Genomic DNA, 72089 nt, shown 5'->3' on the forward strand with positions numbered 1-72089 from the left:
TCACATTGGCCAATAATTCTCCACATTCATACCTGCATACTTTTCTCATGTAAATTTCTATCATTTGTATCAATCTTGGTGATGAAGTGAGGGAAATGGAGTTGTATTTAGGTTTCTTCTTGGCCAATAGTATAGTCATAGAGTGATTTTCCCTGCCAATCTAATTGTTCAAAAATCTGTGATGGTGTTAGTGGTTGGAATTTTGTTTGTACTGGTTCGCCATGAAGTAACCACTACAAATATGCTGATTTTCCAGGCCGTAAAAGTAATATTATTTTGATATAAAAATAAGAGAAAGTATCTATATTTGTTTTTATTATTTGCCATTTATTGTTAAATAGGTGTATGTTATGATGGAAAGTCATTTTTCCTTTCATTGAGACTTTATTGCTACCATCTGCAGGTTTGGAGCCTGTGGTGTGTATCATAACACAACACAACCAGGCTGCACATCACACATGACTTCTCACTACATGACAACATATTGCTGTTGTCCTGTGAAAACCATGTAACTCTAATTTTGGTGATTTTCATGTTTTCACTTCAGCTGAAGGATTACATGCTCCTCAGAGGGTTGAGACAATTCTCTGACCTGTTGGTCTTATGGAGCCAAAAGAAAATCCACAGGATAAAGTCAAACATGCGTTGTGATCAAGCTGCAACAAGGCTGTTTTTCTTAATTCCTGAAAATTGACATTTTGGAGATACGGGGTTTTCACCCGACAGCGACGATATCATGAAGTTTTGTTAACCATGAAAATGATTTTTGCTTTGTCTACTGCATCTGTTCCATGCTGTTTTACTGCAGAAATTTGCAGTTGTATTACTGCTAAGATGAGCCTCACAGTACTCCATCTCTCTAGCTACACAACCTAATTGTTATATTTGTCTCTGCTCCATAATAGTCTCATCAGGGGCTCTTTATAACAGTCCAAGCAGTGATCATTTTTTCTGAGTGCACAATGATGAAAAACAACTTCTGCAGCGCAATTTGTTGCTGAACTCACAGCGGTAATGATGACTGGCTGGAATTAAGAGCCTATTGCTTTTCCATCGTAATGTTACCAAGATATGCAATACATTCCCACCAATATATTTCCTCTCCCCTCATCCGCCACCACAACCACACACTCACTTTAACATAATTTAACCCCTGAGAGGCACATAGCAGTTATCTCGCCATTGAAATTGAATATCTGAATATTTTAGCATCTCAAACAGCAGATGTGCTCCAAATCATGAAAAACAGTCAGCAGCTGAAGTGGCAATATCAACGGCGATAAAACGTCAATATTTTATTTTAAACTGTTACTAGAAATCATTTCCCCCCCCCCGCCAATAATTCAGAGGTCTTGGGCAGCCCTAAGGATAGATGATGGCACTAAAACAGCCAGGATTAGCGGTTCACTTCCCACTGGGGCCATACATGCCAGCTTGAGAAGTGAAATATAAACGTGGCCATTGTTTCACAGCTGGTTTAGCGGTGTGTCTCGCTCTATGACAGATTTATAGAGCTGCTTTATAAACCTCTTGGAAATCATTCAGGAGCTTTTGAAACCTGATGGCAGAGAGAGAGAGAGAGGGGGAGACAGAGAGATAGAGAGAGAGAGAGAGAGAGAGAGATAAAGTGGTTTATATATCGTCTCAGGATCCTCTGGCTGACCTCATTATTTCTCAACTGCAACTTAAAGACTGGTAGCTGGAGCCAGAAGAAGTCTGTACCCAACCCCACTGGAATGACTGTTCTGTATGTAACATCTACTCTTACAATAAATAATAATACATAAAAACAAATTAGGATACTTTTGAAAGGGTTGTTGTGAATTTCATTTGCACTTTCACAGATGGACTAATCTATTTCAGAGATATTACAGGATAAACTTCAGGTTAAAAAGGTAATGATTGCTTTTCAAACCCGACTAATAGAATTCTGTTGGGATGAAACAGTCAGATTTACTTCTGCTGGTGTCACTCTACTGTATGTGATTATTTTCAAGAGAAAAATTCAGGCTGTTTCTAAATTAGGGCTGAAACATATTGACAAAAAATCAAATTGCGATTATTTGGCAGAATATTGCAATTGCGATTTAAACTGCGATTCATATATCAAGTTTTTCTTGTCATACATTTTTTAGAACTTTAAAATTGTTTGAAAGGTTTTGATTCATGGACCAAAGATTACCTGAAACTCTAAAACACCTTGTAGAAGTTCATATTGCGATTTCGATTTTTTTTCCCCTCTCGGTTAATTGTTCAGCTCTATTCTAAACGGACATGTGTGGGATCAACATGTATGACACATACCGTCGACGAGGTGAGAGGACGGCCGTAACCAAAGTGTGAATTAGCATCCTTTCAGTCTTGACACACACTGAAAATTACAACGTAATCACGTAAAGTGATTCCTGCCCTGCCTTTACTACTCAGCAAACAATTACATGAATTAGCAAAAACGCTTTGCATAACGCACATCTGTGTGGTTTAATTAACCTAATATCTGTCGAAACACATCGCCTGATTGCTAGTGTGATTTACTGACAGTCTTCGTGAGCATGGACAGCAGCCTGTGAGCAGAGGAGATCACAAGTCCTTTGTTTTAAAAACCTCTGTTCAGGTTGAGTTGCCCCGTTTAATCTCCCTAGATAATTAGCCTTTGATTAGAGGCCTTCTTCACTGCAGGCTCTGGCAGCAAGCCAAGTGCTGGATCTGCTGTTTTTTGTCACCTCTTTTGCACTGAAAGAAGTTGCCTCTATCTGAAAGAAGTTACCTCTATCTGAAAGAAGTTGCCTCTATCTGAAAGAAGTTGCCTCTATCTGAAAGAAGTTGCCTCTATCTGAAAGAAGTTGCCTCTATCTGAAAGAAGTTGCCTCTATCTTGACTTGATTTTCATAAACTGACAACATCCTTTCCATTGGCAACCAAAGTGGAAAGAGCTGTTTATTAGCACTTGCTTGTGTCATCTTCTGGGACCAAACACACATGTTAACACACACATGCTATTAAAGTTAAATCAGCTAAAAATGTATGGTTTTGATGATGATAGTGACGTCACAAGAAATGACATTTGCCTACTATGTTGTTTATACTTTCTTTCTCCAGCAGCAGCAATACTCAGCTGACTGACAGGCATTTCAGCTTGACTCACAGTGATATCATCAACTCAGAAATGTTGAATTGGGCAAATGTTGAATACAAATGTACAAATGTTGAATTATACCAACACAGTCTCAAAATTTCATGAAATGAAACACAGATTACGTGTTGCAGACACAAATTATGTGAACATTACATTCCTCCACCATGAATCGGATTATGTGACAATAGCACAAATTTGACATGACATTTGACAAAAGTTTTGTCAAATAGAACCAAAGAAAAAAAAAGTAGTATAATGGTCACATTTGATCTCAAGTACATGAAAATCTTTTTTATTTATTTATTTTTTTTTAAATAAGCCCTCTACAAGTTTTATATTGATTGAGCTGCTTTAATGTGTAATAGTAACAATGGTAATAATGTAATAATAATGTTACAAGCATGATTTGGGGATGTGATATTATGTGTGTCTGTGTCTATTAAAAGTCCATCACTGACCTCACTAAAAGGTCAAATAGTGTTTATTTTCTCACTGATTCCCATGTATTTTTGAAATTATACAAAGAGTTTTTAAGACTCCAAGGGTCATGAAAGGATGCTTGTCTGCCTTTTGGTCGACGGCTCGTCCCGCCCCTCATTGTTCAGCCAATCACAAGTCACCAGCCTCTTCCTCTGCAAAGGCAATTCTGCACATTATTTTTAGCATATCTGGGAATGTCTTATGTAATGGTTACCAGTAATTCCTTGCCTTGTTTACCCCAATAAACTCATAAACCCCATGCACTGTAGGCCATTATAAACCTTCAATTCAAGTATAAACCTGATAATCAGGCTACAAAAGTTGTACATGCCAGTAGAGATACACAGGCACACAATGATTTGTTTGTTCATAACCTTTGTTTCTATTGTGTCTGTACAAAAATCTAATCCAGTATCTTTTATTAGTCCCATGACTTCTAGCTCGTGTTTTTAATAAAACATGTCAACCAGAATAAATTAAGCGTATGATCTGGGGGGAATTTCCTCTATCGGCAGTGTGGCCTGGTCTTCAGAGTTAAAGAGACTGTTGTTATGTGTGTTGTTATGTAATGAGATGAATGAAGATGAATGAAATGAGGTCAAGAGACTTTACTGTCTTCTCCGTTTCTGTATCACTGAATGGATCCGCAGCAAAGGAAAATTCCACCCTCGGATCCTCTTACACTGTCAGATATCATCAAGCTGAGATCAAGCCCACTTTCCCTCAAACTGCCTCATCTACTTCTACAGTTAGTGATTTCTTACATTTCCCAGAATGCCTTTCAGCAACCCCCAGAGAACATGCCTGAACGTGTTGCATTCAGTGCATCTAGGTGGAGAGAGTGATAGCAATAGCATAGTAACAGCAAGAGAGTGAGTTTTTCCTGTCAAGAAAAAGAGAGAGTCACGCCCCTCACTCAAAACATCTCAAACATGTCTTGTGGCTGCATTGCATTCTGGTCTATCTCCTGCTCCTGTGGGTGGAGAAATTGGTCTCTCTCCTCTTCTACGATGGATTTCTCCCTGTGTGATTGTTGGACGTCTCTTGGTGCAAAACGGCGGTTCAAGAAAGAAGCCCTCGCTCTTTGATTCTGAGGGACTGACACCAAAACCTGACGTTTACCGCTGCCGATGATTTAGATAGATGAAACTTTTTCTGCTGTCAAACTCTATTGTAGCTGCGCTGGAAATATCTTGACGTGATGTGACATTGTCTACGTTTGGCCAGTTATAAGATAAGATAAGATGAGATAAGATAAGATTGCACTTTATTGGCGGAACAGCGGCAAGGAAGTCAAGTACAGGAAAGGTAATCAAAACAAAGAGGTACTAAAATGATATAAAATAATACGGGAAAGGTACTGTACATAAAACTATAAAAACTATAAGTGACAAGTGCAAATAAACTATAAGTGACAAGTGCAAATAAATTAAAATAATAAATGCAGATTGGATAAGTCCCAGGATAGGATATAGTTCAGAGGTGCGTAATATCCATGTGACAAGAAAAATACACCACCAAACGACAAAATGGACTCAGGAATGCTTCGCTAATAACAGTGTTTAAGTGTTTTAGGGTGGATCTTTACTTTAAGTGAGCTGCACCATGAACTCAGCAGAGTGAGAACTTGCCTGGAGCCTCCAGGTTATTGCCGTTGATTTCACCGAACTGTCACAAACACCTGTTGCTGTGGTGGAGAGGTTATTGGGTGATGAGAAAAATGGTCAACCAATCAAAGTAATCACTCAAAGGCTGATTGATGGCTGCCATTGCTCGTGTGGATTTTCTTCACTGCAGACACAGGTGACTGATGATGACAGGTCTTCAGTCAGCTGTTGCAGAGGAACTGGGACAGTCGGCGTAATGGCTACAGTTGCACTTGAACGTGATTTTTGAGATCTGATTCTAAAGAGTTGATGACACCAAATCGCTGTGTTTCCGGTGCCTGTATTAATTTGTCTACTCTTTACCACTCTTTAATCTGTCTATGGAAAGTTTTTTTTTTTATCACAGAACCATCACAGGTAATGCAAGACACAGTACCAAACACAAACAGGGCATACCGAAATCTAAACAGCACATACATCTGCACAACCAGCCATGTCTGTACTAAGCAGAGAGGTCAGGCAAAAATCCATTATGATCATTCCTCAGTTTCATTGCACAGGTTAACACATGAGCACACACCTGTTACTGAAACAGCTTCTGTGTTGAATCAGTACATTGTGAAGTGGGTGATCTCTGTTGTCTGTTAGATGTGGCTCTCCTATTGTAAAGTACATTTAGTGTTTCAAGATGAAATACAATAGTTGATAGTTGAGCTGTTGTCCTCCTCTTTTGATTGGTTTCCTTTCCAGCAAATGAAGGCATAACTGAGAACACTAATAAGAACATTATGATAAAAAATCAAAAGCGTCTTGTCACAAACATGAAAAAACCTCAGTTTCTTTACGATTATTATTCTTTTTTGGGGCATTTTTGTCTTTATTAGACAGAACAAAGTAGAGAGAGAGACAGGAAAGACATGCAACAAAAGTCCCAGGTCAGACTCAAACAGGACATTGCATTTATTTACATGGTACATGCCTTAGACCACTGACCCACCCGGACACACAAAAGACTTTATGGCTGGATTGCATTTAAAACACCGATTCCAATGCAAGCCTGGCCATGCCTGTCACTGGTTTTGAAGATCCAATAGCAATGTGAGGAAAATCTATCAAAAAATTGTGCAGCAAGACCTGTCACTTAATACATCCTGAAGTGATCGGTCAGATAAAAGTCTCATCGAAGTGTAACTGTAGCCAGTATTGTGGCAAGTGTTAAATGGCATCTAAATCAATGGCCTACAGTGCTTTAATATACAAAAAGTGGTTTTATTTGACAGGCAATGGTTTAGCAAACCTAGAAAGACATCATTTTAACACTCACTACACATGAACATACCCTTTATCCCTAAATTTGCTCACTTTTAATGCACATTACTGTAAAATAATGCAGGTCAGGAGTGAAGTCATTTAATGCTTGAATGACTCCCAGTTCCCATTAAAAGAAATGTGCAGTCATGCGTACCTCAAGCTGGTACTGAAGCATTAAGAAACACCTGCATTAATGAACAGTTTACCCATAGACAATGTGGGTCAGGTTTGTTGCTCACAGGTGACGGCTCCCTTTGATTGGATGTAACATTGAGGTTATTGTCGGTACTAGCAGGTCACGTTCGAGCGAAGCTTGACCATCTGGACTGGTTTCTGGCCGGTGCCTTTGTTATGTCCTGATTGCTACTCATTGCTGAGACATTTGCTGGGCTGAACACAGGCACAAAAGAAAAATGATCACAATTTGTCAAGATTAGAGAATAACTGTAGTGTTACAAAGAGTGTCTGTCAGTGTTCTCATGGTCAGACCTTGGACCTTTGTTCAGAAAACACAAACAGGCAGTTTGTCTCACAGCTGAAGACCTGTGAACTGTGCTCCGCTTCAGATTGCAGGCTTGTAGTATATGAAACTAGCACCTATTGACTGCAAATGTGTCTATAATGCATTAACCAGACACTGTCCGTAACCATGCAAACAACGGCATCATCCTTTTTATGGCTAATGAGTTTTTATATTTGTCTGAAAGCAGATGTGATGTCAATCAGTGATTCAAAGGTACCAAGAAGCCCTTTGGGTGTGATCAAACATTTGGCACCTAGCAAAATTTGACTCACCGCATATCGATCAGCCATGAGGAAGAGCGGACTAAAGCAATGCTCTCTTGGCTGGCATCAATAATACATGACACATTCAACTGCCCAGAGGCACATGAGAGGTCGCTGAATCTGTCCGGACATGTACACCAGTTGTCTGATCTGTTTGGGCCGAGTCTCAGCTAATATCCTACGCAAGTTCATGTTGTACAGGACATTGTGTGCCATGTGTACAGGTCACAGTCAGTGCACGATTCACACATTCACACAGTTCTAACATATTTTATGCTTCTCAGACTTTCCCATTCGGAGAGGATGGAGTCAAATACAGTGAAAGCCAAAACTAATTTGTCACCATAACACTGAGTTAATCCCACCACTTAGTATCAATTTACTCGTACAAGAACTGCGTGCGCTTTCTCAGGTTGCTAATAAGGTGGAAGTAATAAGCTCCTGGATACCGTTTTAGCGTGCCAGTCGTGCGTTATGAAGACACACTGCATCAAGCTTTCATATCCCTGAGTGGCACAAACAGAGTCATAGCTGTCGAGAATCCCACTCGCAGAGGCAATTTTAAAAGTTGTACTGCACAGTCGACTAATTAGAACGGCAAGGACACGCTGTGTTCTCCAAGCGTGAGCAAAACTATAGGGGAAAGATATTTCTCAGTGCCTTTCAGTGGAGTTGAAGATGCTCAGCCATAGTGGGAGGCTGATCATTGTAGTATGTAGCATTGTATATATATAATTATGTTGCTTTTAGATGAATAGCTATGTCAAAGAGTCCAGAATTTAAAGGATAACACTGGTGTTTTTTTATACATTTCTTATCGTCAACAAATCCTATGAAAATAACAAAATCAACAATGCGTTTGCTCTACTCCCGTTACTTTCTGACTTCCCACGTACAGTTTTTAGCCTTCAACCTGGAAGTCAATGGCTCCAATTGTAAGCTAAAAACCTTTAAATACAGCTCACAAAGACATAATTTCAATTTTAAAAATCGCTAACTGTCAGGCTATTGTAGTTTTTACCAAATCAAATTCAAATGGGAACAAATTCTTCATTACGCCGGGGACTATTTTCGGTGCTACGGAACTACTTTCCTGAGATGGAAAATGTGTTTACAGGCGGCTTATTAAGTTGTTTGAGGAAAAAGTCGGCCGGCCCGGTGCATCATGATGATGAAATATGCTGCCAGAGCAACGGCATGGCTCTTTGACGTGTTTTTAATTGTTTTTTTTAATACAATGGAGTTCTATGGCTGCTGGGACATGAGGCTGCATTGGGCACCGGCTACATGGACGAGACTTGTTAGCAAAACAAAATCATTGCTGATTTTGTTATTTTCATAGGATTTGTTGACGGTAAGAAATGCATTAAAAAACTCCAGCCTTATCCTTTAAAGCTAAAGCCTGTTCTGAATCAAAATTTCTTTATTTGCCAAGTACATTGAATGTATAGGAATTTGCCTTTTGTGTAGAGATATAGCAACAACTTTTACAGTCTGACTATTTTGCTGTCATGGTCTTAGACTTTGCTGGGGATGTTGTGAGGCAAGTCTAGCAAACTGTTACAAACACAGTCATAAAAGTAAGTGTTTATCTAATCCCTTGCTCAGCACAGCCAAGGGAAATTGGGTACAAAGTCGTGCTCTCCATCTTTTCTGACTAAAGGCTCTCATGCAAATCTCAGGGTATTGGCCGAACCTCGCTGCAGAAAGCTACAAATCCATTAATTCCTGTTGTACACAGTGTGTGAGAAACTGGGATCTTAGTGCAGAGTTAGCTTCAAGTGTGTAAGATGAGGCCTCTTTCTTTTTATGTGCTATAGAGTTTCTCACCTCTTACTGCCATTCAATAGGATTAGAGGGAGAACCGGTCGGGGGGTTACTTGTATGGCCGTTCCCCCGCGGAGTCAATTCTCACTCTCTCAAGACATACGGCCACTCCAAAGCCTCAGGCTGAAATGTAATCTCGGGCTCTGCACAGCAAATCACATGGGCTCTCCTGGAAACAATAGAGCCAGGTACTGTATAGTGGGGAGAGGGAGGAGGGGTGAATGCTGATTAGATAAAGTGGATGGTATGGACTGTAATGGATACATCCACGGTTTTGACAATTTGAGGGTTGAAACAATATATCAATTATACTGTGTTGCATTGTATTGAAAGTGGAGGAAGGAAACCAGCATTATGCTCATGGATCAAGTGTTTGTTTATTAGCGAACAGGCTAATAGCATTCTGCAAACGGCTCGAACCACAAAGTATCCATTTCATCCAGGCCTGCAGCAATTTTTCTGATGTTCATAAGAGTTGACTTTTTAGCAATAATTATTTTAAGTTGATAAATGCTGATTGCAGAGTTGTTTGTCCAATCATAGAGCTGATATGACTCTAAGGCGGCTGCTCAAAACTATCAGAAGTGGTAAATTAACTCTGATGGGTGTGGACTTTTATAAACATTAGCATAGTGTTGATTTTGCACTCATACACTGATGTACTTTTGATTAGGAAAGGGAATTTAACTTTGTGGGGAACATAGTTAATACATAACCAAAATGAATTACGTGTGCTATAGTTTGGAATGTATCTTTTTTGAATATATATTTTTTAAGATATTTGTTTCTTTGCTAATGGCAACACATTTATCATTAGCTGTCAAAATGCTTAGAGATGGCCAACAGGTACGACATGCCAGCACTCTCTCAGATGAACAGAGTGTGTTTCCACGGCCCACTATCTTCCACCCAGACATCACAGGGAAACAACATGTAGGGGTTAGCTACAGAAGAGTGAGATAAGTAGGAACAAAGCCGGCCTTCCCACGGTGTCAAAACAAGACCTCCCATTTCACCCCTATAGACTCCACGGCCTTGAACCAGATACCAGACACTCTTCAGCCTGGCCGAGATTAGGAACAGAGACTTCTTCAGACATAACTATCGCACAAACCGCTCCGGCACCAGGCAGAGGCTTCAGGCACGTTGGGCTTTGTTTCTTGAGGTTTTGCTAATATTTGTGTAAGCGCTGCTGCATTCCAGAGATGTCGGAAAGTCAGAAATTCAGACTTCCTACTAGGAAAAGTGCAATCGAACGGCCCTTCAAGTTGGAATTCCAAATAGGAAACTCGGATTTCTCAACACTGAGTTTTCCAAGGTGCAGCTATCTGACGTCAACATGGCGGCAAACACTGTAAACACTACACAGCATTACTTTTAAATGTTTATAATCTTCAAAATATGCAAAAATTGGATTTTCAGCATTGCAGGTGACAGTTTGCAACACTGAATGATTGTTTGCTTTAGGTTACAGCTCCTTTTTCTGTGATGTGTTGGCATAAGTAACATAAGTAACATGATTCCTGTTAACTCTCTGATCAACTGTATAGAGGACATAAACCACTGGATGTCACAAATTTTCTTCAGCTGAACAGAGATAAGACAGAGATACTTGTTTTAGAAGCAAAAGCACAGAGACAGGAAATCTCTGCTGGTCTCAGTGAGCAGTTCAGGAAATTTTGGATGCTGATCTGAACTTCGAGAGTCATATTAACGGCATCACTAGAACAGAATCACGTGTGTGCATGTATGTTTATTGGGGGCATTGGAATTGGAGACATGGGGGTTTACATGCAATATGGATTTATGTATTTTTATGGGATGCTCTGATTTTGCTGTGACATTGAGTTTCCCTGTGTAGGAAATGTGCTCTATAAATAAAGTTTGACTTGACTTACAGTAAATCCATCAAAACACCTCTGTGTTAAATGGTTAAACATTAAATGCAATGTTGCACTAGGTAACTAGCTAGCTAACACTGCCAAATATCATTGACATAACATTAGCTGTTGCATGGGGAACAGTACTTTGGAATCTCTCACTACCAAATTTGAATGGACACCATATCACTGTTGTCCTGTGAAAACCTCCAAAATGTCAACTTTTAGAAACTAAGAAAAACAGCGTTGCTTTTAGCTTGACCACCATGCATTTTTGAGTTCATCCAAAAGGTGCGAAAGGTTTTAAAAAGCCCAAAAGTCATAGAATTTGTTCAACCCATAGACGGCCATGTAATCCTTCAACTGTAGTTACAACATGAAAATCACCAAAATTGGAGGTTTCGAGGTTTTTACATGTCAGTAACGATATGTAATATAATTTTGCTTCTTTTGATTTCATACCTTGTTTTCCAAACCTTATTTACGGTTTTAGGTGTTATGTACCTTGCTGAAGGGCACCTCAACAGTTTCTTAGGGAGAGGATAGCGTTTCTCATTCACTTTCCCCGGCTATATTTCCCCTTATGGTCCAGGATTTGAACCAGCAACATCTGAATCACGCTCCGCTCCTCTAACACGTAAGCCGCTGCCGCCTCTAGTCGAGTTACAGAATGTACAGATTTTATGCAAGCAGAATTTCCATGATGGCATACTCAACCACTTAGCATATATGTAGAGGCATTCAGCGGTGCGACATGAATGTGATTTTGTGTAGTGTGGGAATCAGTGAGCATCACTGCCTCGCGTGGGCGATTCATCTCTCGTAATCTACATGTGATGAATCAAGCTGTCGATTGGCCCGGCCTCTGGAGGATGTGTTCAGGATGCAGATTACTGTGGAGTTTCAGCGTAAACAGATAAGCATGGAATGCAAATGGAAACGTATACTTTGATCATGAGACTACATTCATATTCAAGGGGCTTACATGTTGTGCCAAGTATTGTGAAGTTGTGAAGTTGTGAAGTGTTTGCGTCAAGGAGCCATCTAATGCGAATACATCGTTTTTTTTATAAATAGAAAGCTTGGAATGATAACTTTCATACTGAGTGTTAAAGTTTTCGTATCCCAAAACAGTCAGTGCGAAACTAATATGAAATGCATTTTAGCGCACTAAAAAACATTTTCACATGTTGTTTTCACCCGGTTGTTGAGCTACATTACATGATAACTTTCATACTGAGTGTTAAAGTTTTCGTATCCCAAAACAGTCAGTGCGAAACTAATATGAAATTCATTTTAGCGCTCTAAAAAACGTGTTTTCACCCGGTTGTTGAGCTACATTACATGAATAACTACATTTTTAACCAAAATGTCATGTGGAACCTTATAATTCCAAGATGAATGAAGACAAAAGGTGGCAGGACAGACCTTGTCGTTAGCGACAACTAACTTAAAGGTCACAAGTTTGATTCCCGTTTGCATCAATGGCCATTTTTCATATTTAACTGTCCTTCAGCAAGACACCGAACCCCCTACCATGCCGAGTCACTGTAAGATAAGACTGTCAGCCAAATGCCTAAAATGGAAATGGAATGTAAAATGGGAAAACAAAGGCTATATTAAACCACAGAAGCCTGTCCGCCGCAATGATGGATAGTGTGTAAATGAAGTTTTTATGCGAGGCCAGACTGTGAAATGGTGGCGGGCGTGGGTAAGCTACCGTGGAAGAACAATGGAGGGTGTTTCCTGTTGGAATCAAAGCACCTCTGGACCCAGCTTCCTCTGATTACTGAGGGAGTGTGTCTGCTGTGTGTGTGTGTGTGTGAGAGAGAGAGAGAGAGAGAGAGAGAGAGAGAGAGAGAGAGACAGAGAGAGAGCAATTGCCACACTCCAACACTGCAGAGAGCTTCTCCACTGTGCTACAGCGGTTACATATATGCGTAAGAGCCAGCAGCGCCGGCCCAAGCACTGAGATGCTTCCACATAAGGGTAGGTAAGGGTCGTGAACCTATCAGCTCGCTCGCTGCCTTTGTGCGTAAATGGACAGGTGCTCCCTACGTCCGTCCTGACATCATATCCCAGAGCGGAGCGGCATCAGGCAGCACTCCAGCCAAAGCAAGCAAAGGAAAGACAATGTGAGAGCGAGAGGTGAACGCACACGTGTGTGGCGGACAGTTTCACGACCGCTTTGATTCCACAGCAGAGATCCAATGTCGAGTTTTAGGGGATAGTGACGCTTTTCATTGAGGCTTGGTTATCAGTCTGGTGACATCAACACAGTCTCAAGAAATGTAATGATATGAGCACGAAATATGAAACACAGATTACGTGTTTTTATGTGAAGATTATGTGAAGGTTACGTTCCTCCACAGTGAAAGTAGTATGTGACAATAGTGTCAATTGGACATTTTCAAGTATTTGTCTCATGGAAATTAGCTAATGGATAAATATAGGGAAGTAAAACAACTTCGGTTAAGGTTAGGCAACTTAAACGTTGGATGAGGTTTGGGAAAGGTTTTTGTTTATGGTTAAATAAGGAAAAACCTTCGCTGAAAAATTAAAACTTCGCTCACGGGATAAAAATGTTTGGCATGAGTTTGGAATTTAACCCGAGTCGTTGGAGTCGAAGGTAAATGTATTCACCCGTCCGCCCCCACCCGACCTCCACCCTGACTTTCCACCGCGCTATTTTAATGTCAAACTACTCCCTGTTTCTAGTCGTGTCTCCTCCATGTAATCCTTTCGTTGTGGGGGAAAGATACTGAGCACGTCATTTGCATTTGAAGACATCGTGCGTGCTCATTTCATGAACTTTGAGAGACAGTCATCTTCAAAAGTAAAGGCACAAGAACACAGCATCACACGCTTAAAGGAATACACCGCCTCTCTGGAAAATAAGCTCTTTGATCAACCTACAGTAGTGTGACAAGAAGACAAGCAGCAGTTTCACCGTTGCCTTTCTGATGTTTACCTGCAGGATAACACTTCAACACACTGTTTATTGGTATGAGCACGCTTTGCCTTATTTGAAAATCAATACAATGCGCTAAAAACTGAACACACAGAGGAAAAACTTCTACCAAGCTTCTCATTGTAAAATGGTGAATTGATCAGAGAGCTGACTTGCCAAAAAGTTAAAATTAAAATTTGAAATTAATTTGTTTACTCCTCATGCTATTAGAGAATTGCGATTGCTTTGCCGTTTTAATTTTTCCCCCTCTCTCTCTCACATTGTGATAAACAGGTTTGGGGAGGTATCAGGAGAATTTCTGGCAGTGAGAAAGGTTTATGTTTTAGGCCTATTGTTCCCCAGCAGGCAGCTGGCTGATATTGTTCTGCTGTCAAGGGGTTTTGGCATTGTCAGTCCGATGTTTTAATTCCTCTTTTGTGTCCCGTACGGGTCGGCAGAGGAAGTGTTTGTGTTTCCTGGACGGTCAGCTTTGTCTGCTGTCGTCGTTTTTTCTCACTCTTCCGGATCTGTTTATCCAACTTTTCTAACCCTATCCAACACTTTGTGGCATATAGACTTTCTAAAATGGTCATTCTTTGCGCAAATAGCCAAATTCATAATTAATTATAAACTGTTGGAAAAAGTATAATAATTACAAGCACATTAATACAAATTAAACTTTAGTTGAGTGGTCTTGAATTATATGAAAGACATGGAAAGCAATGGATGGAGTAATTGCTGTTTACTGTAGGCTACAATGATTTTGTGGCGCAATCAAGTTTTTGTGATGATGCTCCATGAAAACAGCCCATTTAGTTTGTTTACTGTCTGCAGGGGGTGTTCTTTACCACTGTGAAATGGCTTGGGCAAAGTAATAATTAAGACAGAGGTTTTGAGTGAAGTCACAGGGAGGGGATGGACAGGCAGAAAGGCAGTGATGTCATCGCTCCTGCAGGGGGTGATGTTTACGGCGTACCACATCTCCCTGGAGAGAGAGCTAATGTGACAGACGGACCTGATGGAAACACAGCGCTGTTGCTGGGACAAAAAACCACAAATCTGCCAAAAAGTTTTCCAGGAAGGGAGAGAAGAATGCTTTCATGCTCAGTGACGCCCTGACGTATTTCTGAAGTTGTACAATAGAGTATGAGCAGGTGTCATGAAACTCTCTCAACACACCCACGCAAACCATGTTAACTTTCAATGCAACATGGTAAGCCGCATGATTCATGTTTTGTTTTTTTCATTTTGGCAACATCTTCGGTGCTCAGCGCTCATTCCTGTGGCGTTTCTGCACTGCACTTCCCAGAGATCACCTGTCAATCAAGCAGTGTGGGGGCGGAGCTTGAATTTTCTGTTGATGCAGTTTGAGTTTCTCTTTTCTTTGTCTGTTCAGCCATGGTGGCTATCACTGCTCATGCTAACTACCCAATTCTTCTTCTGTTTATTCCAAATAAATCCTGTAAACGTACGTGCAAATGTAATTTAAGCTTTCATGAACTGGATATATGTTGAATCACTATTGTGTTATATCAATTGACGATAGAGAGTAGCAAAATTTTATGAAAACATCACAGATTGACTAAGAAAATGGAAAACACCTAAATTGCAGTTATGTGGTTTTCACCCAGTACCAGCCACAGAGCGGTCGGTCAGTTCATCATCAGCTAGAGCCGGTGGACTGGTCTGTCCCGGTCCGATCTCCCCCCCACGCAGCTCATCTCTCATCTGGAATTTTCCAGCGTTTCAGACTTTAATTCCCTGTTGTTCTGAGGTAACGTACAGCTCATTGTGCTGAAGTAAAATCCGTCTCAGGAAATGCCTGACTGAAATAGGTGGTGATAAAAACGGAGGGAATTTAACACAAAGGGTTCCATTTCCTCCATAACCAAATACAGTAAATGTGTCCACGGTAAATCCCCCTGAAACAAGTGTTCTCAGCAAGAGGCTGAGCACAGCTGTAACAGAGTCTAGCTTAATGATGAATACAAAATGTGAGGTCCGTTGTTCAAGTTTTGATGACTATGCGGCCTTTTTGAGAAAAATTGACAATTTAATCACATTATTGCCATTTGTACTCATTTCTATCCCATGTAATCAGGTCCCAGCAAACATTTTGATGTTGAATAGATGATACACAGCCTGCACCAAGGCAGAAAACCCATGTAAATAAAGCACCTAAATGAAAGTTGAGACGATGTGCATTGTTTTGTGAAATTGGGGCCTAAATATCTTTCTGTTATCAGTTCAAAACAGCTTCCAAAACTGTTTTAATATGATTTTTTTTTACCATAATATAATGCTGTTAATGCTGTACTGTGTTTGGGTTGATGTTGACTTCTTCGTCCACCTCCTGCACGTTGCCATCTGTGAAGTGTTTATTGGTTCTCACACCCATACATCTATCTTTAATTAGATACATCCTCTTATCCAAATAAATCATGATAACGCTGATTTTCCTCCAGTTATTTGTGAACCCATGTGTATTTTTGGTCATTTGTAATATCTTTCTTATTTCAACACCAGAATGATCACAGCACACTACCATGGTTGTATGAAATTTCATTATTCAAAGTACCTTTCTATCCCTACAACTGCTTTATAGAAACGTGACCTTGGGCCTCATTTATTAAATTTTACATAATACAATAATTTTAGAGAGTATGATGAAAATAAGTAAAAACATTTCCAGGATTCATATCTTAGATAAAGATAGAAATTTGTTTTAGCTCTTGTTTTACCACAAGAAATTGGATAAAATCATCATTAACTGCTGATTTGGACATCTTGATCTTGACTTTTTCATAAATCACAAACTGGTTTGGATTTGGTCAGAAACACATCTTGTTGTTTGTCTTATCAAACAATTTCTAAATAAGGTTAAGAAGAATATAATGTACAGACAAAAGGCAGAACTGTGTGTAACATCAGCAGATAGTGGAATGGTGCGTAAACTGATTCACAGCAGACTGAGGGAGCAACAGGAGAGAAGAGGATGACCTGACCTGTGTTAACGTCATTATAGACTAGTTTAGTTTAAAGGAGAACTTTCTATTCTTCCTGCTGCTGTCTGTGCACAGTCAGCATAGTTATCACAGATATCAGGGTTTGTTTTCCTCCCGTCAGAAGAAAGTGTTTGCTGCCATTTATTCTTGTTCAAAAACAACTTCCACAGAGCGAGAGAATCCATCACAGGAAACATGAAGCCTTCATTTGGTTTGGTCAAACTTTCTCTATTTAATCTTTATTTCATTGTGCCGAGTTGAGTGTTTTCATCTCTGTTTTCATCTTCTTCTTGTCAATCAGCTGACACCCACAGGAAGAATCAGAAGTCTCCTCCAGGAAATAATCCCTCAAAAAACATGTCGCCTTACAAACTTTATTGTCATTTATTTATTATTGGCATCTTTCTCAGACGGGACAGCGGTTAATTTCAAGCTAGGTTTGACATGTAAAATTTGTACAAATAATTACATACGACATGCGTTAGAAAATGATTGGGGGAAATGTTAAGTGCTGTAGATGTAGACGGTGGTGAATGGGCTATAACTCTAAATGACACCAGTATTCTCTGTTAAATGTGCAATAAGTATGATTTTTACTGTCCCATAGCACTAAATGACCATAATATATCTGCAGGGGGTTAATAGGTTTGTTGATACTACATGGAAATTGATTGGGGGAAATGTAAACTCGATGTAGACAGCTGCAAATGGGCAAGAACTATAAATGACACCGGTATTCTCCTTTAAACACACTGAAATGAAAAATGACTTTTTCACCTTTTTGGCTCATGCTATGATACCATACACATATTTGACAATTTATGCGTCAAACAAAATATGTCAAAATCTCATCACTTTTACTTCCTGGCAAATGGAAAATCGTTAGTGGTGACTTCATCGTGTACCAGGAGGCAACATAAATTATTATTATTACAATCAATAAAACCATCACAGTTTTTTGTTCCGCCCCTCTGCCATTCCTATCGAATAAAACTGCCTTTCTCTCCCTAACTGATATCCCATTGGTTTACACCTTGCATTATGTCCCGCCCCGATATCCTGTTTCCACACATCAAATCAAGGAAGCAAGATGCCTCATAATGCCGTTTCATTGTGACTTCAAGAATATCAACAGCACAGGACATCCTAAAAGATAGGATAGGATCCAATCTGTATCATGATCATTTAGTCTCTAAATTATTGTCTAATTCACTAACAAAGACCACGCCACTATGAGATGTATCGGATGAGAGAACTGAGACATACGAGAGAGAGAAAAGGTCATGGTTAGGCGCGTTTAAATAGGGTGGAGCAGGAAATTGAATGTGTGCTTGAGGCGTGGTCTTGTTCCCGAACTTTAGTTAATAATGATAATAACTTCATATAAGGATTCAGAAGTTACACCAGAATTAGTTTTAATTGTGTTTTTATTGATCAGCGTCTAAGCGTGTCACTTTTTTTCAAATGGCGGCATTTAATTTTGGAAGGGAGCTTTTTAAAGGTTTCACCATAAAAACATTCTCATAACCAATCTATAAAAGAATTTTTGACAACAAAGACTCTATCGGTGGGACCAGTTTCAATTTACACTTTGAATAGAGCGAACTGAAAACAAATGTACCCCTGGTGGATGCATCCCGCCTCTCACAGTGCAGTTTAGCCAGGTCATTTAACCAGCAGCCCACAGGAGACCAGGGGGAAGTGCTGTGTTAGCCGGTACCTTGGCTGAACCTGCGGCGCTTGAAAATGAGTCTTGTACCTTGAGAGACTCCTACTCTATTGTGACCATTGAGTGAAAGTTTGTACAGTGTGTGTGTGTGTGTGTGTGCGAGAGAGAGAGAATGAAAGAGAGAGAGAGAGATCAGAGCTCAATTGTATCCTATTTCAAAAGGCATTGAACTGAAAAACACATGATCGCTACAGCTCCATCGTTACAATTTGACATTTTTACGGTAAAGCTTTCTATGTTGGCACAAGCAGGCTCTCTTTACTGTGTGTGGAGGAGGAAGGGTGGAGTACATGGTTATTCTCTTGAAAAGGTGAAACGCCTGATTTACAATGCCCCCCCCCCAACCCCCCCCCCCCCCCCCCCCAGACTCATACACCCAGGCCCCCATTGTAAGCGCTGACCTCTTTCTCTGCACAAACACTGCACTTCCCTCGCTTCCTGTGCCTCCTCCTACCAGCCTTACGCTGCAGAAGTGCCTCCCTGCAGATCCAAAACCCCGAGGCGTTCCTGACGACAACACACAGCAACAGACACACACTTCAAGAAAACCAGGATCGCAGGAACACTTGATGTGTCAAGATCTGTCGTTACGTTACGTTAGACACTGCTGATTTTACTGCACGGAAAAGGGAGTGTTGGAAAATACTGTGTTAGAAAGTATCATAAGCATCATCATCAAATACTGTGTTAGAAAGTATCATAAGCATCATCATCAAATACTGTGTTAAAAAGTATCATAAAGTATCAATATTGTGTTAGAAAGTATCATATAAAGCATCAAAAAGTATCACACTTTGGGAAATACTTTGGGAAGTACTATAATACTTTCCAAATCCCCCAAAATAGTTTCCAAATTATAATCAAATCAGGAATAATAAATATGGTTGCAGCGTCTGTCCTCCACCCAGATGGTGCAGCTTTTATTCCTGATTTGATCACGATAGCTGTCATTTCTTTCAGGGTCAAATTGACTTTTAATTGCCAAGTATAATATATATAAAGGAGTACAGAGACATATTGACAACTCACAGTACATATTGAGCTCACAGTACATTCTGACACACATGGGATGAGGACAAAAGCACCTCAAATACAGACACAAGACGTTAGAAGCTACCTGACAGTCTAACTGGATTGAGGAAGGAGTGAATGATTTATTATGCCTTGCGTCTGAGAGACCTACCACTCTCACTTGGCACAAAATGACAGACTCAAGATTGTTAACTGAATTGCCGGGCTAACTATCATTAAGTGGCGCACTTCCCAGAAGGTCATAACCCCAAACGCAGGGCTGTGGGCATTAAAGTGGCTGTGACTCATCTCAGATGGTTAGCAATGCCATACTTATGCTCATTTGCAAAATTCAAAAGCGCTCATCTGAAAGCTGCACTAGGCGGTATTTCTATGTAAAATTACACCCATCTTATCAGCCTCAATCACTGAGGTCGGGCGGCAACAGAGGCGAGCGTCTCATCCCCCATAATTGAGACAAATAGGGTGAATCTATGAGGTGTTAGGTGTTCTGGTGTTAGGTGTGGTAAGTTCTTCGCACACATCTATGCTTAAGAGCGAGATACAAACTGTCTCCTAAACAGCAGTCAGCAGAGCTCCAGAAAGCTAGACTCACCAACATTAGATCTTTTTCCTCTCTTGTCCCTTCGGTCCCAGGATGTCTGGGTATTGAAGTTCAAATTTTTCAACCGGTCACCTCTCTCTGCTATTTGGAGCTGAAGTCGGCTAGTGTAGCTTCAACAGTTCCTACCAACATTTCTTGTGATTTTGCATTTTTTTCAAGGTTTTTGAGCTCAGTGACAATTTAGCACTGATTGTAACGATGGGAAAAATAAATAAAAACTGCAGTACTACTAGATATCTGTTGTGAAGAAGAGTGCGAGCCACCTGGGTTCTTAGCTAGCAGGGTCAAGTAGTCGAGAACTTGCATTTGTTTTAAACAGTTTGGAGTGGCGGATGTGTGGGCTTCACTGCATCAGGACAATTTAATTATACTAAATTAGCATATAAACTGTCAAGCACTCTTCCCATGATGGTCTACACTTTCTGGCACTCATTGTGTTGTCCCCACCATATGGCACTTCAGCAGACAAAAACAAACCATAAAAAGTATTTGCACATGCAGTTTGGCCCAGGTCATTTGGTTGCATTTAACATTCCTCCCGCTAGGCTATCACTGCTGCCCTGAAAGGCCTTTCTGACAGGAAACATCACTGCTGAAAGCACAGGAAGCCACTACCCATGAGTACACAGGAGCGACTGGAAAGAGACCCGAGGCTGCAGGCCAGGCTCTGGTCCATCATGACTCCAGCCAGAGGAATGCGGCTCTCTTTGTGTCAAAGTCGACACAACCACAAACTCTGCTGTAAATCCAATGGAGCCATTCTGCCTGTCAAGATAAAAAAGGCAGAAAAGCAGAGTCCGCAAAACAGATTTTCTGGAATTGGCTGTTTATTCAAATGAAGTTAGGATGAATTCCGACACATCTCATCTCATTTTTTTTGAAAGATTCACTTCGAGAAAATATTGCCTCTTTATGATAAATAGGCACAGTTTTTTAAAAACTCATTTATAACTTTAGATTGACAGTCACCAGGAGGGAGCATGGAGAAACGTAAGCTACAGTTATTTAAGAGGAAGGTAGGTTGCTGTGCCTTTTCCACGGGGGATTTTTTTCACCTTTAAAATACAGAGAGTTAAGGACAACTGCCAAGGAGCTGAGTGTGCTTTCAGTTACCTTGGCAACGTGCAATGAAAGACACAGGGGCTGTGGGTTGAGGGGTGGGAGGGGTGTGTGTGTGTGTGTGTATGTGGTGTTTTTGCGTTTGCGTGTGCATGTACAGTATGCAAGCCTGCATCTATGTTTGTGCTATACAGTATGTGCATGTGTGAGCTATCAGTGTGTGTGTGTGTGTGTGTTTGTGTGTGTGTGTGTGTTTGTGCAGGCTCGATGTGTGTGTTTGTCACAATGACAGGGCCCCTCTCAGGAAATTAGCACCAAATCATATTAATCTCACAAACAGACCGGGGTCTTCAAAGTGGCAGCGCTGGAGGGGAAGTGCATCAAGATTAGTCGTCTAGCCTCAACACGGCACCGGAAACTAGAGAGCCTCTCGCCCGCCATCAAAGCCGGGGAGGCAGAGGATCTAACGCCGAGCGTGTTGGTCTTCAGTAGTCGCCCACTTCAAACCTCCTCCTCCGCGCCGAGCCTTTTGTTCAAAGTCTCCTCTTCCTCATGAGAGTTGCCATGAGAGAACGGCGTCGATGGCACTTGGAAAACAATACTGCGCTCAAGTCGAGCAATGCTCACAGCCTTTTTGTGACCAAGTTGGCTGGTCTGAAGTTGTTTGGTTTTTGAAGTTCATTCATCTTTTCACTGCTCCGTCACTTCTTAGAATTAAAACAGTGAGTCCTTTGTACACCTGAGCATTGCTGGTGGACGGTGTGTAGGAGAAGACCAGGTAGTCGACCAATTGTGTGGAAAAACTTTAGTATAATGTCTTATATTTGGAATTAAAACATTTTAATAAGACTGGAACGTTGTATGTCTTCTCAGAATATGAAATGCCCTCCTCACATAAATTTAGAATAATTTTGAATAATAAAAGTGCCATGAAGCTGCACAAACCTTATGTTATGTTCAATTTGTGTCCAAACTTTATAGTCCCATGAGGGAAATCTGGTTTGCAGACAAGGTTTGCTGTAAAAACACAATAAACAAAAAAAACACAGTAAAAACACTACAAACACATAAAACAAAAGCACAATAAAACTCGCCACAACACACACCCATATATCCAACATCTGTTGTTAGGACTTGATAATCAATCAATTAAACATTATTGACCCACCACTGCAATATTCTGTTATTGTACTTAGAGTTAAGCCTGTTGATGGCAATAGGAATAAATTAAGCTCTAGCTCTCTTTAATGCAGGTACTCTAAAAAAGGTAGGGGCTTGGACTCCTTATAGAGGGGATCATCAGGGCAAATTATTATTGCATTAGCCTTTCTAGGGACCTGCATTTTGAATATATGTCCATCAGCTGGGCCAGACTCACTGCAATGATCTTATTAGCCACATTAACCAGACTGCGTAGTCTGCCTTTATTTCCAAACCATGCTACAATACCAAACCGAGACTGATTGAATGGAGCTACTACAGAATAGAGTCATCATAGCAGTGTTTATACGAGGAATTCCTAAAAAGAAAAGAGGCTGATGCACTTTCTGCCAGATACTGTAGCATCCACATTGGCTTCCTAACATTATTATTTATAGAGAACAGCACCCAAACACTCACAATTTCCAACAACTCGATCTGTGTGCGTCATCGAAATGCAGACTTTACATCAGAACACATGGAAACACATGTCAACAACGTGCGTTCAAAAAGCTACATGGGCAATCTACATGGCGATTTTCTTTAGACTCCTTAAGGTGATCGTCCGACCCCAACGAATTCAGTTTTCCCCCTTAACGTCACACAGGGTCACGACTCGCGCAACTGATTATACGCTGTGGAAAAACATAAAACGTCACTATAAAAACAACCCTAATCAGACACTCTCCGGCAGAAAATGAAAGCGGGGATGGAGAGAGCCACAGAGGAAATGTCGAGGAGTGCGGAGGTCGCGCTGGGTGTCTGTGAAGAGGTGAAGCGACATGGCGAGTTCCATGTTTACTTAAGTAGCTAATCAGAGCGCCGCAGCCGGGCAATCAGAGGGAAATGGCGAGTAAGCGTCGAGTCCTCATCCTCCTCAGGGACAACGGCGCTAAAATACCATCATCTTCACGTACCGGGCATGAAATAGATTTGGAAAGAAAGCATCTGTGCGTCTCATGGGAATGAGAAAGAGGCTGGACCATGTAAGCCGTTGTGTGACTCACAACGTGGATACAGCACCTTTCTTGTCTTCTAAATTGCTTTTGATTTTTTTTTTTTCTTTGTTTGTCACACAAGATCTTCCTTTCTACCTTGCTTCCTTTCTTAAAGTCACACTGTGTAGTTTTCAGGAAGGAAATGCTGAAATGTCAATAAAAGGTTAGGATACAGCTTTGGTGCTGCATAAATAAAATGTTCCAAGAGTTGTTTGATATTTGAAGCTGAAAGCAAACTGTTTTGCTGTGGAGGTCTTCTACCCTCCTACATGCAAATACAATACAAAAAGCATATCTTAACCTACTGCTGCTTCTCTTTGCTTCAAAAGGTTATTTTCTTAAATGACACTTGAAATGAGTTTTTAGCATTTTTGAATGCTAGGTTATTTTTCCTCCTAAACATACTGCTACATAGTGCAGATTCAGTAGTTAAACCTCAGTGGGCGGAGCCAAAGAACCACAATGTTTTGGAGCGCTGGCGACCTTACACCAAACGACTTTTCAAGCGATTTCACTGTCGCAGACAAATTTCCAATGTCGGAATAAAATCATGAGAGTTTTGCTAGAGTTGCGGCGCGCTCCCGTCATCTCGATCGTTTGGTGTAAGGTGGTCAGGAAACTCAGTCCGAGCCGTCTTAAGTCAGTCTTTTTTTCTCGTCTTGACGTTCCGATAAAATCAAACGTGTTTAATATTATCGGAAGTCTTTAGTCTTGGCTCATGCAAATAGTGAAGTTCAATGACAAAGTCTTCTAGTGTATGGCAGGCAGTCTTTGCAAAATCTTATAGTCTGTGAGTGACTTATGACACATTGTCTTTAGATGTGAGCTGGATGTGAGAGGGTGTCAGACTTTAGTCTTTTAAAAGTCTTTTCAAAGTCTTTTCAAAGTCTTCTAGTGTATGGTAGGCATAAGCGAACTGGCAAATATGAATGGCAAAGAAAAAATCGAAATGGCAGTGACTTCTTTTTTCATTCATTCATTACCATTCATGGTCTTGGAAGGTCAGCTAGGCTAACTAGCTTACCTAGATAACTAACTGTGGCTAGACTGCACTTTTTTCAGTTAGTTGCAGAGCGCTAGGCTTCATAATATTAGCTCCCTCCTCTCTTACCTCTCGCCTTTTTCACTGGGCTTCAGTCTAACATTACTTTGGTCTATCGCTACAGAAGAACTGTGGTTAAATAAAGTGTTTGTATAGCTAAAACTTCAATCTGTGCTTCTGTGAGCGAGTGTCTTCTCTCTCTCAGTCTCTGTCTCTCTCCCTGTCTGACTGACTGTCTGTCTGACGGGAGACGAGTCTCTCCTCCTCCTTGTAATGAAAGGCTGGTGGATGGAGGAGCGACAAGCATCAGAGAACACCTGTAGAAAAGCAAACAGTCTCAGCCAGAGCAGCAACACTAATAAAGAGGAAAATTAACATCCCTGTCAAAATGAAACCTGTTTATTGACTGAGAAATAAAAGTTGGCAGGGAGGGCGGTGGTGGGAGGATGAAAGCGAGCATTTGAAGTGTTTATCTGTGTGTGTGTGTGTGTGTGTGTGTATGCGGGGGTGTAGGGATATGTGGATGTGTGGGAGACAGCATTCAATTTGATATTAAAGTCGATTTCAATTGGTTAACAAATTATATTATGCGCCGCCATGTAAGCAACCACACAGCCCATATCATATTCCTAAAATCTCCCTTCTTTAACACAGCAGTCAGCGTTTCCCACCAGTACACACACACACACACACACACACACACACACACACAGCTTGCTCTTGTTTGCTCCCTTGTTCCTACCTGGCACCGGAGCCAGTTTGTTACTCGTTGGGCTCTGATTACCATATGATTTATGCCTCTTGGATGGGGTGGCACCTCAATTCTGCTTTGATTGAGGCAATTAAGCCCAAGGCCCCACAGCGGCTCCGACAAGTCCCGACTCGGCCGGTGTGAAGCAGTCCGTGATTGGAGGTGGTTGAGGCAGAACCATTTCCAGGCCCACTGCTTGAACACACTCTAATGCCGTGGATAATTTTAGGGTCATCCGATGCTTTTGTGCGCCATTTTACCTCGGCTCAAACCCAGCGAATTCACTGCCACGTTTTGAGTTTGGAGGAGGTGAAGGGGAGATGGAGGTTGCACGGAGTGATGTAATAAGGAGTGGGAGATTCGTTTGCGCTCTCAGCGTAATCTAATTGAATTTAGGGCGTTGCTGCTGGAACACAAAGCAACACAGAAGCCAACGCGGGTTTTTGGCACATGTGGGAGCTGTTAGGAGCCAGAGGGCAATTACAAGATGATGTGTGTTTCTTCTGACAAACATAATGCAAAGAGACAAATGAGGAGTTCACAGGGTGCCTGAGAGCCGTCATATTCCTGTACAGACCATTAAACCCACTGAACAGCGACTTGACAGTGAAAGCATTGTTCAACATAATCACTTCTACAACTAATCAGTAAGCTCCAGCAACTCCCAAATATCAATCTCTCTATATTGCCTTGTTTCACACTCAATCACAAACTCACAAACATTTTCATTAATGAACACTGACAGGTCAGTCGTTCTTCAAAAGCTCTTTGGCTTTGATGGCTTTGATGTAAATGTATATTTACAGTATCACCACAGTGAAAGAGGAGATTGATAAAATGAAATTTAATTCTTTTTGACTCCAATTTCAAATGATGGTAACAAATAATGAACGATAAGCCGATATCTTGTAATTGCAGGACTTTTCATTCATCGGATCTCATGAATTGCTTTTAAAAATGTCAAACATTTGATTGTTTGATCCAAGTATTTGGAGTTGTCAAATGAGCCAAATGTAGTTGTTGACAGTTTAATCCGGGGCTTTAGACATGCCTTTTTCACCTGCGTGTAGAAACATACCTCTGGGCAATGGTAGCCTAACTATTATGGAAGGAGTCTGTTATGGGGAAATGAATATGAATCAACAAACCCGCCCTCCTCCTCCAATTGCTCCGCCAAAGGGCCTTGCTATGAATACGGATGGATGAATAAATAAATAAATAATCTAGTAGTTGACATAGATAGGGTCAGGCAAACATTTTTTCTTTTAGCAAGGATAAGCTGATAATGAAGCAAAAAAAAGATCCCCAAAATAGACTAAGATAGCGCTAACTAGAGGCCGGTAAGTGATTGTGTTGAAAATGTGATAATTGCCAATTAGATCCAGTTCCTCATTGAATGTGAGATCTGCCCACAGCAAGATCAAACGCACTATTACCACAGCAAGGCTTCAGTGATTATGTAGCCTTCGAGGGCCGAGCCTGTTCCTGACTCTTATCTCACTGCTTCCTCCAAAAGTCTGTGTGAAAAGATATTATATGGGCAGTAAAGGTTGGGGCAGTGAAGTCAAAAAAGGGTAAAAGCATAACATACATTGAACTATTTGGACACCAGCAAGAGTCAGTTTCCATATCTAATGTCTGTAACACAATTTTGGGTTTTACATATTTTCGCTGAGTAAAGAAAAGACATTACACCTATAAGATATGTGGAATTTCAGCACGCTTTTCGTCCTCAGCATTATTCATAGAACCGCAACCGATACAAATTATGGTTTTGCTCAAACTGGCCAGTAGTAACTGGGACTGCTGATAGCAGCTAAGAACAAAGAGAGGTTTGCAGTCAGCCTAATTGGCATTTTGGTCCATGTAATTATTGTTGTCTGCAAACACACTTGCGAGCTGGCAGTCTTTGAATTGCTGATCTGCGGTAGAGAAAAGGGGTAAACATCACCTAAGACAACCTCTCCTCCCAGAAACCAGGAAGTCAAGTCATACAGCAGGTGAGGGTTTACACCCATATACCGGTTTGCTGATGTATTGGGCTGATATTGGGCTTTTATTGAATATTGCTGCTGATTTGATGGAGCTTTAAATAAAATGTGCAAAGGCAGCACATTTATTTATTAATTCAATTGTTCAACTATGTTTTTTAATAAATTAATTCTTCATTTAAAGGTATCCCAGAGATGTATCCCATTGAATAGGTGTGGTGGAGAGTTTTAGTGTCACATCATCTAAGTGCTGTTTTTCTACCCTGCAAAGAATAAAATCCTGGTGGAAATACTTGTAATTTTTTGGCATGAGAACGGTCAAATTTAAAGATATAGGCACAAACTATCTGTATCAAAAACCCTTATCGGTCGACCCGTACTGCAGGCTGCATCACATGCCCCCGTAAGGTAGGCCCCAACCATGAATAAAGACTAATGACTATACACCTCATCAAATTAAACTGCTAATCAAAGCCACAAAAACCTCGGCATCAACTGCATTCCTTTCCTTTAAATGTTCACCAACTCCAGACAGGCCAGATTTACATTAAAATAGAAATTCCAGGAAATGCCCCTTTTATTCCAGCTTGGTGCGCGCCTGTTGGTGACGTAGACTTCGCTATAAGCACCGTGCATTCCTTGATAAACCCCCGTTCCATCAACAAGTGTGAGGCACTGGTGCAAGATTGTTCACATTGTAAGATTCTTGGCCTTTCATGCTTGGTGGAGCTGCTTAGGGGCTTGAAGGAGGAGGAGGAGGAGGAGGAAGGGGGGGGGGGTAAAGCAATTAGTGTGTGAAATAGATATCCCCTGCTTTTCCACCGGCCCCGCTCTGCCCCGAGTACAAAGTGTTACCCTGTCAGCAATACCTTGACAAGAGAAGAAGAGTGCTCACTGTTGTTTGTGCTTGCCTGGCGACCATCTCGTCTGATTATACGGTGCAGCGCACTGGAAGGGAGCTATGGTAGCTGTGTCATTTCTTTCTGGTGACTCAGAGCTTTGTGGAATCTATAAATTCCAATTATGTGTCTTGGCACCATAAGTTGTTGTTTTTTTAACACTTCCTGGAACAATAGCACTGTTGCTAATGCATATTTAACAAGTTCTAGGGAATGAATAAAAAGCACCAACGCTTGGCACACATCTGGCATCATACTAAGCTGACGGATATTTTTGGGATCAACAAAATCGACCTCAGTGTGACTACTTTTTGAGACATTTACAGTATTGTGGAAGCAAAAATAACGTACATTTTACTTTTTTTTTATAGCTTTCATAGGTTTTATTTTCTTAAAACGTGGGATTAACACAAAATGTAGACCAGATCTATAAAGCAGAGAGATAGTTTTTGTATTGTATTTTGTTGGTGCTGAATGTGCTGTGGTTGATCAGAAGCAACATGGTGGCAATCAACACAGATTAAGACTACTGCCTCAGGAAAATATGTCACAGTAAAATCTAATTTGTATAATACAATTACATGATAAATAAATATGCTTTCTCTCTCAGGTGTTATATCAAATTGTCTTTAAAAAAAAAAACTGTGCATGTGTCATAATATCAATCATATACTGTACAGTAGTTTATTTACAATGTCATAGAAAGGAATGTCATGATAAATTCTAAACAAATCCTAAATTCTACATCCAAAAAAAATGTGCTGCTTGTTTTAATATAAAACATTGGTAATAGACTTATAAGTGTGTACAGTGAAGTGCAGCCTCATAAATAGCTTGAGAACTTTCAGCAGGGCAAGTAGTGTACATTCACCATAATTAGGCCCTGTGACAGATTATAGACAATACACGCTGGTCAGTGTCACTAACTAGGCCTGGTTCACCACAGACATGTTTGCACTCAGAGTTAGTCTTTGCTTCTTTGTTGGGATAAAATGTATGTTAACACCTAGAGTGGGAAACCCGGCTCTCATAAATAGTGATGGAATGTGGTTTGTGCATGCAGAGCCGTATGAAGCTGGGTCAACTGGGCTGTTCAAACGTCCGTGTCCAGTGGGGGAGGGAAGTCGAGGCAGGGTGACAGCGAGTCCTGACTGTGTGTGGAGCTAATCCCAGTGTCTGAGTCTGTGTCTGTAACGTCTGTAGGGGACAGGCTGTGTTTGAGTTTCACCGCCTGTGAGACGCTGCACCGAATCTGGCCCTTCAGAGCGCCGGGACAGGGCTTTTCCTCCATGCTGTCCGTCACCTGCATAGAGCTCAGCTGGGAAGCCAGCTGCCAGCACTCCTGGTCCTTGGAGACCAGCGTAGCGTCGTAGTACTTCAGTTCCTTGTCTAGATCTGCAGTTTGGTTGTGAAGGGACACGCCGGCGAAAAGGCTGTGTTTCAGTTCAGACTGCAGCTTCTCAAGTTCAGCAGCGTAGAACGGTGAGTCTGTCTCAGAGGAGATCCAGGAAGCGGCCGTGGCTCCTTCCTGTTGAGTGTCCTCGTCTTGGCTCAGCGGCCACCCCAGGTCGGCCCTCATCAGCTCACCGTCAATATCCTGGGATAGCTGGAAGATGAGATCCTGGTGCCTCTGTACCTGCAGATCCAGCTGTTCGACTCCATCGCTGGTGTACAGGTACTCCTGCAGCTGCTCCTCGTTGTGCCCGTCCAGACTCGGGCCACAGGCCTGAGTCAGTGAACTGTCGGGCTCAGCTTCCCTCTGCACTTCCACCTCAAACTGCTCAATCTCCAAATCCAGCTCCCTCATGCGTTGGATCTGCTCCCGGATGGTGTGGTCCTGCGTGAGAATCAGCTGGACCATCCGGTCAATCTCCTCGCCGCCTGGGGAGCTCTGGCTCTCCTTGTGAATTTTCTCCAGCTTCCGGAAAGCTTTCTTCACCATGCGCTTTTGCCTCTCCGCTGGCAAGGACTGGGAATACTGACCGGGACCGTGCTCCCATCGCTTTGGCTTGGCTCCCTTGGATTTGCCACCCTTCTTAACCGACTGAGGCACAAAGTCGCTGGTTTTGACCAAAACAAACTGGATGAAGGGTTTTTGATCACCCCAAGCGTTCCAGAGCCTCAGGATGCGGGTAAGAGGAGGCAAGGCTCTCTCAAAACTCTTCCAGCGCTCTACGAGACAGAAGTCTTTGGGGTCTCCATGCAGGAGCCGCTTGCTCTCTGGGACTGTCTTGTGATCCTCCAGTAATGCCTGAACCATATCGGCACATGTTGTGTGCTTCGTTACTCCACAGACCACCTTCTCCTCATTGCAGACGATAACCTGAATCTCTTTTCCTACCACAGGCTCTGCATCTTTTGTCCTAGGGGAGAGACAGACGGACGAAGTTTACAATTGGTTCTGTAAATATTTTGGATGAAATATTGGGAAGTTAGTCTTCAACAAGACAAACACAGACATCCATAACACAAGGAAGTTATCAAATCATCAGTCAAAAACATGAAAATCATCATCAATATCTTAAAATATCACAACAAAATGATACAATAAGTATTTTGTGAAATTAATGGTACATTAGTGCAACAATCATGTTTACAAAATGTTCATTTCAAATGCGTCACAAGCTTCAGTATAGCAGCAGTTGTGAACACTGCTGGTTGAAGTACATACTCTTCCAGCTGTCCTTTTGGAGTCATTTCACCATCCTAAGTAGTATTTTTTTCTTAAATAGATCCTAGTTTGATGGTCTTCCATTAGGTCAATGAGCAGAAAACTATATTCACTCATTTTGTGCTCTCTGGCCTGATTCTATTACATGGTTACTCATCGTCTTACTCATCAGAGATGATCACTTAATGATTTGGTTCTGAGCTATTTAACCCCAAGGCCCTCATTACCTTTTCGTCTGGGCCGTAAAACTTGTTCAAAAATTGACCTCTGATGGGCCGATGATATCCATTTCTTACATGCTTAATGGACCACCGGTAATATCCAGGAGCTAATATCCAGTCGTTAAATGATAGGCAATGGCAACGCAGACATCCACAACACGAGGAAGTAATCAAATAAGCAGATAACATTGCCAGACATTTCAATCTGATTTTAAGATAAAGCATGAGCATATTATTATTTACATGCAAGATAACATGTTATGCTGCGATTCATAATATGATTAATTAGATTAACTCTGATGTACTGTAGCTGGCTGCCAAGTTTCTGTCTCGGTGAATTACTCATATTTAAAGCAAAACCCCACTCTGAAAGCAAAACAGAACTCACATATAATATTCATAAGATCGCGGACAGTTCAATCAATATTTGTGAGAATGAGAAACTCTCTCTAACACAGAAACCAGAGAATCAAGGATCTACTATATAATGTCATCATGAGACAAAACCTGGAGCTGCTCCAGTGACAATGAATTGGAGACTGACTTTGTGGGTTCATGGAATGTCGGTCTATGCTTTTACAACCAAATAGGCCATATTTCATGAAGTTGTTGACAGTGATAAACCAGAATAATATGTTCATAATCCTGGGTACTGTCAAATTTCATCTAGGTCCGCAAAATCAGTTTCAGATAACAAAATCAGATTAAGCTTAGCAAGAGACTTGTTCACATTCACAAATATGCAAAAGCATTATATTTTCAATCGAGTTTTTCTTTAAGCATTTTTTTTGTTTGGATTTATAGTTGAAAAGCTAGATACAGCTGTATTCCAGGGTCAATGCAGTCTTATCTATATAATAAAAGAAAACTGAAAAACTTAAAGATTAAAATCACTGTTTTCTGCCTGGGTATCAGATGGTGAGAGTTTGTTCCTCGCCTTGGTTTGCAGCAATGGCTTCAGATTCTGAACCTTGCATCATGTAGCCCCTCTTTCTTTATCTATAGAGATAACCTCGGTCGACTTCAGTCCACATTAATCGCTGAACGTCAGGAGGGGCGGCTGACTATAGACATCCTGAAGATGCCACAGATGCTACGAGCCCTGCTGCCGGCATGCTAACGCAAGTAAGTGAGATGTATTAAGCATTATTCAAAGGGGAAAACTTAAGTGCTGCATTATCTCCTGGTTTGCTGATTCTACAGTCTGATACCACTGTGTTTTGGTTCCCACATGGCATGAAAACACACAAATGGAGCATTGTGTAAACTCGCGGTGAACAAGGCCTCAGGAATGCGATACGTATGCAACAATGCGAGCGGCTGGTTAATGGTTATGGAGACCCTTGGAGACGAGCGGGGAAAAGCAAATACCTGAGCTATGCACAGGGCAAACAACTCCAGCACGCCTCCGGCTTTCAGAGACAACGACCATGACGACTTTGACCTCAGCGTTTCCAGATACAACCTCCTCTGGAAACCCCTCAAGTGCTACGCTAAAGGCACTTTACATGAGAAAGATTATAGATAGATACTGGAGATAGATAGATAGATAGATAGACAGATAGATAGATAGATAGATAGATAGATAGATAGATAGATAGATAGATGCAGTACATACATACATACATACATACATACAGAAATAACGAAAGAAAAAGTGAGAAAGAAAAGGAGAGAAAGAAAGGAAGAAAGACAGAAAGAAAGAAAAATAGAAAAAATGAAACACAAACCTAGCCAACTAGATACATACACATGTACATGCATACATACATGGATACATGCATACATACACACATACAGTACATACTGTACATACATACTGTACATAAGCAGAAAGAAAGAAAGAAAGAACCAAAGAAAGAAAGAAAGAGAAAAAAAGAAAGAAAGAGAAAGAAAGACAGAAAGAAAGAGAAAGAGAAACAAAAGCTAGCTTGGTAGCTTTAGATAGCTAGATACACACATAAAACCATACAATGAAAAAAAAAATAAAGAAAGAAAGAAAGAAAGAGAAAGAAAAACAAAAGCTAGCTAGGTAGCTTTAGATAGCAAGATACGTGCATACAAGCATACAACGAAAGAAAGAAAGAAAGAAAGAAAGAAAGAAAGAAAGAAAGAAAGAACAGAAAATCCCTTTTCACACACACATTTAGCCCTGGGTTAAATGCGTCGCTAGCAGTGCTAAAGTGAGAAAGACACAGAAAGAAAAGGTGGTTAGTGAGAGCATTCACAAACAGCACAGCACAAATGTGGAATATAACATGAATCATATAAAGTAAAAACAAACACTGTCTAACACTATATTTATACTAGCTAGAGACATGTGGGAACCATACAGCTATATGGTGGTATTTAAACATACAGGTGAATAAACACGCTCCATAGACAATTGGGCATTTCAGAGGGTGAGCGAAGCCCTCAGCTGTGCAGGAAGCGGGTACAGCAGGGCAGGGAAACACCTGTATTTGTCCCGGGCCACAATCACTAACGCTCAAACAACATCCTGCCCCTTCCTGCCATCAGAGTTCAATGGACAGCAACGGGAGGAAGGGGGAAAATGAATTCCATAGCTACAGTCGGGTCACCGTGCGACGTTTTCAGCTCCAGTCTAACACAGGGGAAGGTGCCGACTGATGTACGGCTGTGAGAGCTATAACCATATTTCATCTGTCTGGAATACAATTGCATTTTAACAGCGTGGTACGGTCTTGTCGTGCCTGAATCCACTTTTGGCTGATTGGTGTTTTAGTTATACAAACATTTCTCAGAGGTAGGGCCGCTCTGGAGGTAGAAATAATCTCACTAGAAGAGTTAGAGTCACAATGTAATGAAAAATGACTTTTTCACCAGGTAGTTTTCCATGTCATATAGCTTTCCACTGGTTTAACTCTACCAATGAGATCAAAATATCAACTATCGCCAGCTTCAATATAAAAAATATTATTGTTTTTTAAAAAATGTGTTTCAGTCAAACTCTTCTTTGCACTGTATTTTATGTTTCTTTTCTCGTCCAGATCGGCTCTGCCTCCAAGAAATGTTTATATAACTAAAACTCCAAAAAGCCCCATTTTGACAAGTTGCAGGCTAAGACTCAGATTCCTTAGAGTGCGAAAGTGTATCACAGGAACCTTGTAAAACAGCATCAAGCCTTTCTCAGTGAACAAAAAGTGTTGTAATCCTTTTTCCGAGGACAAGCACTTTTGATGAGGCTGGTGGTATCAGTGTTGGTCGGAGAGCCAAAACCCTGAGCCTCGCCGGGCTGTCTGCTCCCTGCCAGGACAAACACAAATACTACACGGGCCATTGGGCTGATTACATCGCAGCTAATACATTCATGAGGGTTGTCACTTTGGGTGCCACTTGATATTCATAGTTTGGGATTATGCTGTGGTTCGAGACAGCAACAAATGAGGGTGCCCTCATAGGTCACAGCGTTGAGCGATGAGAGACAGAACTGACATTAAATATCATGATGAACTCAAACAGTCTGATCAGAAAATTGCCAATAGACTGCGCTGCGTATGGCGGTGTGTACCCATACTCGGTGCTAATATACATTTTATAATATAAATCTTTTGTTATCCTGTATAAATCCATTCTGTGACGGGACAGGGAAGGTGGAAGCCGAGCAGTGAGTAATACAGGGTCATTTAGACCTCACCATTTCATAGCTGAGTGAACCCAAGAAACCCGAGCAGGCCCACTTGACCCCGGCCTGAACTTAGAAGGTGAGATCCTCAGTGAGGCGTGCGAAATGGGAAGAAGCCACGTTTTAAATTGCATGGTGTGTGCCATATGAGGTAAGTGTTATATGAATTTACAGTGTATGTTTCTTGCGTGGGAGGTTACAGTGCAGACGACTCTACTGGGGTGGCATGGTTCTCTCCCATAATAAAACTTAAATAATGACAAGCTAGCAGACATTAACAATTGGTTTGTGTCAGAAATTGGCAGACCACATGTTGGCGCAAAGGATTGCATGTTGGTGGTTTGAACAAGTCATAACAAATGACAGGGAATTATAGCTCCCCAGTGTCGCAATGTGGATAGTGAGACAATCAGGTTTCTAACAGTAACAAGCTGTGATAGCATGCCAGCAGACACAGTCACTGCTATCAAGAGGTTCCGACGTACGTGCTATGGAACAAATTCGATTACATTTTGGTTTGTCTGAGAGCGGTAATGAAATTATAGGTTTGCTTTTATAACTAAATGGAATGTACTGTACGTCAGCTCACCAATGCAGAATGACAGAAGAAACTTTCAACGTGAAGTAAATTGTGTTCATATTTACCTCATTCCTGATTGGTAGACTTAAGAAATTAATTTTCTGCAAATCTGTGTGTCTAATTTGGGACATGACGCATTACTTTTGAGACACATTACTTTTTTGCTGTTAGTTTTCAGCACAGCGAATTTTAATAACAACATGTCGTAGCTGTCAGGTGAAAACCTCCCTAATGTCAACTTTTCAGGAACTAAGGAAACAGCCTTGTTTTCAGACTGACAGCCATGAAGTTCTGAGTTTATCCAATCAGGTTTTGAAAAGGTTTCATAAGCCCAAAGTGTCGTATTTTTTTGTCAAGCCGTAGAAGAGCATGAAATCCTTCAACTGAAACTTTAAAAATGTCATACAACAGCGATATGTTAGACATGTGCCAGAATATGTTGCATTGAAAAGTAGCACAACTGTGTGGTTTCAAACGAGACACACGGATGTGTTGAAAACCAGACATCCTTTGTAAGAGTGTATATAGATAGAGAGAGTATACTGTATCTGGTTTGTCTGACACAAATTGGCACATGGAGAATACAGGAGAGTTGCTATCCAGAGCTGGACAGGAGACGCTTCCTCTCGCTCTTATCTGAGAGGGGATGGGGGATTGGCGAGGAAATAACATCACTTTTCTATCTGGATGTGTTGATCTCTGGGATGACTCCTAGTCAGATAGGCATCTGTGAGGAAAGACACAACACACCCATTCCCTTCCCTTCCCTTCCCTCCTCTTCCCCTCTATCAACCCCCCCACCCCCTGCCACCCCGCTCATTTTTCTCGCTCCCAGGTCTGTGAATCACTACACAAGCCTTGGGTCCTCTACTAACTAGCGCATATAAATGAGCCATACATTCACTTCCAACAAAAGTGGTGTTTTTTTCTTCGGCTGCAGCCTGTTAATTTGTGTTAACCAAACTGCTGTGGGCGACAATTTCAGCGTTTTGCAGATATGATAGTAATTGCTCCTGTGCATCATGCTGTCAGGCTGCCATTATTGTTGGAGTACCATTAAGTGGAACTGGACACTGCATTGCTTTTTTCACATATGTCATTGACTGGCAACCATTTCATTTCAAGCCCTTTTCAGACACATGACTGCAATTTCACTATAGGAGACCAATTTGACGCACAGTGCTCCCCGCTGACTTAAGAGGCCTGGCTGCTGTATTCAAACAAATGGCGCCAACTGTAATCATCACCACATTTTCTATTTATTCTAAAGGTCGATGAGAGTTTTGATGTTACCACTGACTGCAACTCCAAATCAGCTTTTTTTTGTTTCATTTTTGGCAAACATCCAGCGCCGTGTCTCAGAGCAAGTAAAAGGCCGTCTCTGAAATCGGCATTTGACATATCTACAGATCTAAACACTTGAGGTAATTATAGGTGCCGCGAAGGTAATTACTACACAACATGAAAAAGTAAGACATCGACGGGTGGCAGCTTCAGCCAGACTGTTTGAAGTTATCAAAGATTCTTGAGCTCAGCTGTGTGTGCTGTGAAAATACAGCCAGTCTGCCGCTGGTGCCACTGTCAGACCGTTTTTACTGTGATTTAATACAAAAGCCTTTTTTTTTTTTTAATTCCAAGTCCAAACCATGTGCTGATGAGTTTTAGGGGTGTATGAGACTCTTACTCAAATAAAGCTCATGAAAACAGTCCTTTGCACACAATTAAAAAACGTCTTGATAGGATTCCTGACAACATGAATCTTGTCTTGGATCATGACCTGCACGCTCCACAAGAAAGAAACTATTTACCAACTCCACGCTGATAAGCCACAACAACTGTCGACAGTCAAGAATGCACAGAAAATTTCCGAACCCTTAACAGAGGATTGCTTGTGGCCCAGTAAATCTAATTTTCCTCACCTTTCAAAGCTGTGGCGAGGGCCCAGCTGGAGCCATGGGCACATCAAAAGGCCAAGCTAGCCACTTAAGGAAATTGCTGAAGCAAATTATACAAGTGTTGATGACAGGATCTCTCTCAACCTGAACCAAGAATGCTCTCTTGCTGCTGTCCCAGATGAAACATTTATAAAAAAAAAAACAACTTTGTGGTAATTACAGAGCAGTCAGCGCTTCAGGAGAAGGTCAAAACTCCTATTTGATCATACCTAAAGTGTACAGCCAGCATTTTTGGCATAATAGTCCACAGTATCTGACAGGAATGATATAACTGACATCCAACACCCAACATCATATTTCACTCTGCTTCCACTGGAGGTGTTTATGTTTTTAATAAGGAGGATAATGCCTAGTGGCAAGCAATCCATCTTACACTACTTTCAGTTCGGGGTGTCAATATAATGTATGGCAACAGTTACAGCTATATGGATGAAAGGTTTGGAAAGTGCTAGAGGATACATAACAACCCCTCCATCCAACACACACACACACACACACACACACACGCACACACAAACCAACAGTAGCCTATGTCTTGGATCTTCACACACCTCAGTTATTGATATTGACTGGGTGCTGTCTCTTTATCTCTCTCTCTCTCTCTCTCTTTCTCTCTCTCTCTCTCTCTCTCTCTCTCTCTCTCTCTCACACACACACACGCACATACACATTAACAGCTGATGATGCTAGAAACTCAGCGGTCAATAATAATTTACACGGGCAAATACTCAGTGACAAAAGATTTTAAGATTTCCATGTTATCGCGGGTAAAAACACCCATGCAACTTTCTTAGATGGAGAATAAATAACTAACCCCAGTTTATGATGACCTGTCATACCCTATGGTATTTTTTTTTTAAATCTCCAATTATATCGCTATAATATTCCTATAATATTTCTAATAGTCTTCTAATATTCATTTTAGGATTAGGCTACAGTTCTTCAGGTCGGGCTGTGTGTTTCCCACTGTACCCGGTCAAAAGGATGATAAAGTTCAAACGAAATCGCATTAGGAACTTACTTTTCCCCTTTCATTGCAGCCAATACATAAATCTGATGCGTAATGCGTTATGCGTAACCGCCTGCCTCTTCAACGGCACAACACGAGGGCTTTTCAGCAGCTGAACTCGGAAAAACACAACAGGTTTCCCCGTGAAGAAACCTCGCTCTCATCAAATTACCTGTTTTTCAGACGCGCTTTCAGGAAGTTTCTGCCAAACGGAGCCATAACTCAGGAGCGCAGAATGTCACAATCCGAAACGGGTTTACAGTCCCGGCATGGCAGGACGTCGGACACTTTGTGATGTGTTTCACAGGGAAGTTGAGGGGTGTCCCAACTCGCAACTCTGTCCGCCCCATCCGAAAAAATAAGGGTGGTGTTACACAGGCTACTGAGATTTATGCGTAAAACTCTGCCCCCTTCCACCTGCAGTGCAACCTGTTACTCTCACACAGAAGCTCAGCGGCTTGTGGGATTTCAAAGTGGACTAACAAATGTCCAATACTCATATAACAGGAGTATTGGGAATATAAACGAATTAAATTGATGTTAGAGTCTATTTACAATCGGGAAAGATTGGTACTATAGTGCTATATAGTATGGCAGTAGCCTATAGTCTTTCCATAATTATACAGTGTAGTTCTACAATAGGCTGTTGTGCTATATGTTGTTATTATAGAAGTATAGTTATCCTATAATACATTTTAGATGGATACTATACAAATATCATAGTGATAGTACTTTAAAATAGACTATCATGCTGCTACTATGGGTGAAAAAACAACAATAGGAAATCCTATAATAATACCATGATAATTAAAAAATACCAGAAAATAGGATAAGGTAATTATAAACTACACTATTTAGTTCCACAGACACAATATAAAATAAATAATAAAATTATATAATGGGAGATAAAAAGGTTCCTTTAAACTCACAACAATACCAGTCCCTATAGGGTATTGGAGGAATAATACAGTGATTTTTCATTGTATACAAACTTAAATATGTATATTTGTTTTGTTTATTACTCACAAAATATACCCAACAGTACAATGAAGAGGCAAAGAAATGTAAGAGAAGAGGATGATGTAACAGCAGGCAGTAGAGGAAAAATGAAAGTGTTGGGGTTTGGTAACTGGCTCTCCCTGGTGGATTCAAACAACAAACATAACATTCAGACCTGGGAGGAATGCAGCCTGATTTAACTATACAACCATCTTTTTCAGGCTTGAAATATCTTTTGCAGCACACAGATATATTGTGACGGTAGGCTATACCAGCTGGGATGTTTACTGTACATTTAAAGGGGAGAATTCACTATGTTATAGGGTCCAATTAGTTAGTTTGTGAACATGGACATTTTTCTCCCAAAGCTATAAACGAGACAACCAAGTCTGATCTATGATGTGCTGACACTGACAAACAATCGACTGCTGACGATTGTGGATTCACATTATGTTTGTCTGAACTTTTAGATCAAGGTGAATGTTATATTACAATAGTGTATCCTTTGTACACATAACGCTCTCCATAAAGTCACATAATATCACAGTTACCGTTCTCTATATTTTGAATTCATTGTCCAAGGCGTCACAGGTTAGGATGCTAAATTCCTCCATCTTGTTTCTAGTACATTTGGAGATGTTCATCAGTACAGACACAATGGTTCCAAGGCATTTAAATGCTGAAATTCAGTGGTCCTTCAATTTACAATGAATACTGCCCTGCGAAGCCAAGGAGTAGTAATTGTGTGGGGAATGAAGCAAAAATGAAAAAATGACAAAATTATTGCTAAAAAATAGATGGTATACAATTTAATAGCAGTTATGGGAATGACTTTTGTTGATATAAAGTCTAAACCATAGTGATAACAACTGACATTTAAAATAAGCAGATATATAATTAACTTTAAGTCTCTGATGTCAACACTGACAATACATAATGTTTATGTGCCTTGTTTGTTTCAGGCTTAGTTGTGAATACACATCAGCCTCTCAGTTTGTGGCTAATTTTTCCAAGTTAAAAAAAGTTGGAGTCATCAGTCAACAGGATAAAGAAATCAATCAAAATGAACAATCAAATCAATAACAGTAATTTAAAAAGTGGAGAGGTCCTAAACTTGACCCTTGTGGGACTCCACAGTAAAGTCACGTGTGCTGCAAGGAAAACATATTTCATCATCATGTATCACAGAGTCATCATAACATAACAGCTGCATTTTTTTGCATTTGTTTCATAGATACTTTCAGGATCAACTTGATGACCTTTCCTCGTTTTAGCTTCTTAAGGTCTTGATCAAATTTTGGGGGGTCCTGAAAGGAACAATGAAGATATTTCATTGAAGAAACAAACACAGAGGTAATGTTTTTGTTATGGTGGATTATGACTTCAAAGTGTCAAGGATGGATTAACTACTGCAGTTTCAAATCGAAAGAGGTCCAATGATTTAATGTAATGTGGCTTTGCACTCTGACTTAAAAGAAAAAACAGTCAAGGGAGATTAAATGGAACAATTTTAGAACTCTTAGAAACTAAAAAAATCATTTAAGACCAGCATGACCATTAATTGCATTGATTTTTTTGGCCTCCTTTTGAATTGGTTACTACTATAGTTAAAACTATTCTTTAAAACCTGGCTGGGTGAGTAACTTTCTGAGTGATTGAGTGATTCAAATTGACAAATTATCAGGCGTCCCATTCAAATTATGCAAACAAAATTCACCCTTGCCACTCTTAAAACTGCATTATTCAAGCTCTATGTGCTTTTTTTTCCTTTAACAGACACTCATTTTGTCTGTGAGTCCGGGATGAAATTTATTCAGTGGGGTCTCTTTTTAATCAACAGGTTATTGTCTAGACATGACATGCCAAAAATGATGTGAAACGGGTAATATGGTAGAGCGCTGCTTCTCCGAACAGTGACACACAGATTGAGTCTTATGTATGAGTCCTCCCACCCACCCGTCTCACCCACCCACCCATCTCACCCCTGTATCCCGTCCCTGGGAGACAACAACAAAACCAACCTCTGACAGTAAACATTCATGAAGTGAAATAACCGAATCTCCTAAAAACCTTGACGCAAACCTTCCGCGTTGTGATGCCAAAGTGACGTCTGATGAAACGATGACACAGTGCCAGGAGTCGTGGTGAGAGGGAAGAGGCAATTTGGAGAGAGGAAGGGGGGGCGGGGGGTGGGGGGGTGGGGGGGGGGTGGAGATGAGGGGAGGAGGGGGATGAGAGAGTGATCCTCTGACATCACATTGGCTCTTATATACTGAGGGAATGGAGCCCACTGCTCTACACTTCTAGAAGAAACTAGAAGACAGGGGAAGCGTTGTTTGGAGCTGGGAGAGAGCAGGAACACCACCAAGAAGAAGAAGAAGAAGAAGAAGAAAGAGAAGAAGAAGCAGCAGCAGCAGCAGCATCACGGCACATCGTCTCTCCACGCTCTTTAGCTCTCTGAGTCTGACCCTTAACCTTATGGACTAGATTCCTCCACAGGTGGATTCTTCAGTGTGGAAAATTATTTTATTTTTTTTACCAAGATGCAGGCGCAGTTGGCATGTGTGCTTCTCCTCTGTTTCACATGTGGTGGGCTTTGTACAGGTAAGCGCTACACCTCTTTCAACAGGTTTAACATATACGCATCATTTTATGGCAGAGTCGTCTGTCAGCTCATAGTCACGAAATGGGAATAAGCCCAGAAACTCAAGCAAAGGCATAGCATGGAGAAAAAGGAGTTTAGCCATTTAGCTCTCATGTAACTTACTGTGTGCAACAGGTGCAGCCACTCAGATGATGTGGTTTTACTGCAGCATGCATCTGAAAACTGCCAACAAAGGATTTATTACACAACACATTTCTGTAATAAAAAACTGCCACTCTAAGGCTACTAAAGTGAGACTTCCATTTAATATTACAGTCATATGAGTTTTGGACTAAAGATTAAATATGGAGATACCTGGGCTGGCAATTCCCCGAGCCGTTTTGTTCCGAAGGTGGCAATTTAATTTCTCTGCTCCCAAATGTGATTAAAATGATGACTTCAAGAAGCTGGTCATTTTGTAACTTTTGAGTTTCCTTCTTCAATTATAACATTTAATAAAAAAAAATATATTTCCTCATTCTGAGGCTTTTTTTTTTTTTTTTTACTCTGAACCACAACTCTTTCTGTTTCTTATGTTTTTTTCCCTGTTAGACTTTTATGTAAACTTTGAGTCCCCAATGATCCAATCTAATGATGCCTCAATGAAACTTTTTTCGAACAAATACTCTTTCAACCGATATTCATAGAAAAACATGATGATATTCTTGGATGTATTCTGCAGGAGTGTAGCAGACTAAACCGGATTGAAGTAAAAGTGTTTTCCACGTTACTTAAATCCATAATAGATTGCTCATTAAATCACATTCAACAGGCTACACTGAACTGTTGAAAAGGGCTTACAAGAGCCTAAATGTCCAGTAAGAAAATGACTTGCCCAGCTGTTCATGACTTACAAGATGGAAAAGGTTGGATCGATCTCTTTTAAATCTCTTGATGCAGAGAAAGATTCTTTTGGTCAACAGAATTTTTTGATTGATCAATAAAGATTTTAAGGCTAATTGTTTTTTAAAATCTCCATCTGCTGCACTCCCAGGGCATGCTGGGAATTAAGTAAATGAACAGTGTGTCCTCTTGTTTGAAGGATTACATGTGGGCTGCAGGTGCCTACCAATGAATAAAAATGGTTGGCTGAGGTTTAGATCAGCTTAGGTTGCTTCTGTGCCTGAGATGTAGATGTTTCATACGTAGGCGTCTTAACTCTAGCTCACGAGTAAGATGAAATAGATTAAATAGCAATTGATATGAAAGACAAATCAATAAAATCCATTCAAATCCCAGATTCTTTTCATGACATGCTGCTGTCTAATTGAAAATGGGACTAAGTCTTCTTTCATTGCAACTGCTATAAACTTTCTAAATTCACAGAGACAGTGACTGTTATTATCGTCTATGGTCTTTGTTGTATATGCTGTGTCTTCTGTATTGATGTGTATGTGTTTTGTGTTTTTTATACTCAGCTGCGCAACAAATTTCCCATCAGAGACAACAAAGTTATTGATTGATTGATTGATTGATTGAATGGGCTGTTTTTCATGTTCCTGACAGACGTGGACCAGGAGCAGCGAGCGCTGGAAGAGGAGCTGCTGAGCAGTCTCTTCACTTCTAAGGTACTGGGTTCCCTCTTTGCACCTGTGACATCAGAGACTGGGTGTCAGAGAGCTACAACCCACCCAGATAGTGACCCACCCCCCCCACCACCACCACCCCACCCTCTCTCTCTCTCTCTCTCTCTCACACACACACACACACACACACACACACACACCGCTACCACACACACCCCTCGGCTGCCCAGGTGTTCTTTCATGCAGCCTGGATATGGATCTATCGTTCGGTGGCAGCCTCACCTTTTGGTTGTTTTCATGCTGAGTGGTTCATGGGGGAGATAAATTATTTATTATGTAAGAGCCATTTTTTTTTTTGTCTTTCAGAGTCCAACTTACTCTTTTGAGTTGCCAGCTACTGCACACTCTCTTTTGGCCAGCATGTGTCATAGTGTTCAGACTGACCTTCTTCTCTTGGTTAGAAATGATAAATCCTGTTCTTTTATAACCAATTCAAACGGCACACCATTAAACACCCATTACCCACATACTGCACAGAGAAAGAATTACACTCAGCGCCTTCCTGGCCTTTACCATGTTTCCCATTGAGAGGAAATGGAAATAATTCACAGGAAAGTTATTCAGTTGTAACTTTTAGATTTTCGCCACATTCATCTGGCGCCGTGTACCGAGGGACAGGCGAGGATGGGGGATGAAGTTGATGAAAGTGGAACTAGAGGTGTCTGGAGACAGACAGCCGGGCCTAATAGGATTCAGATGGTCCTGACAACATCATAACGCCGACGACACATCAACCCCCTCGAACCCCCCCACTCTTCTACCTCTCTCTCCATCTCTCTCTCTCTCCCTCTCTCTCTCTCCACAGTCTGATAAATGACCGGGGGACTCACACCGAGACGTGACGATGACAAATCAGCCATGTGATTCATTGCCGCTGATGTTCGGAGGGTTCCTCGGGGGTGATGATTGTAATAATAACTCGCCAGATGACTGATAGAGAGAGCTTGAGAAGCGAGAAAGCGCAGTATTGGTGAAGATACTTGTGGCTCTCTATCCTCAGAATAAACATGGGCGTTTTTTTGAAGGGGAATCTGCTTGAAGACAACTTTGAAATTGATTCATCCACTGATCCCCTCTCTCCCCTATCTTCCTCCTCTACATGCATCTGATTAGATTAAATTCTACCTTTTCACTTCAAAAAACATCCAGTCATTTAGTCTATATTCTATATTCAGCCTTCAAATCTTATTTCTTAAACCGAGAGCAAAATTCTGCCAGTGAGGAGAGATAACTCCACTTGTTTTCAATGCAGTTTCACTTGTTTCAGGAATTTTCTAGAAATGAGTGTCAGCATCTTGAAACAAGGCAGAACAAGGCAGATCACTGGACTACTATCAAGAAAATGACACTTGATTCTACAAAATTGTTGCAACAAGTTGATCTGCACTGGAAACAAGTGAAATTATCACACCCCATTGGCAGATTTTGTCACTTATTTTAAGAAAAGTACGATTTTAGGACTCAATAATAGACTAAATGACTTGTTAAGATGGAGATTTTTTGCAGTGTTCTCCCTGGCTCTTATTTTTTTTTTGACTTCCCTAATCATATATGATCGTATTATTCCACAGGAAGGTTTCAATCTGTTGCCTGGCCACTGTGGCATTGCCCCTTGCACTCCTTAATATTAGTTGCTTGCACCGTTGGCAATTCTGGAAGCTTTCTCCACTGTTGCACTCACTGTAAGTCACGTTGCATAAGAGCATCTGCTAAATTCCCTCAAATTTAAAATGCATAAAACTGAGGGTGGGAGGAGGACAAACCATACTGCAGAATGTACAGAATGAAAGGAGCTATTTCCACTTGGCTGTAGTGGCTTAAGGTTGCTGGCAGGGTGACAGAGACTAAGCCAGTCACTGACGGAAAATTCAATGGTCACAGAGACGGGGCTGATTTGTAACGCCATGGCTCTGGACTGGGGGTCCATCGGTTTATTGGCCCGCTACATTAATCCTTCATCCCGGCCCTCAAAGATAACGATTAACCGGCGTTCAGGGAGAAGACCCTGATGAGGCTACATACAAACCATCCTCCATGTGACCTTTCAGGACAATTAAAGCCCCGCTCGGTGTGTTAGGGACTCATTTGGAACTAAATGAACACCGCAGAAAACTTCGATGCAGGGCGGATTTCTAAATGTCAGAGTTATAAGCGAGTCAGTAGCTGGACATGTTTCGGTCCCCGGTGTGTTGTTCTTTTGACGCTTGCACAGTCTTTATTACATGTGTCTCCCCCTGGCATACAAAAAAAAGTTACGATTGAAGTGGGTCCTCTCGTTACAAAACCAACCTGAGAAAGAAGTCGGGAGTTTGGGAGGGCTCACGGCGATTTAGAGGCGACAATTTCTCTTTACCCTCCAAATCTCTCCATCATCCTCGGTGACACCCAGAGGTCTTTGCGGCAGTGTGTGTGTGTGTGTGTGAGATAGCCAGCCCACGCGCAGGGTTCCTCGCGGGCGGGCGCAGGGGCCTCCCGCCATCTTAAAGCACTCAAACTAGATTATAACACAACAGGCTGGAGCTAGACGAGGTTAGATGCGACTGATATATCACTCTGGGTGAGGAGAGGGGGCTCGGGGCATGCCACAGCGCCTGAGCATGTTTAAGAAATACTGGACATAATATATCTTAACTGCTGTCTTAACACATAGCAGTCTGCATCAGCGCTCAGCAGGTAAACTTAATACCTCAAATGCAGCATCTTCAGTACTCCTTAAGATGGAAAACCCAAAGGGAAACACTACAGCTTATTCTGCTATGACAGTAATAGCATTAGGGATAAGTTTCCCCCAGAATTTTTTTATAGGGTGGAAAAGCCTCTGAAACAGCATTTAGAGCATGGGAAACTTTCCAAAACTGTCCACTGAAACACAGACTAATGAAATTCTTTTAGGTGGGTAAGCAGCTCTTAAAGGCAGGGTGACGATACTCTGCTCTCTACATACCCACTGGGATAAAACAGCTATCAAGGGAGAAATAATTATTGTTATTAGGATTTAGAGTACTTGGCCATTGTAATAAAACCAGAGTTTGGCTGAAATTAGTATTATATGTCATTGGAAAACGCTTGTTTAGCTCTATCTGATGGTCAAAAGAACACATTTGCAATCACGGACGAAAAGGGGAAAATCCAAAAGGCTCAAATGAAATCCCTAGATGAAATTTGGTGCAAAAAATGGCATAACTGCACTTAATGGCTTTGTAAAGAAGAGCAATTTGCTGAATCTTAATGACTCTTATGTTTTGAATAAAAAGATGCAATCATTTAAAGTTTTGTTTTTGCTAGGATAATGTCACTTAGGTCCCTTTTCATCTAGACCCTTGAAGCATCAGTGTGTTTAACTATGTGTGTACCCTCCCTGGTCCCTCAGCATGGCCAGGCTCAGTTCATTTCCATTCAATTCATTTCCCTCACAGTTCAAAATATAAATTGAAACCGCAATTAAATCATCTCTTCACAGGGAGGATAAACTTTTTATTGCCAGGTTTTGAAATTGAAAAAGAAAAAAAATCAAACCACTCGCTGAATTGAATCCAACCCTCTCCATCCCCCCCTCTGCCCCCCCCTCCCGCCCCCCACAGATGAAGCAGAATAAGCAGAGTGCCCCCTACTGGCGCGTGTCGCTGGCCAACCTGTGCAGGATGGTGAGCGGCGTGCGGCGGCCGTGGCAGGAGGCGTGGAGCGCCGAGGAGGAGGAGGAGGAGCTGAGGGAGGGAGGCGTGCAGCCGCCGGAGGAGCTGTTCAACCTGCAACACATCTGCCGAGCGCTGCAGAGCCGGGAGGAGCGGGTGAGACGCGCGCACACACACACACACACACACACACACACACACACACACACACACACGCACACACATGCAGACACAGGTATTCAGGCATGCACAGCAGCCTCTCACTTCACACAGAGAAAATTTGAGTCGGGTGAGAATTGAGCTTGTTTACAAAAAGTGAAAACAGTTTTGTTGTTAATTAACAGACACGTGCGGAGATGAACACATTTTGGGGGAACAAAAAAAACATCCATGCACATGCTCGCTCTCTCTCTCTCGCTCTCTCTCTCTCTCTCTCTCTCACACACACACACACACACACACACAGAGACACACACACACATACACACACTTAATCTCTCTATTTCTGTCTCTCTCATACAAGCATGCACACACTTTGTCTCTCTGTCTCACACACACACATGCACACACAGACACACACATTTACATGTTTATTCAGTCTCTCTCTCTCTCTCACACACACACACACACACACACACGCATACACACGCTCACTCTTTCTCTCTCTCTCACACACACACACACACACACACACGCACATACATGCACACAGACGCACACGCTCACATGCTTATTCAGTCTCTCTCTCTCTCTCTCTTTCTCACGTGCACACACACACACACACACACACACACACACACACACACAGAGTCACTCCAGCTCACACAGGAGCCCATCCATCCTCTGCAGGCAGTAAACACACCTCATTAAATTCCTCTCTCTCCCCTCCTGCTTGTCTCTTTTCTCCCTCTCCTCCATCATTTTCCTTCCACTGTCGGCTCCTTTACACTGGGGACAACAGTTTTTTTTTTTTTGTTTTTTTTTAACACAGCGACCGGAGATTAGCACCTGTTCTGCCATGCATGGAAGAACAGAGCAGAGCACTCGTTTAATCACAGCTACACTGCCGTAGTCAGCCATTACCCTGCCACTCAGCGACAAAACATGTGTTTCCCTGCCATTTCCTCGTCGTGTGAGACTCACACACCGCCGTGTCTTCTTCTTCTTCTTCTTCTTCTTCTGCCCCCTAAACAGCTACTCCGCGACTCTCTAGAATACTTAGAGGTGAACAACGACGCTCCGCTGAAACGGAAATCGCCGTACATCCTGAAGAGGCAAGTGCCGCACACCACCAAGTCCCGGAGGCCGTACATCCTAAAACGAAATACATTTTACTGACAACCGTGTGTGTGGAGGCAGGGGGCTTGGGGGGGCGGGGGGGAAAGACCATATACATTCTGTGAATAAGTGACAGTGTTTTCTTTTTTTTTTTGGTTCTTTTCTTGTAGCTGCAGTGTTTTCTCCCGTTGTTGCTTTATCAAACCAGACCTCTCGATTGTATGTCCAGCATTAAGGCCTGTCTGTATTCTGCTCCCTTCAAGTTTGGCTCCTGTGAATAAAAGGATATCCTGAGCATCAAGCAAAATGTGCATCTTTGAGAGACTATATTTATTTACGATCCTTGTTCACTGCACAGTCCGTTTATTTTCTTTCAGGATGTGATTAAAGGATACATATTTCAAAACCGGCGTGATGTGACTATCTTTTTGTTTCAGCACGAGCTGCTCGTGGGGCGAAAAAGGACACGCACCGCTTTCTGCTCCCTATCTGTTTTCACACTTCACCTCTCCAAAATGTTCTCATCTGTTTTATGCTTATCTTAGAGAAGAAGAGAGTTTTGTTGAGGCCAAATCTGTCTCAATTCCACTATAGAGGGTTGGGAAAGATTTTGAAATTCCACCTTGAAAGTGGACGGCCATTTCATCTCTATCATGGTTCTACTTCGTCAGCTTCCTATTGTTACTGTAATACACAGTTTTGACAATTGTATGTATTAGATGCAGTCAAAAATACTATACTATTGTGATGGCTGGTTTACTTGCAAAATTAAACCCTTGTAGAAGCAAATAGTTTTTATTAGTAATCAATCAAAACCTGCTGATAATGAAGCCTAGATCCATTCTCAACTTCGTCCAGATTGATTCTCAAATCTCAATTCAATGTAATCTTATTTCACCCGTCTATCTTTGTACTGGTTTTAAAAGTTTTGTGTCCAAATCGACACTCTTCAAAAGATTGTACCACTTTCACCACAGCAATGTGTCTAATTTGGGACCACAGACGTTTGTGTGACTTTTCAATACAACATATTTTAAAGGTGCTAATTGTAGCATTTGTAAATATCAATATATCATTTTGAAATTAATTCTGACACCTTAGTATAATTACCATAAAGAAGGAAGGCCATGATTGAGACGACTGGTGGCCTCTATCTCACACCATGCCAGTGTTTCTCAGAAGACTACATTTCCCATAAATCCTGTTGCTTCCTGTTGCAAAGAGGATGTTGCTGCTCGCCCCGCCTCCCCCTCCTAACGTTTTACTGAAGAGGTTAAACGTGTTGGAAGTGATTTTTTCATCTGCCTTTCACTCCTTTCACCATCTCCCATAAAGAGAAACTGAAGCGGTAGCTCTGCTTGCTCTGGAAGAACAGCGAAATCCAGCAGACTTCCGGCAAAATCCGACCAGGTGGCTCACAATGTGACAGTCTTCTTGCTGATGGTCTCGTTTGTTTACGGAAATTATACTAAAGTCTCAAAGTTAATGTGGTAATGATTGATATTTTGCATTGCAAGGGAGTATTTCTCAAAAGGACACCACGACACTTGCAGATAAAAGACTTTTTCTTTTTAGGAAAACGAGTGTCTTGGCCCTAATAAATGCTGTTTCATCTGCAAATCAAAGTGCCGTGGTTTCCTTCTTTGAAGCTCTTAACCCTGATAGCCAAAGAGCCTCGACCCAGAGAACTGACCTGTACAACAACCGTCTTCTACTGTCGGCCACCGAGCAGCTTCACTGGAGCATTATGGGTAAAGTGTCTTGCTCAAGGGAAACCTTTATTTTAGCTGTTGAGGGAGAGGAGAGAATCGCTCGTTCACTTAACAATGTAAGTATAACTAACATGAATGTGTTTGGTCCTGCAGTAGACACATGCATATGTTTAAAATGATACGTCCTTTTTGATCGTATCTGTGTAAATGTTCCTCCCATCGCAGCTCACTAATCTAACGAGCTGATGGCTCCACTGGATTAGCCACAAATAACTTCTTTTGTTCTACTGAGGCTGCGGTTCCACTTGTCAAGACGCATTAAGAGAAACGTTCGGACGCACAAAAAATGGATTTTGTTCATGCTGCAATCAGTCCTACAAAAGTGGTCAGGCTCGCATTGGGATCACAACTCTACGTAATCTGAACAGTGTGAACTACAATGTGCTTACAAGCCACATAAAGAGATGGAGAGGGAGAGTGGGAAAAAGTAGTGCAGAAATCTTTGGAATTTTTACCTAATTTCAATAGAAAATGTCAGCTGATAATAGTGACCTTTAATTTATTTGGAAAATATTAAATTCTTGGCAATTTTAGATCTTGCAGCATGTTCTGGTTAGGGAGAGGACAATGAGGCCTTAGAGGAAGAAACCCAAACCAAAGGCAAAGCTTGAGAGTCTCCTGACTAAATGTCTTCATTTTACGGATTTTTTCTGAAAAAAGTCATTTTTGGAGGAGGATCATAGGGAATAAATTATTCAACATTCATGTTTTTTTTGTTGTTCAATGAAAAGAATCCCATGTAAAGAGTCAACTCATTTAATTAAAGTTCAACTCATAACTCATTTTGATTTATGTCTGCTTATGATAAGGAAAAAGGTTTATGTTTCTGTCTGCATTTGACATTGTAAAACAGCCTGTGCTAATAACCCCCACAATTTCCCTTTTATTCCCATTAATTCCCATATATTCCCATATATTCCTATTAATTCCCATGGAAAGTTTCCACCTCTGAATATTCCCGACATTTTGCAACCCTAATCAGTGTGAATGTGTGTAACCGTGCAAGTGTGGAGCAGGACGAGGCTTGAAAAGAGCAAGTGTGTTCAGTCAACCTTCCCCAAACTATAAACCTTCTGTTACTGTAGTAAATACCATAGGTAGCTTCCATCAATATTCCTCTGATGTTGGTGCATGTGCCGATCACAGGCAGCGGATGGCAGTGTTGTTTAACAAGTCTGATGGACTGTCTTACAGTGTGAATGACTGCAATGTATCACAGAGATGGAAGAATCCCCTCTGGCAAAAGACCAAACATCTCATTGGAGAGACCTTAGAGGAAGAAACAGAAATACAGAATAATAGATAAAAAAAAAAAACCAGAATACAAACTAGACAACGCAATCAACTGCATACAAAATCACCTGAGGGTAACATCACAGAATGAGGAACCTATTTGTTTTCTTTAGTCCGGTGTCATATGAAACAAACAAACAAGCAAAAAAAACCAGCAACATATGATAAACTGTTGTTAAAAATAAAAATAAAAAGGGCAGAGACTTTTTCAAACGCCCCTGTTTCTCTTGTTTTTTAAAGGTTGACTGAGCTTCATACTTCCTACTCACTCACACTCCTGCAACAGTTGTGGGTTAAGTGCCTTGCTCAAAGGCACCGGGGCAGTAGTGTATTTCTCACCCTGTTTTTCCCCCCAACCAGTCCAGGTTTTGGACCAGCAACCTTCACAAGTTTCTCCGTCCTCCAGACTGATGCCGCTCAGGATCTTATGTTCGTATGTTTTCAATTATGTAGAACCAGTGATGTATTGGTAAATAAAGAAGTATTTGAAGCAGTTTGTCATAAGGCAAACAACCACCAATATAAACAAAAATCAAATATACTCTGAGAAAGAGCTCTTATTTATGCTTTTTCCCCTAACAGACCCCCATCTTCATACAAGTTATGAAGTTTGATACTATTTACTACTGTTTAAACCATCTCAAAAATGTTGATGTCAGCCTAAAAGGAAGTTAATCTGAGGTGGATTTATCCTCCACTACAAATTAGTTTTTGAATAGTTATATGATAATATAGTTAGTATAGTAGAAATGCTGCACGACTGCTGACATTTGCACATTACCATTACAATTTTTAAAGTACATATTTCTTAGACTAATATACTGTATATTTACCCTGACAGTTACTATACAGGAAGAGATTTCCTGCCTTGGCCGACTTCTAGCCGTGTCAAGTCGTGAAACGCTGTGCTAACACTGATATTTACACATAAAATGGATTTCAAATAGATGTTCAACACAAATGATGCCATTGGAAAGGTCGATGTAATTTGGAGCGTTTGATGTTTCTATTTAGCCTTGCTTAGCCTTGATGAAGAATATATTGACTGAGACCTTTTGACTAATTTCCTCCATGCCGATTCAATTAGAGACAAAGCAGCTTTGTTAATAGTGCTAATTTAGCTAATTAGAGTTGTAGATAATGTCAATTTTCAGACCATTAAAGCCCCAAAACAAAAGGAAGGTTCTAGGTTACTGGAGCAAGTACATGGTTTTCATTTCAACTTTGAAATTCTCATTTTGTTGGACATACCTAGTATGAGAAATACCTCATACTGACATTATGTCAATTCAAAGTGAGAGGCATAGATATCTAACATCTCTCTGGTGCAAAATAAAAGGGATTTTTTGTTGCTTTTGATTTGTAATATTCAGTCATGATGAATCTAATTATATAATAGATCATACATTTGTAATCTACACTCTCCCTCAAGTTTTTAGTTCCCTCTATAAATAAGGTGGCAGCACCAGATAGCTGTATTTGAATTTGTGTGTTTGTGTGAACTTAAGCCCCTCTCAAACTTCTGGGTGCACTACACTCCTGATTAAATACCAGCAACAAAAGGTAGAGCAACTTCATTGAAACATGGGGAAACAGGATATTTCCCAGTGGATGTTTAAAGAGACAATAGCTATGATTAGTTGGAAGTGATTTTTCGTAGAACATTTTCATTTCTGAGCTCATGGTTAACCACCAGCCCTGGCAGCTCTGGGCACCACCAATCATTTAGCTGCAGTTGAAAACTTAGCTTAAAAATCTCACTTGAACACATATTGGAACTTGGCAAAAGTAGACCGAGATCATACTGTTTCATTCTGTGTCCGGGGACTTACTTTCCACAAAGTAATTTTGCCTTTTCTCAACTGTGGATACAGTCGCCCTCCTAAATAAAAGGACTGAATTACAGCGGCGACAGCGGATCCCCCGGGCCGCTAATGCTGGAGGTCGACCTCTCCTGAAATCTTATCAAAGTGTGTGTGTGCGCTAAAAAGAGAAAATGTCCTGCCAAAGTGAAATACCACTTTAATTAAAGTTCAACATTACAGCATTCTTTTGCCAGGCTAAGGTAATGCAGTTTCACACGTGTATACACCAGCAGGTGGCAGTACAGCACAATGTGAATCTGGACTTTGGTTGACAAGAGGCAAAGGAGATGAGAAAATATCAGCCATCGCCCAGAGTAACCTTTGGTGTTCCTCCAAATCTCTAAAACAAATCTGAAAGTTCATACTATATTCTGCCTGCTACACAGTGTCCAGTCAGAATACAGAAAGATGGTCCTTGCCATTAATTTTGATAGATAATTCTGTATCAAACTACTACTATCTACTATTCAGTCTATAGTCTGCTCCACAGTTGGCTCATTTTAATCACATTCTACAAGCTAGAATACTCAATTTGCCTACTAAACAGTGGCAGAGTGAGCCTCAGGCAATCTCAATTTAGGTGCAATGTCACAGAGAACTCCCGATCCTACAGGCCAAGAGCACCATGTTGCTTAAATTTAGGGTCGGGTGACGCAGAGCTTACAGAGATCATCCTGTAACCAAAAGCTCACAGGTTTGATCCCCACAACAGCCAATCCTGTCGATGTGCTCTTGACACACTGAAGGTTTACTCACTCGCTCATTGTCAGTCACTCTGAACTGTATATGCTGTGGGTCAATTTAAAGGTCTGTTAAATCCGATTTTTTTTTTTTCTGTTTTCATGATTTTGTTTTCAGATACTTTATTGCTTGGGATAACAATCATTTTCACCATGATGGTTTTAAAATAGTTAAAAGTTTAATTGAATTAGTCATTGAGTGAATGAATTTGAAGACTAAAGCCCTTAAATCTTCACAGGCTGAAACTGGATTGTCCTGATTGTCCGACAACAGCAGCTCCTCTAATTCAAATGCGGTAAACCTGCTGAGTGAAGGCGTTCCAAGTGGTGTCAGTTCAAATGCTGCAAACTTGCCTGATTGGAAGGATTTTAGCAATTATTCAGTGAGGGGAGCCAATCAAGTCCATGTTGTGATGCGTTGACTGGAGTTAGTCTGTTAAAGGATGGGGAATGCAGTCACATTAAATAGTCCTCTCATGTGTGACATAATGTTTCAGCGTTTTAACAATGTCTTCACTGAACCTCTTTGATCATGCGTATAAACAGAGGAAAATTTGGATTCGTATAATACGGCCGCTTTAAGAGACTTTTCTGAACTTCATGAAAAGTTTGCCAATGGACTTTCTTATTGAGCAGTTTAATGAGCACATTCTCTCTGCAAAGTATTGGCAAAACAGAACTGAGGACACATTTTTGGCTTCAGAACAGGCTTTACATTGGAGGAATGCAATTTATCACTACCTCAACATCTGACTAGATCTGTCAGTTTTTGCAAATTTACATGCCGCCTCAGCAGATGTCTATCACTGTAACGACTCCCATGACCCTGAAAAAGTTCAGCCTTAGTACGCCTCCCACATCCACTGGACAAATTATACCCTGCGTGAATTAATTCAACTCCATTAAAAACCTTCATCGACATCTGCCTCTGCAGCAACGCTTGGGCCCGCTTGTCTTGGCCTATCTCCAGCCGGACGCCTCTTCAATTTAACTCCAATTTGGAGTTGGTGGATGTTGGCTGACAGTTTGAGACTTCTCAGTGGGATGCCGATGAGCTTCTTCACTCCTAAAGGAAAGTCATTCTCTCATCTGGACAGCGTTGCAAATTGCGTAAAAAGCCAGTCCGATCAAGATAATGGCTTGTGAAGGAATGAGATTAGTTCCCTTTGTGAGAAATCTGATTGTGTGAATCGGACAGTGGCATAACAAGTGCGACCTTGTTGCGGGGGCCTGCTGAGCAAGTAATTAGGCCCCACATATGGGCAGCATTACCGAAGCCCTCAGCCAAAGGCAGCGAGGGGACGAGCCATGTCGGAGCTGTTTATTGTCACAGGTAGGCTTGTCAATAGCAGTTGTGAATAATGGCCCCCGGTTACTGAGACTTACACAGCAGATAGAGACGCACTGCAGAAAGAGAGAGACTTTGACTTTTTTTTTTATTCCAAAATGAGATAAGCACTTTGTGACGCCTACTGATAACATCACAGTTGGCAAGAAAATGGAAGTCACTCTGGATTATTATTGAAGTTGTCAGCTAACAAAAGAGATATGCTTACACTGTAGTAGCACTTTAGATGATATAGTCAGTTTTATTTTTGAAATGTTGAGCAATGATCAGGTAATATCCCCCCCCCCCCCCCAAAAAAAAAGTAGATATATTGCTTTTTGAATCCCTTCATTTGTTTTCTAGCCGTCTGGCCAGCCAGACTCTGTTGGCCGTTCTAGATGTGCTTGTTGTTTTCCAGCTATATGATTTTGCTGTTTTGAGAATGCCACACTGGAGGTATTTAGAAATCAGAATCAAACTTTATTCGGCAATGACAACACACATCAGAATTTGACATGGTTAATACGCGGCAGTGTACAACCAGACAGACAGTCACTTAAAGTGCATTGTGCGACAAGGAGAACTCTACAAAGAGCTAGATCAGAGGCCGGACTTGCAAAGTATTCTCCCACCCACCTCAATGAGATTCTTGTCGCTATTAGACTTATTCCTTATATTGATTGCAAACTTGAAAGCGGATAACAGCTGTCATTGATTAGGGAACTGATCTTTTTTTCGGGGAGAGGGGAAAGCAGAAACCATCCTTCAGATGCCGTTGAGGGATCTGGTGTTGTGCGAGAGTGGTGAAACCAACATGCCCCATTACAAGCACTGATAGATTGTTTTCTTGCACTGTGGCACCGGACAGGAGATGGTTTGTCAAGCTGTGAGCACAAGACAGAGACAGAGGCTCAGCTCTTACAAAACGCTGACAAGACACATACACGTGTACATGCACACACACACACACACACACACACACATATCTGCATGGATCTGCATGCATGTACACGCACACGCCGTCTTTGTGTGGAGAGGCATGTGAAACACGACTGATTCCCACAGACAGATGCCCCGCTCTGTGGCGTGTCCTGACATTATAAACAGGCTTCATGAAGAAGGCGAGCGTCTGTAATTGTGGCGAGGGAGGCGGAGGGAGAGGCGGTCGCTGCAGCGGGACTTCAACTGGCTGATTGTGTCTCTTTGCTTGTCTGTGATAATTAAAATGACTCAACCTCCCCCCCCCTCCCCGCTCCAGTCACAGTGGTGGCAAGGCAGAAGGCAGCAGCAGTGCCGTTATTGCTTGTCCTTCAGCCGAGGGGATCGTGCTAGCCAGAGCTGAGGGCTTTTGTTCCGAGAGCTGAAAAGTCTGGTGTCCGGCTTGGGCGGTTTTTAGCAATGCGCCCTGGGAAATGAGTTATCTAAGCAGCGCATGCAAGAAACCCCCGACATTAATCTTTAATTAAGGCCTTTTCAATTCGGACGACATGCCCAGGAGTCGGAGAGTTACTGTAGGGGCTAGATATGAACAGTGGGCGCTGGGGAGCGCTGGGCCGGGCCACATTACATCTTGTGGTGAGCTCATTTTGTCTCATCAAAGTCAAAGCTCCATTGATCTGCCAAGATGCTCCCTGGGTTTTCTCTTAAGCTGTTTAGCTAATCACGAGACACTGATCTACCACTGTGAGGTAGACTTGGCATTGAGACAGGCCGAAAAGATGGCTGGCTGTTTTGCTTGAGAGAATAGATAACCAGAATCCCTAAAGGCAACGCTGGTGAAACGTAGTCACTGTAGTCGCTGTTTTTTCTACAATGTGGTCCAGGCTGCTGAATATTCTTCTTGAGGACAGGGTGTCTTCTGATTGCTGTATTTGTGTGAACATATAAAGGTGACTGCCTTTGCTTCCCACATTGTTTTTTTTTCCTGTGATTGGATGTGGATCTTTTGTTGGAAGAGCCATGTGATAAACCTGCTGCTACAACCAGCATGCCACTGAAGCTTTTCCTGTGTTGTGACAGATGCTGGCTGTGTGATGTTCCACAAAAAGGCCCCAAGACACAACCTGTTCCAGTCTGGCTGAAGAATCGCATGCAAAAAAAAAAACGACAAGTCTCCTATGAAACAAATGGGACTTAGGTAATTGTTTTGATTACTCCTTTCTCGTTCCCAGTTGGACGGAGGTATTACAAAGCTGAAAGTGGAGGTTTGGGGAAGCAGGGGCTGAGGAAAAGTAGCGGCACATCTCCCTGCGGCGAGATTTGTTCGCTGGCAACAATGAGAGACAGATGGGAGGGTGGTGGCGGCGGCGGTGGGGGGGGGTCGCACCTTTGTGAGGCGAAGCAATTGGGAGCGATTAAACCCTCATTCGCCGTAGGGAGTATCCACTCTCAGGCAGAAGCCGGCTCCAACAGCGCCTGCAGCACCACTCCTTTTATCTCTGCTCCTCATGAAGACCCTGTAAATGCCATGGGAGTAGTTAAAGTGAAGCACACAGTGTTCTGCTGCGCCGGTTCACCGTTAATGTTCGACGTCACGAGAGCAAATGAAAAGAATTTCTTAGGCTGTCTGCACCGCCGCAACGGATCATCTATGAAATAAGAACGCGGCTTAACCCACGTAATTAAACCCACGACCTACACGGCTACACCTTGTCCCTTTTTACCACTTGGAACAGCGTTCACTCAAACTTCCATTACCGCGTGTCTGCGGATTCCACTTTCCGCGGCCATCCAGAAACAAATGATTGAATGCCCGTCGTGCTTTCATCCCCACCCTCAGCCATTTTCATCCCAGATTTGGCAGATAAGAATACATCCTCCTTCCTTTCCCGTCGTGAGACTGGTTCAATGCTCAGCGGCACAGGCTGGCTAAGGCCGCTTGGCATCCACCATAACCGGCCCCTCATAAGCCTGAGAGCACCTGAACGCTGAGGGACCCTCCATCACCGGTAGACACACAATCACCGGCTCCTCGCCAGCTTATTACGAGCCATTCATCACCTGCGCCCGGTTTGTGTTTTCCTCCCTTCAGCTTCGCCTCTCCTTCAAGGCGAGTGCTTTTAAATCCCCGTACTTACCCATTCATCTGTTCATTGCGCTTCTTTTCAGCTTCTCCTACATGTCTTTTATCTCTGCCTCCACTTCCCCAGCGTCACCCCCGTGGCTCAGCCCCACCTCAGCCCGTGCACCTGGTCCATTTGGGTCTGTGCTGCAAACGCACCGTGAAGCGCACTGCACAAAATGTACTCATCAAAAGCTAGACAGCCCTGGAAGCCCAACTGGTGTGTGCTTGAAAAATATTGTGCCTCGCACCTTGAGAGGGGGAAGCAGCCAGAATGAAGCAGCCAGAATGAAACAGGTTGTGCCCATTGTTCTTTTGATTTGCTTCACACACTGCTGCTGCCGCTTCTTCAATAGACGCTGATTGGATGCGAGGTGGAATTAAAATCCCTCCACCGAGGCGGATTCCCAGACGCACGAGAGCAGATCAAAAGGCAAATGAGGAAATCCACTCAATCCATATCAGCCTGGGATCATGTGGGGTTTGCCCTCCTGTGTGCGTGCTGGCAGCGCCATGGCAACCACAGCAATCGATTGGGCGATGTTTCCCGCCGCGCCCGGTGCAGGTCTCGTTATATGGGGTATTGGTTTTTTACTTGCTGTTCTGGCCCCTTCATAGAGTGCATTAGCTATGGTTTCTCAGATCCCCGGCTGGCGCGCACGCTCACCTCCCGTTTGGTTCTGGATCACTTTGAAGGACAGGAGATGGAGAGAGGCGGGGATGACTGTGACAAAACGCTCAAGGTCTCTAAAATGGTCTCGGTACTATGAAAGCCAGAAGGTGTTAAATTGGGTATGAGGCTTGATTCTATTATCAAAAATAGCCTTTATAAAACCAGTGATGTAATCCCTAATAACAATAAATCATGTAATGCTGTGATGTCCATGTTTGAACCTTGTTTCTGTTTATTGATGCTGTATTGCACGCGCACTATTTATCTCTTAAAACGTTTGATGTATTGGTTACATATTATTTAATTTCAATTATTTTGCATTTTTTTTATTTCTTTATTTAATCTCTTGGATTTGGTGTAAATTGCAATATATTGCAAATGCTCTTTAGCAAAAACACAACCTGGAACAGGTGATGGAAATTAGCGTAACACACGTGAAAACTTTGCACCTCCTATTCTGGTGATTTTCATGTTTTCTCTTCACTTGAAGGATTACCTGCTCTTCTATGGGTTGAGAAAATTCTCCAAACTCTTGTCCTTACGAAGCCCTTTCAAAACCAAACTGGATAATGTCAAAAATGCATTGTCATCAAGCTAAAAACAAGGCTGTTTATCTTAGTTCTTGAAAAGCTGATACAAGGTTTTCACCAACAGCGACAATAAGGTGGAATTGGAGATAACAATGCAAGTGATGCTTGTCAGTGTGTTTGCATCTGTCCCTGAGCAAATAAACCAAATACAAATCACTTAGGTAGACACTTATTTTGTCTTGTTATCATTATACTGAGTCTAACGTGTCCCTTTACACAGCCAATAAAAATGTACCATAACTTCCAATGAACAAACTGCTTTATTAACTATACTGCCATTTCCCCCAGAATGCATTTTTGTCTGTTGTTGGTGTCGCCCACATTCCCAGGTCTCTGACAGTGTGCTTTGTAGATGTTCAGGATAATGTACGACCCCTCCCTTGACAAATACACAGGCATGAAGCCAAAGCTTTAAACAGTACAGCCCCCCCCCCCCCACCTCCACCTCCCTCCCTCCCTCCCTCACACGCACACACACTTCCCCCCCTCCAAAAGCTCCATCTCCACACATTCATTAAGTATGCAGCAAAAAAAAATAAAAAAAAAATAAAAAAAAGGCAGCAAGCACATGAATATTGAAATGAATAATGTATGGTTTTTGCTTTTGGCTACAGCAAGATCTGAGTTAAACACGCTTGCTCTTGCTTCAAGTTTCAAGGAACTGCAAATGTCAGTTATCTTTTTTTTTTTTTTTTTGTATTTATGCTGCGATGAGGCGAGCCAAATTGTATGATCTACTTTTATTTATAAACATTTTTAATATTGAAACAAAACATGTTCAGGCAAAGGCAGAGGGACGACATATTTGATTCAGGGTCATGTAAATAGTGTTAGTCTTCCTCAAGGCATTGAAAACCAATATGCAAGCCCTGATACTGCAGACACAGACTCAATATCTTGTGCTGTTGGAGCTCTCTGTCATATAGATCTGTCTTAGTAGTCAATGCAATTCCCACAAAGTTGGCATTCATTTGTTTAATCTAATTTCATTTTAAATACAATATATACAATACAACATTTGAAATGATACATGTAAAAAAATATATGTCATCTTACAATACAGTACCATTTAAAGAACAATGGAAAGGAAAACCGACACAGAAACAACATCTTAACACACTCTCTCCACTTAACAATATACAGCACATGTGAAATCCGACCTGTTGTAAGGTAGTATTGGTAGGCTTCTACGTACAAATCCAGTACAATTTCATTTGCAGAAGCAGAACAATAAGTCATAGATCCCCGACATACAAAAGGAGTTGTTTTATCCACTGAAAATGCTTTGTTCATGCACTTTGTACATGCTCCACTGGAAGACAGCTCACATTTCAAATAACCCAGGACCCACAGATCATATTCACATTCATCACTTGCGCAGAGCTTCAGGGATCGTAGCCTCGCAGCCAATGATATGATATAATTAAACACAAACTTGGGACAGTTACCTGTCTGCGAGCGATTCACAGACCTCTGCCCTTTTCACACACGGATCTGTCAACACAGTTAGTGTTTAATACTTCACAGATAGACAGCGAGGATGGCCATTTATTGGCTGTGAGTACTCAAAGGGGACACAGAACGGTTTTCCCTAAAGTATTAAGTGGGATAAATAACTGATCATGTGCATACTGTTCACTCAAGGCCCTAATATAGATTGTGGTTTCAAAACAGGCTGCCAATAGCAAAGAACGCTGCGCACAGCAGTTTGCTGACATCCAGTTGAGGAATTTATGCAGCTTTTGTTGTTATCCCCAAGATGTAAATCTGTCCATAAATCTGCAGCGTGCAGCTAGTTTTGGCTGGCATCTTATTTCAAATAAAGATCAGACAGCAATTCCTCCTCTAGAAATATCAGCCTCACAATAGGGTTGCTCCACTTAGGCATGGGGCGTATCAAAGCCATCCATTACACTTGTAAAACAACTAACTGCCCTAGGGTGACATCATGTGTTTATAGCTCATAACCAGGTAATACTAGGCTGAATTGGCACCGTGGTGTGCATCATAAAGAATATCACACACGCACTACAACGTAGATCGTGTTCTGAACAACACCCACTCAGACGAGATCCCCTCCGAGGAGTTGATCCATGCAGGTCACAGAATCATTCACAAAAAATGAATAGCGACATTCCTAGGGAAATGCTGAAGGAAAACACTGAGCCATATTGGGAGGATATGGGCATTCTAATTTCATTTCAGACGGCACATGGGGGTTTTGCTGAGGAAGGGTTTTGCGTCGGCGGTGCGAGCCAATCTGCGAAAGGTCTCGATCTGTGACACCGAACAAGACCTTGTGGGAAAACACGGAACAGGTGGCTATCGCAGCGATGGAACAAAGCATTACAAAACTGGCGCCGCATGCTTAATGACGATCTGCTTCCACCTTTCGGTCCCAAAGAACATCAGTGTTATGTAAACATTTACCTCTTTATTGCATTGTTGAATGATTCGTTGATGCCGTTTCAGCCATGAAACGTATCTGTCACAGAGCGGCGTGCGCCGACAGATCATAATTACGTGAAAATGGGAAGGTTATTCCTCAAGCACGTCTCTGGATTGCTTTGAGCAGCATGGTGACGTGGAGTTTACATGTGCAGCGTAATTCTAGCAAATGTTAGCTGTTAAACAACATAAAGCAAGGTGGGGAATTAGAAAAGGAACTTCAAAGAAAAGCCAAGCGAGTTTCCCCAAAAGCAGCAGCCCGACTGTATGAACAGAGAGCAAAGATCACACAGAAGCAACCGTGTAGGAGCAGAAACATCGGAGTTGTGAGAGCGCAACATTGGGGAAAGAGCGAATTGAGATCCTATAGCTCCAGGGGAGATGTTGTTTTGCTGGTGTAGAGAGTGAGCCAAACACAGACCAATTTACTTGGGGAAAATTGTGCTGTGGTGGAAAAAAGAGAGCTAAGATCAGACCCGGCCCATTCTTCACTGTGCAATCTAATCTCAGCTCTTGGAGAAGATGGGTGAAAACAAACATTGTTCTCCTGTCAGCAGCTTGACAGAACATACAGTGCTAGTAGAAGAGCTCAGCCCACTCAGACATCAGCCTCAACCACAACCAGGAAGAATATTAAAGTAGCGCTGGAAAAGTTAGGTGTGACATGATGAATATTCAAGGCAACAATGACCTCTGATACTTTCCTGGTGGGTTTTCAAGGATGAAAATAATTAAGGGCCGAATGGGGACATTCTCAGAGAGAAATCCCAGGACTACACTTTTGCAAGCTTATTATCATGTCATGAAAAATATGATAATTTTAATTGGATGTTATTTCTAAGAACCAGTTTCTAAAAAATATTAAGTTACACTTTATAATAGCTATCCTTTTTTTTTTTTTTTTGCCATTTATAAATAATTAGTGGTTCCTCACTGACAAATGTCCATAACATTTACAAATGTGTCACAGGTAAATCAATAGTGTATAATTAATAAATCAGTGAATGTATACATTAGTAAATCAGTAATAAGCTGTTCCATAAATGTGATTTGACCCCTCTCCCATTTACAAACATTCAAAAATGATTGGTTAATGATGTGATCCACTAATGACTTACAAATGCGTCATTAAGGATAGCTATCAAAATTTAAAACAAATATGGAACAATTAGGAAAACTTACTTTCATGAATACTCTGAGGTCAGTTAAACAGTCCTTAAGAATGACTGGGAAGATTTCCATGATGCTCCACTAAGGTTACAACTTGCAGGTATAAAAAACTATAGATTGATTTGGCAATCAAAATGAGTATCAATAAATACATACAAAATGAATAAATAAACCTGGAAATACATAAGTTAATAAATAATAATAATAAAAACCTTTGCCTCTATGACATACTGAGAGTCTGTTTGTATAGTCCTCATTGGCTGGGGGGTTGTGTAGTCCATAAACTTATACTTCTAATAATGAGCCACTCTTTCTGACTGGCTGTCACCACAATGCGCACACACTCAATGTCAAAGGCAATCTTGTGGTCTACATCTTGAATCTCAATGTTGCCGTTTTTAAATTCCCCCAGTGTGATGTAGGAGGAACACTGCTTCCCTTTCTTAGTTCCGACTAGTTTCTCTCCTACTTCCAGAGCTCCGTGGTGCAGAACGTCGTTCTGTCGGTCGTCGGAGCCAGTGGCGATCTTGATTTTACTAATTTTGGTTGATTTGTTAAAGACTATGACAAAGAAATCTCCGGTGGAAGGAGGCTTCCCCCAGAAATATTCATCCACGCTGCTGTAGGCCTTGGTGGCGTCATAGCTCTCAAACACATTGATGTTTGTGTAAAGGCTGGCAGGAGGGTTGTCAGGAATGTCTATGGAGTCTTCCTCGAAGTCGTCGTCCTTCAGCTTGTTCTCCGCTCCTTTGTAAGAGGAGTAGTAGCCCATGTGCTGGAACAGCGAGGGCTTGAAGCGGATCACGTCCTTCTGGGCCAGCAGACCCCTGAAGTGAATGAGGAGCCAGTCGCAGGGCATTTCCTGGTAGAACATGAGCAGGAAATGGGCCAGACGCGGCAGGTCTCTGGAGTGGTAGAGCTTCCCGATGTAGCCCAGCTTGGAGAACTCCAGCATCACCCAGTAGGAACCTTCTCTGGAGGTGATCACCTTCTTCAGCGCCGTCAGGAAGTTCCTGGAGCAGCGCACATCGTCTTCTAACATCATGTAGAAGTGAGAGAGGTTCGTACAGAAGTTGAGGAGGAAAGCGTAGTCCACGTTCTGCTTGGAGCGGAAACGGACCCGGTCCTCCGGGTCGTTGTAGTTCCTTTTCAGCCCGTCCAGAGACGGATAGTATTCCTCTGGAGCGTGGATCACCAGGAGGCGTCCGGCTATGATGTGGTGGGCAAACTTCCTGGTGATTTCCTGCACCAGGTTCTCACACCAGACCAGGTCAAAGTCTGCCAGATGGACCACAACCACAATCTCTTTCAGTTCCTCGTAACTGGACTGATCGAAGATGGATTTGATCGTCTCCAGGAGGTAATTCCCTCTTTTTCTTTTGACTGATGACAACCCAATGGTAAGATACTCTGTGAACAAAATACGTACATATCATATTACCATATTGCTTACAGAAATGCTTGCAGATAACTCATTTGAAGTATATATAGTGAGCGAATGACAGAGTGAGTAATATTTCTAATTTTGTACTGGAGAGTTTTTCTACAGAAAATGTACTTACAATGCTGTTAGTAATTACTGTTAGTTTTTAAATTCAAATAGCACTAAATGAGCTTTCACATATTTTTTTCATCATGGAACGTTTATTATTGAATATTTATTACAGAAAAGCTCAATGCTCATTCTATGACACCACAAAGTCTCTCTACCATTCATTTCCAATGGGTCAGGTATATAGTATGGCTGTGCTGTAAATCCTGACATCACAGATTTTGAGTTTTAGTTCTCAGTCTCAGTCCATGTTCACAAATTTTCACTTTACTCTCCCAAGCTCATAAAAATAGCCGATGTAAATTCTTCACCAAAGTAACGCTACACTTACTCTTGCGGTTGAGGGGGGTTCCAGCCAGATAACGATACGTAACGTTAATGGTTCCAGAGAAATTAGTGAGGTCTCTGAAGGTGTGAACGTATCGCTCTGAGCTCGGAGGGTGGACTGATGTTTCCCTAAGCTGCCTTTTATCCTCTTCCTGCAACACAACACAAAGAAAACACAGAAGATTACTTCACATTGTGCACGCCAAAAACAAAAATACAAGCTGTCATATCCACTACAGAAAGGAGACGGCAAACTCATCTTGAAAATTTCACAAATTCTAACGTGAATAATTCAGATATAGGAAAAAACAGATTTTGTTCCTTGAAACTCGTCTGGAACATCCTGTACAAACTTGAGACAATAAGTGTTTTGATGTGGTTGAGCTAACCCTTGACGTTTGGAGACAAAAGGAATTTTAAAACCCCTGCAGGCGGTTTACATAGCCAAGTAAATGGACTTGAAGAGCACACTGGAGAGTTGAAAATGTGAACTACCTCTTAATAATTTAAATAACAAACACAGATAATGTACCATGATCACCAAGTTTTGATGGCATCATGAATAAGAAATAAATCATCTGCATGATTTCAACTTGGGTCCACATTATGAAAATTTAAACATGTTGCCTTTGAAAACAAGCAACTATAAAAGGGACAACATGGGTGGGTTTTACAAATACAAGTACACGTTTGGGTTCAAACGCGTACTGGGTCAAGTTCGTTTTTGAGAGAGTTCTTGGAGGGATACAACAATTAACTAAGTGGCAAACGCCAACCAGCCTGGAACAACAAATGACACCTAAAAGTGTTACTCCGATGTGACAATATTGTTTCTACATGCAGGACATTGGGCTGCCAGTAACATGAACACCACGTAAAAGTGAATGTAATTCCTACATACAACAAGACTTACTCACCAGCACATAGCCATCTTCAATGTAGAGGTTGAGGAAGAGGAGGAAGGTGATAAGGAAGCCGAGGAAGGGGATGGTAGAGCGTTTCCTCAGACACCTCATCTTGTCCAGGGATTTCCACACCAGCCTCATGCTGCACACACGCTCACTGGGATCTGCATGAGAAGCACATGAGAAAACACACGTGAGGCCAGCTTGCTTCCAATGTCGTCAGCCCAAGTTGCTGCATACAAATCATTTGCCATTCTCTCAAGCATCAATAGGTTCTGGGGGAATTCATATTAGTACCATGCATCCCCGTTGTGTGTCATGATAATCTTCCACTGCAATCATAATTGCTTTTCAGTCCACATCTAATGATGTGTAATAGGGTACTTTTTCTTTTCAGGCAAGAGGTGGACCCAATCCACTCATTGGTAAAGCACATGGGAGAAAAAACGACTGCCCCTGCAGGATATAAAGCAAAATGACCTGCCCAACAATGGATTATGGACGTAAATCAAATGCCTGTATTCAATATTAACAATGACTATGTATGACATTTGTAGCCGTATTTATTCGAAGCACTTAAAAATACAATGAACACATACATTTGTTGCAGCTAACAAATGTATGTCTAGTGAGAGTTGCACTTTTTGCCCTTAATAAGTAAGATTTTTATTGCCCTATAGCACAAAATGACCATAATATATCTGCAGAGGTTGATAGTGTTGTTGATCAATACCAAAAACTCAGTGATTACTTGGCCAGGTGAGATTTCTGGTTTTCAAAACTCCGGCCTGCACTCTGTTTTGCAACAAAAACTCGCCACACATTGGAGTTTCAACACCGCACACACACACCTTTCTACCTATGGCATCGCAGCACATTTCAGCAACGCTAATAAGCCTCATGCAAAAAAAAAAAGAAGCAAACAACAAAGCAGTTTTATTATTCCAGTATTTTGCAAGGTGATATATTACCTCCTCACTAGACGTTTCTGTTGGATCTCTAATGAGCTAGCTCACTAAGCCAGAGACTTGTGGTTCTAACAACGTTGTTGCAATTCCTCCTTGTCGCCAATATAGGCCGATAAAGGTTACAGATTACTTAATGCCCCTTTAACTTGTTAATATATGATCTATACACTGAGCTGTAGTAGGGCTGGGTGATATATTGTATATCGATATCTTGATATGAGACTAGATATCATCTGGGGTTTTGGTTATCGTAATAGTGTAAACTATAACTTCCAGTATGCGTTACAGTAAAGTGACCCAATTTTCTGAACTTATTAGCCCGTTCTGGCTGAGTAAAATGATAATAATAATAATATAATCATATTCACATTACTTATCACTAATGATCATTAGTAATTTTCTACATTTTCTTGTGTGTAAATATCACAAATAGCACAAATACACATTCCCAAAATATCGTCCAGTCCTAATCTGTAGTGGAGCATTTCTCTATTGTAAACAAATCTACATCAGAGGTAAAATAAAGAAATCACAAAGTCTATCTGAGTGGTGATTATACGATTATACTATGAGGAGGCTTATAAACAGCGACAAAGGCCAGACTACACACAGCCTGAACCTGAAACAAAATATGAATCAAGCTCAGTTACAACAGGCTTGACAGTGTTCACTAGGTGACATCTCACAGCGACTGTGCAACTGGGACCAACTGTGGGAGAAAAAGTCCATAAACGGTAGCAGCAAGAGTAACAGCATACAGATTTAACAATGGTGTGTTGGTCTTTCCTTGCCAGCAATTACATACCAGCATGCGCTTTTGGGCCACTGCTGCAAAACCCCAGAGATGCCTAATAGAATACAAACTACCTCTAAGCTCAGTTCAATGACCACACACACATCGATCACTCGTACCAGGAGCCGGCCTCACCTGGGAATAGGCTGGTCAATACCTCTTTGCGCACACTTGAAAACTGAATTTAACATATCCATCCACTGCAGCCTGTTCTTTGCAATTCTCAACTCATTGCGGCTTAATGTGGAGGTGTAATTATGTAATTATCGGTAATCATAACCGTCAGTGTATGTTTTCCACTTATATATGAAGAGGCATATGTTATATCGGCATGCTTGCTTCACTTGTCCACCGGTTGACAGCTGCACTTTTTATGTTAATTATATCAATTACACAATCATTAAACATATGAGGAAACCACATAAAAGGGCATGTCTTTAGAATGAATCCTGTCACAACAAACCTGTCAGTCTTGCTGGCTCAGCAGGCTAGGATGCATACTGTTACAAGTGCATGTATTAAGATTTAGATTATCTTAACCTTCATAATATCAGATCATCTACTCTACGGGGGGAACCTGTGGAGTAAGTATGAAGTTTCTATCATGTATAGGGAGCTGAAGCGGAAGTGTAGGCCGAAGCCTTCCTGTGGTTGGTTAGCAGCTAAGTGGCTAACGCAATTTTCCATTGACTGCAAAGTAGTTTGTCTCCTGCAACTAAACAAAGCAATGAATGGTGTTGAGATTCACCTGTCAGCACACTACTTAGCATAAGCTTTTGGACGATTTGCACGTTTATGTTATTTTAGGCGGAGAAACTTACATAAAAGACTTTATAATGATGGAGAACTACAACGTTGAATGCATCAACTGTTGATAGCGGGGGAGAGATCCGCCTGAGTAGGGAGGAGACGCTGTTGTGTATGGGTGGGTAAGTGATGCAATTTGGGACTTCGGTAAAGTCTGAGTTCAGGCTCATGATAGTAACTGCTGACATTTTTTCACAGTAGCCTGTGAAGCTGCAGCTAGCTACCGCAGCTTCTTCCCTTTGGAGGAGATGGAACATTCCAACTAGCTAAAAGCCTGCTGGGTAGTGTAGTTCGGTAACGAATTTTGTGATTAATGTAAATAATACTCAATGGATTTTGGTGAAATTAAGCGAGTGAGATGTGTTGATGCTAAATACAACATATTTCAAAATCAAAGCCATATGCTTTTTAGATTGCTTATATGAAGCATCCCATCTACTGACATAGGGTAAAGTCAACCCTAGGATTGACATAAATGACGTCAACTTTGGCTCCCTATTGTTCTTGTTATTGTGTCTACACACACACAGACAGACAGACACCATGTACCATAAAAACCCAGTTACTCCAGCATCTTTCCAACCATCTTTATAGCGCTACCTCTAAAGTAGAGCATGTTGCATTTTCTCCATTGTATGCAAGACTTGTCTCGTGAAATTGAGGCTGCTGGAGAAAGCTGAGCCCTAGCATGATGATGAGAGGAATCATTAGGGCCACTCTGGAGGAATCTCAGCTGATGGGTACAAGTACAAAGGGATCCTCCTGATACCACAGCTATCACCACAGGTATCTCATGATTTGCAACACCAACCTCACCTTCTGTAGCAAGAACAGCAGCAACTCTCTCCCTTTAGCCAATTCCTTTTGGACAAATGGAAACTATGTTGAGTTAGCGCATAGACGCCTGAGCTACAAATAAACAAAATGGAAATCTTCACGTCATCCAGTGGGAGTGCTTCAATTAAACGACTGGGTAATTTCTGAATTTTCTGCTTCATGTTGGGTGGGAATTGGTCTCTCAGACTGGAACGCTGGGTTTCTATCCTGATGATACAAGACAAAGCTCAGCGCCTCCCTCCCTTACTTCAATAATTCAGTCTGGGCTCAGAACAGGAAGAGGCTGTGATGCTCATCCTGCTGAAGGCACAGCTGGGAAACACACTTCTCCTACCCCAGATTTCAGACTGAGACACACACGGCAGGACGTCAACATCATCAACCCCATGTACAGCTCTCTATGGAATATGCATTGTACTGCACCTTAATGGAATATGCTATGACATGGAACAGGTGTACATATGGTTAATTATATGGAATATGCATTGCACCTCAAACATCCATTAACAAAAGTGAGGCACGTGTGTCTCTGTGTCTGTGTGTGTGTGTGTGTGTGTGTTTGTGTGTTCATTCTCGTGGCGTGAGTCCAGAGAAAGTCTGCGGTATTGAAATGGGCTAAGTGTGTTTTAATGGGTGTGTCATCCTGGCAGTCACACACTCCCTCAGATGTCCCCAGCACCATTTCAGGACACAGCACACTTCCAGCAGGCTGGGGCTGTTAAATATCCATTATGCACTGTGTGTGAACTGGACCAAATAAACCACAGCACCGCCTCTCTGCTCGCTTATGCCCAGCAGCACGCTGAGCACTTAACTCACAGCATTCATACAGTATCAACACAGTCTGTCACAAACTCCTTTGAAAACCTTGCTCTCAGTAAGAGGTTAAATCCCTTTACATTGATAGAAACTGAGCTGGGTGGCAGCGAAGCCGTGACAACAGCTGTGAGCTTCCCAGCGGTATAGGGACCTCACAAATTCTATTAGATTTTCATTCTTGTGGCTAACCGTTCAATTTGATCAAGATTCTTGAAGCCTTGCAACTTTTGATTCGATATACTACGCTATTTATTGTTATTTTTCACCATTTTGACTGCAGCAAACACTGCTAGGAACCATAATTACATCCTTGTGATAGTTACCACTGTTGTCTTCTGGAAGAGATAGCTGGAAAACACTTAAACTATTTACAGCAGGCCTCCAAAAACACTCCAAGCAAACTGGCCTAGGTGTTTGGAAATCACTCCCAGTTGGATTCTTTTGCCATTTTCTTTGTCATTCCTACAAGCCACTGTAAGCTGAGGAATATTATGTTGTTTAGACAAAAATAGACGAGGGAATGGAAACGAGAAACACGGGTACAGTAAAATTACTTCCAAGAGCTCGAGTGACTGCTGTGATCATCTGACAAGCGTGCAACTAGTCTCAAAACGAAGATGAGAAAGTTATGTTCCCGATGACAAAACATAAGTGCTTATTGCATTCAGGAGCATAGAATTTAGGACTGTAAAATTCTTCTTTTGGGAGATACTGAATCGCAATTTTTACATGAATAAACCCTCCTAGCACCACCACCCAAATCCTGCAGCTTAAACTGTGTGATGCTGACTATGATGTCTTCATAAATTTACTGAAATTCCTTTTTGTTAAAAGCCGTTTTGCCAGTGATACCATCCTATTTTTTTTTTTTTTGTTGCCATTTTACCAGCAAAAAATACCTTGGCAAGCTATCTCTGGATTTATCCTCCATGCTTCTCTGGCAGCCCATAGGAGATGACTGATCCAGGCATTGTCTTCCTTTCCCTTGCAAAACCCCCCTCCCTCTAATGGTGAAATCTGACAGAAGCAGATTTCAAATGGAAAACAAGGAGCTCCCCGGTGAGGAGAAGGCAATTATGGTCTGGCCAGATGTGTAACCTAACGCCAAGAATTCTATATCAGACCGAAAAAACAAAACAAAACAAAACAAAACAAAAACAGCCTTTCATTCCCTCTCCATTTGTAATGGTTTGATTGCTGCTGTGTGGAAGCTTGTCCTCCTGCATGCCAACGATACCGCTTTTTTTGTCGAGTGCTGTGAAAGGGGAGCGAAGAGCAGAGCAAATGAAATAAAAAATCGGTATAGGTTTGAGCAGAGCGGCACTGACATGCCACAAACATGAGTTGAGTTCCACAGTAATTTCACATCCCATCTTCTCAAGGTTGTTCCCTTTAAAGTCATTCCCACTAAAAATGAAATCGCAGTGTCAAGATACCTTAGAGAACATATGGCCAGGCTGAGGAGAAATATCTGTGCGAACTTGAATTTGAAAAGCTTTGGCATTGAAAAATCTGAATAGATAGGTTTTTTCAAAAAATGTTTGTGTACAGTATCAGCATAATGAATTCACTCCTTTGAGTGCCGGCAGGGAACTGAGAAAGGCAGAATAATGAAGAAGAGATTTGAAAATAAA

At 41.5% G+C, this 72089-nt stretch overlaps 3 protein-coding genes across 3 annotated transcripts; 1 reads left to right on the forward strand and 2 right to left on the reverse strand.

Annotated features, from left to right (window-relative positions):
- Window positions 1-28715: 28715 nt before the first annotated feature.
- On the reverse strand, window positions 28716-38668 carry rassf9 (Ras association domain family member 9). Its single transcript, XM_071925529.2, has 2 exons — window positions 38542-38668; window positions 28716-30650 (listed from the first exon to the last, which is right to left on the reverse strand). The coding sequence occupies exons 1-2, from the start codon at window positions 38586-38588 to the stop codon at window positions 29381-29383; spliced, it is 1317 nt and encodes a 438-aa protein (XP_071781630.2). The 5' UTR covers window positions 38589-38668; the 3' UTR covers window positions 28716-29380.
- A 3240-nt stretch (window positions 38669-41908) lies between these two features.
- On the forward strand, window positions 41909-48570 carry nts (neurotensin). The gene is made up of 4 exons (XM_071925546.2): window positions 41909-41972; window positions 43519-43580; window positions 47180-47386; window positions 48425-48570. Exons 1-4 carry the CDS (start codon window positions 41912-41914, stop codon window positions 48566-48568), a joined length of 474 nt encoding a protein of 157 aa, XP_071781647.1. The 5' UTR covers window positions 41909-41911; the 3' UTR covers window positions 48569-48570.
- Window positions 48571-63700: 15130 nt separating this feature from the next.
- mgat4c (mgat4 family member C) lies at window positions 63701-66387 on the reverse strand. Its single transcript, XM_071925532.1, has 3 exons — window positions 66244-66387; window positions 65331-65478; window positions 63701-64857 (listed from the first exon to the last, which is right to left on the reverse strand). The coding sequence occupies exons 1-3, from the start codon at window positions 66370-66372 to the stop codon at window positions 63701-63703; spliced, it is 1434 nt and encodes a 477-aa protein (XP_071781633.1). The 5' UTR covers window positions 66373-66387.
- Window positions 66388-72089: the final 5702 nt, after the last annotated feature.

Source organism: Centroberyx gerrardi, chromosome 4 (assembly GCF_048128805.1).
Source record: "Centroberyx gerrardi isolate f3 chromosome 4, fCenGer3.hap1.cur.20231027, whole genome shotgun sequence".
NCBI lineage: Eukaryota > Metazoa > Chordata > Actinopteri > Beryciformes > Berycidae > Centroberyx > Centroberyx gerrardi.

What these genes read in the sequence shown, in the direction of transcription:
- rassf9 (XM_071925529.2), bottom strand. Translation starts at nt 38,588, where the DNA reads ATGGCTCCGTTTGGCAGAAACTTCCTGAAAGCGCGTCTGAAAAACAG. An exon ending in AAAGCGCGTCTGAAAAACAG is followed by an intron (nt 30,651 to 38,541) that starts GTAATTTGATGA and finishes TCTCTCCCCTAG; the next exon opens with GACAAAAGATGCAGAGCCTG.
- nts (XM_071925546.2), top strand. Translation starts at nt 41,912, where the DNA reads ATGCAGGCGCAGTTGGCATGTGTGCTTCTCCTCTGTTTCACATGTGGT. An exon ending in ATGTGGTGGGCTTTGTACAG is followed by an intron (nt 41,973 to 43,518) that starts GTAAGCGCTACA and finishes TGTTCCTGACAG; the next exon opens with ACGTGGACCAGGAGCAGCGA. An exon ending in GCAGTCTCTTCACTTCTAAG is followed by an intron (nt 43,581 to 47,179) that starts GTACTGGGTTCC and finishes CGCCCCCCACAG; the next exon opens with ATGAAGCAGAATAAGCAGAG.
- mgat4c (XM_071925532.1), bottom strand. Translation starts at nt 66,372, where the DNA reads ATGAGGCTGGTGTGGAAATCCCTGGACAAGATGAGGTGTCTGAGGAAA. An exon ending in TTGAAGATGGCTATGTGCTG is followed by an intron (nt 65,479 to 66,243) that starts GTGAGTAAGTCT and finishes GTTGTGTTGCAG; the next exon opens with GAAGAGGATAAAAGGCAGCT. An exon ending in AACCCCCCTCAACCGCAAGA is followed by an intron (nt 64,858 to 65,330) that starts GTAAGTGTAGCG and finishes TTTTGTTCACAG; the next exon opens with AGTATCTTACCATTGGGTTG.